We start from the raw sequence: 72089 nt of genomic DNA on the forward strand, positions 1-72089 counted from the left end.
TTCCGGGCCTTCGAGAATATCTTATAAGTTGTATTAGAAATTGATATATATTATATAAATTTTAAAGTAAAATGATTATTTATTGATTTTGTCTCTAATAGATCGAGAAGGGGAAGAGCCTGGCAGTGAGGCATCAGTATTCTCCATGTTTTCTCTCCAAAAGGTTTGATACAGATCAATCTATCGAAAGAAGCCTTTATGTGTAAAGTGATAGGGGTAAATTTGTTATTTTAATATTTAATCCATGTATTACTAATATATATATTAGTTATTTCATATTCTACATCGCATAAAATAATACACAGATTGACCCATAACTTAAAACATATATTATTTATGTAGAATTGTAAAATGACAACCAAACAAGATATTAGTTTTGCTAGATTTTGTATAAAATAATTAATGGCTACCAAATATTATATAAGTTATGTTGCCCCTAATACATGAATAACTTTTCTCCTAACCAACTACGAAACGACCTATAAGTACAGAGCTTTGGCACAATGGTTGTACGCACCATTGCCTATTCCAAGTGGGTCATGGTGGACACCTCAGTTGATTTTGCCTTACGATTGTCGAAAATCAAAAGAAAATTGATAGTATTTTAGTTTCAGAAGAAATTTGATAGTATTTTAGTTGATGGGTTATCCAATACATATGTTATTAAACGTCATAAAGTGATGATATGTCTTACTTTTGCACATTTATTTCTTTTAGGACGTGGTTAAATTGCATGGTATTTCTAAAATTATTGTTACTAATAGGATATTAATTTTTTGAGTCAGTATCTCGTGGGGAAGCTAGGGAAAAATTATTATTTTCTACTTATTGTCACATATCCATATCTATATTTATATCTATATCTATATCTATCTATCTATATCTATCTAGCTATCTATTTATATCTATACTATATTAAAAGCACGAAGGCCCTTAACGAAATGTCATTCGTCTTTTTTACCCTTTAAAAACATATTTTATATTGGACAAAATTGTAAAATAAAAAAACTTTCCTTATATTTAGGAGTTCTAAATAAAAAAAATCTAATATAATTAAGTGTTTGATATCTTCTCATAATAAAGGTACAATATATTAAGACATAAAAGAATACAAAAAAGTAGGAGGAATTTTTTTTTGTTTGTTTCCAACAAGAAAACTTCACGTTTTTGTGTGATATTTTTGTTCTTTGTCCTTGTTTAATCATTAAGACCAATTTTACCTTTATTTTTCTTTCATATGATTTATTTGTTTTTTGAAAAATTAAATCATAAGTATTTTCTTAGAAGCTTGGTTGTTAAATTCGTTAAAATTTACTACGGCATTAGGTTTTGAAATAATAATTATTGTTGAAAAATATAGTAATCATTAATTTGTGATAAAAAATTAATTATCATAATTTAATTTACATAAATACCTAAATTACCTCATTGCATATGTTAAAATAAATAAATGGAAAAGGACTTTTCTTTTTTGGTAAAAAAGAAACCAATATTATTACTAAGAAAGTTTATTACATAATTTAACTTTATAAAACATGAATTAGTTACTACTAAATTCATCTTATAGCTAATAGGATTTTTTATAATATATAACTGATTATGTCACTAAGTAGGATTAGCAATGAATTTTATTATTTAACTACATAATTTATCTATAGCTAATTTTTCTTCTCTTTGTAGATAACTTGTCTTAGAATACATGGTACCTAGACGACTACTTTGATACGAAATTAATGTAAAAGAACGAGATACATAATAACATCAAACTTTCAAGATTATCTTGGTTGTTGTCATGCTTAGATAGGCTATCCGTTACTTTTTTCGACTAAGTAGGCTCAATATTTATCATATTCAAGAGCTTATATTTTTAAAAATCTTATTTTTAGGGGCATATGTTTTTTTTTTATAATTTTGTACGCATCAATAAAAGGTACACGCATCGCGCGTATCCTGGCACGAAGCCTCTTAGTGGAATGTCATTCGCCTTTTTTACCCTTTAAAAATAGATGTTATATTGATTATAATTATAATTTAATTATTCTACTAATATTTAATACTTTAAAATCAACTAAACGTTGGTCAGAAACTCCTAAATTTTAGGAATTTAAAACCAAATAAAAATTTACTTATAAATCCTTGCCTTAAATAAATTGTGTAAAGTAATTATAACTTTTTCTTATGATTAATTATTAGACAAAATGTATATAAACGTGTTAGAAATCTCCTAATAAAATTTTAGATCTAATTTTAAGTCTTCAAAAATTAAAGATTATTAATAATATGTAAACCAAACTTACAACATATTAGGTCGAGTATGAAAATATATATAAATAAGTTTAATATGATATACTTACGTTTTGAAAATAATAGTAGTATTTTAATTTAAAGTAATAAGTACTTTAATGTACTTTGAGTTAATTATTATTTGACTAAGTTGAATACATATTGAAAATTTATACACATATTAAATTACAAATCCAATTACAATACTCGAAAAGTAAAACATAGATAAGATAAATTTATATATTGAAATTAATGAAAATAAATTAGAAACATTTAGTCATAAGTAATTTAAGGTAGTAGTTAAAACAGAAAAAAATAAAACATAGACATCTTTTTTTTTGTCAAAAAAACATAGACATTGAAATGTATAAATTGATATTCCTTATTGAAATAGCTATACAAAATCAATATCTTTTGTTAAAATAAATTTACACATTTATTTTAATTCAAAAAAAGTATTTATATAATTTTTTAAAAGTTTTATACTCATTTAGATATGTAACACGCGCAACGCGCGTACCATAAGATACTTATTTGAAGGAAGTTCAAACTCTCGTGTTATCCAATGGCGTTGTTAAATGTTACACCAAGTTCTATAGAGCTTAATGGATACTATATTATGGCGTTGATTAAATATAGTACACAAAATGTTACACCAAGTTCTATTTAATTATGGCGTTGATTAAATGACTTTCGTTTGTATCCATAATTAAATGTTACATAAGATACTATATTAAGAGCATGATAACTCTTAGCGAAATGTCGTTCGTCTTTTTTAGCCTCTAAAAATAAATTTCATATGGGACACAATTGTAATTTAAGTTACTTTCCTAATATTTAGGATATTTAAATCACCTAAAATTTTGGTTATTAAATATTTCCTTATTGAACTAAGTAAGAAAGTCTTAATTTTTACCTTTCACTATAACATGTTAATTAAATAAGAAAACGTGCTCATGGGTTACGTTTGTTGAAAATTTTCTACAACTTACATTTGATGATTTAATAGTTATTTAATTATTATTTTAATATTTAAGAGCTTAAAATTAATTAAAAAATTTCTTATTAATTTATTTTCTTATTCGAACCATGTAGAAAGTTATAATATTTAGAGATTATTAAAATATCACTTCGTATAGGTCTTGCACGTAAATTAGATATAAATTATTAAAAATAATAGATAAAAGAAGAATAAAAAGATTTAAGAAAGAAGAAGTACGAGTTCTTGGACAATAACGTAGATAATTTTACTTTATAAAAATATACAAGACTACCAATAATTTTATTCAAATATTTTACTTTATACTTTCAATTGTAGATTCTCTTACTAGCTTGATCTATTTCTTCTTTTTTTTTTTAATGACTTTTTTTATTTATTGGTGCACTTTGATTTTGTGTTATTTAAAGTTAGTAGATTATTAGTTGTCCACTTATATGTTATAAGTTGTATCCTTCAAGATTGTTTCTATTTCCAAGGTTCTTGGCTGCGAAATCGAAATTATGAAATTACAAACTTGAAACAAATCTTAAGTTGAATTATTGATGATTGAGGACTTGTGAGATAGTTTCTTTAATTATTGAGTTAGTTATACACAACCAATATTCATGATCATCTTTAGGAACTTACACTTTTATTTTATAACTCAAATTATTTTTAAATGATTTATACTCATTAAGACAAGATTCACGTGCATCGCGCGTAACCTAAGACTAGTAACATGAAAAAACTTAAGTGGTTAACAGGAATTGAGCATAAATGAAGTTGCCTAAATCATATTGAAAAATCTTCGTAAGGTTCATATTTTCATGCAGACATTAAATTTTACATTTAGGCTATCGAAACTACCGGAATATCAATGCGCGATTCAACTATTATTCATAACATCTATGTATTTCTATAGTAGAGTTGACAATATTTAAATTTGTTAGTCTTATTTATTAAGTGCTAATGGTAAAAAAATTATTGTGTTTTTTATATATGAGATTTTAGTATGAATAATTATATATTTTATATTTTGTTAGATATGGTGAACCTTGATTCAGAATCTTATGCCTCACCTAGAACCTACCATTTTCCAACTTAACTTCAAATATTATTTTCTTTTTTTAAAAAGATTACACTCCTTTTTGGGGGGTTGTCCCCAATGGTTTGCGAAAGTAATGGGAGACTTGCTCCGTAGATTTTTTAATCCAAATGCCTACTTTGTCAAACAAATATCCAAAACAAATTAAAATATTAATCACAATCACAACTCTTATGAGGAACTACTCATCATGCCATTCTCATAAGTCATGAGATATCGTTGATCGATGCGACTAAAAAGAATTACAAAAATTCAGTTAATTTTTTCCGTCTAACCAATCCTAATCAATTCAAAACTCCAAGGTAAAACATAAGCCTTTTTCTTTTTCTTTTTTTCTTCTTCTTTTGCTTCAACTCACAAAACAATTTTATTGTGCAAAAAAAGACCTAATAGAGTTTTTTTCCAACAAGCAAATACTTACTCCAATTTTTTTCCAACAAGCAAATACTTACTCCAATTTTTTTCCAACAAGCAAATACTTACTCCAATACAAAGTTAGTCAGCTTTGATTTACATATCTAGAGGTCCGATATGTAACTTTTGTTAGTTGTGAAAGAACTGATTCTGAAAATTAATTGAAAATAATTTCGAATCAAATTTAGATGTCTCTGTTTCAATTTATGTGGCGGCGTTCGAATTTTATAAGTCATTTTTTCTTTGGTTGTAATTTTTTCGTATGTGTTTTAAATATTTCAAATTATTAGTTATTGTGACTTATAATATTTTTTATATTTTTTTTCAAATATGTAACTTATATTTCAAAATTTAATAAATTTTATGTTCAAATTCATAGTTCAAAATTAAAAAGTTTGACTATGAAAATCCAAACTATGCCACATAAATTAGGATAAAAGGAGTAATAGGTTGCGCTTTGAGTTAGCTTGCCCTTTTTCTTTGAACAAATAATACTCTATTCAAAATGAGACAATTTTGCCTCTTGCATTTGTTTTTCGCCAAAAAGGGCACTTTTTTTTTTAGCTACCTGGCTAATGATAACACACTTTTGAATAAATTAGTCTCTCGGCACGTGCGCTGCACGTGTATACCAAGTCATATAGTATATGTTTTTATAAAATAATATTAATATTATTAAATAAACTTTGAACAGATAATTATACATGATAGATTGGACATCGTCTAACCTTCTAAGATGAATAATCAAGGTTTAGTTAGATACATATAATTCTTTTTACTTATTATGATTTTATAAGGTACAAACATGTAATTAAAAGTATGTCACCTAATACTTCCTTATAGATTAATCTTGGTGTTTCTTCCTTTCATGTGTTTTAATTGTTTTGTCAGAACCAAAACTTTTATTGTCGATATTGATAGAGTATAACGTAGTTGACTATGTGAGAAAATATGTTGTGATAGATATAATCCAACATTGCGGATTGTTTGACCCTACGCACCTTTACGTGTTGGACTTCATCCCATTGTAACTGATTTCTCTACTTTCATTGTTCATTTGCGGATTGATAATACTTGCTGCTCAAGTGCTCTACTGCTGGTTAATGTCTAATTGCTCTGTTAGCCATATCTTAAAGCCTGATATGCAGCTTGCCTTGGGAAATCTTCCTTCGTACCATTAAAAAGATCATGATTTATGTTTTGGAGTCACTCTGCCACACAAATTTACTATATTCTAAATATTTTTTCTTCCGATAATACCATAGAATTTGATAATATTATTCTAACTTCTAGTTGATAAAACTAACAGAGATGGGAAGACCTAGTGTAATATTAAGAAACAACAACAACAACCCAGTATAATCTCACTTAGTGGTGTTTGGGGAGGGTAATAGGTACGCAGACCTTACCCCTACCCTGGGTAGAGAGGCTGTTTCCAAATAGACCCCAACATCCTTCCCTCAAAGAACTTCCCACCTTGCTCTTGGGGAGACTCGAACTCACAACCTCTTGGTTGGAAGTGGAGGTTGCTTACCATCAGAGCAACCCCTCTTGTCCTAAATGTTAAGAAACGTGTCCTAAGTGGAGGTTCCTTAATATTAAGAAACGTGTGCCTAAATGTTGCCTACTTCATATCTCATGTACTGCTCAAGTGCCACAGGTCAGTTTCCTTTGATAAATACTTATTGGTGGAATAATCACATCTAAAGTTCTTGTTAGGGTATAATATTATTATGTACACATTCAGATCATAAATTATTCTCAGGTATGCACATACTGCACTTATTAATCAGAAGAAAAATTACAGGAAATATATTAACAACTTGCAACCATACTCGCAATATATAACCTTACAAAGCACATACAAACATAAAGCGATAATTAGAGTCATAGTTGTATTGGGAAAAGACTGAGTTTATATTAAAGATGACGTGGCATGACACGTGGTTTGGTTAAATGGTCAAAGCGCAACAATTGACTAAGAGGCACGGATGGAGACAGCCACGGGAAGAGGAATTTAAATAGGCACGAGACGAAGTGCAGATACGAGTCTCGTACCAATTCAAGTCATTTAAAGCCAACGGATTAGAAGGCATTAAAGACAAAGATCTGACGACAGAAAGGAGTCCAAATTCATTATTAAATACCTAATACGTTAGAAAATTGGTATTTAATAGGAATGATTGTATAACGGCTTATTTAATATCATTTATTACTCATAATTATATCATTAAAGCTGAGGCTTCATTCATTTACATAGAATTACCTATAAAAGGAAGAAGTATCATCATTTGTAAGGACACAGAATACTATTAGAAACTTATTGAAATACAAAACTATTTGCTGTTTTACCATCATTCTCAAAAGTATTTTATTTTCGTCTCCTGATTATCAGTAACCCAAATTTCTTTTTAGCTTTGACCAAAGACTCAAATTTTTGGTTAAACAATAGTCTCCAAAATTACAGGAGGACGAACACAAGTGTAGGCTTAATTAGAGGTATTATGTATTCAAGCAGTACATCTCAAAGTAACAAATAATTGTTACTCATGTAATCATCTCCAAATTATAAACTATAATCATCTCCAAAATATAACCATTTCGCAGAACATGTCAACTCAATAACAAAATGTAAAAGTAGATCAGTAAATCAGTTGAGAAACATAGCCAAGCCAAGGAGAAGCATAAGAAATTTGTATGCTCGAAAGTCTCTTTGCAGTGAAAGCCAAGTAGTGGCGGAGAGATGACTGATATGGTTAGATTGAAGTGGCGCTGGAATATAATCCCCACTTTTGTTATCAACAAATCGTTACTGGTGCATCCTTATTCCCATTTCTCCAGTAAGTCGGCAACAGTGCATCGTATCGGGTTGAAGAAGCAAATAACAGGGTGACCTTCAGAGGCGGAGCTAGGATTTGGAGTGTGTGGGTTCTAAAATATAGAATAAGATTATAACCTAAAACTGATATACAATATCAAACCGACTAAAGAATAAGTATCGATATTTAATATATAGTTAAAAAGTAACTAAAGACAAACACAATATATGAATATAAACATTATCATTTCAATTGCACTCGACGAGTTGTCATGTTTTGAAAACCCAGCAGAACCCTAGCTTTTTCTTTGATTTGGGAATTGGAAGAAAACCCAGCAGAACCCTAGTTTTTTTTTTATTTGGGAATTGGGAGAAAAAGTTTGTCTTCAAATAACAGGGATGTCGTAGTGAAAAAATGTATTAAAGAAACGAAACAAAAAAACACTGCTTTAGTGGGGAATCGAACCCATATCTTTTTCCAAAGAACCCTCAGCCCTTAGCATTGAACACATACCTCTTTTGTTACTGGGTTCAGCATGATATATTTATATAGATGTGGTAAATATTTCAATACAAATACAGGGTTTCGAAAAAAGTCACTGGGTTCGCCCGAACCCGCACCCACTACTGTACCTCCGCCCCCGGTGACCTTCTAGACCGAGTAAAGTTGCTTTCCATGAGCAATTTATGTTATGTATTCTGAAGGAGCGTATCCCATCACATGGATAAGTAACGAATTCTCTGAAGTTTGAGTGAACGACATCGATTCGGACCTAATCGGGGTTTTTTTGCACGTCCGATTTTTTTCCAGTAAGTACATAATTAAGTTTTTAAAATAAGAAGGGTAAAAAAGTAAATTAACTTTTTAAATAAGGGCTTCCTGCTTTTAAAGTAGAAGGGTAAAAAAGTAAATTAACTTTTCAAATAAAGGCTTCCTGCTTTTAAAATACTAGTTTAGTGTACGTGTCTTGCACGTGTATCTCGTGTCAAATAAATATCTGTACAAAAATAATGTTTTTGACTACAAATGCTTCATCCCAATTTTATATATATATATATATATATATATATATATATATATTTTTTTTTATTATCAATTTAGCATTGATATATTTGTGATAATATTCATATATACTAACCTTAGTTTGTACCACATTTTCAATTGTTGTAATTTAAGGGGAGGAGGGGGGATTTAGAAAACAATATGAAAAATTAGAGTTTTGGAATAAGAAAAATGAATCTAGTCATCTAAAAAATGTAGGGTTATTCTCACCATTTTATTCCCTTCTTTTGAGTCGTCTGCTTATTCTCATCTCATAAAAGTTTGTACAACCAAAACTGGTGACAATATATAAATAAATATCAAATATATGAATAAAGTTACAGACGAACATAAAAAATAATAAGCGACATGAAGTTTAAATCAATAATTAAAGCTTAGATCATAAATTAATATGATTAAGTTATCATGCCAATAAAAAATTTATAAGAACTATGAAATTCATTCCTCCTAATCTCGTCCCAAAATCATATGAATACTATATTCATCAGATAAATAAATATCAAATACAAAAGTATAATAGAAGAAAATCGAGCTTTTCTGTAAAAACCTATCACAAAGAGAACTAAATAACTTTGAATAGCCTATCCAACAATTAATAGCTAACTATAGAATCTTAGGAACAAACAAAATATTGAAATAGCAATATATGTGTTGAAGTAATTGAAAGAACCATAATTAGAACCAATTTTAAAATTTAACTATAATTAGAACTTTGTTGAATAGAATTTTGATTTCAAATAGTTAAAAACCATTAGTATGTCAATTTTGATTCGTGTAAGTGCTTCCGAAATCATTGTTCATTAGTATGTCAATTTCAATTCGTTTTGTGCTTCTAGAATTATTGTGCTTTTTTACTTCTAGAAAATATTAAGCATAATTTCTAAAGTTTTGAATAATAAGAAAATCTTATAGTTTAATATAGTTTTAAAGCTTTAATATTAATAGCGTAAAATAAGGACATTCATATAAGGTCTTAAAGCGTTAATATTAATAGACGTCAAATAAGGACATTCATATAAGTAAAAAGGTTAATAATTTAAAGTGTTAAATATTAGGATTTGCTATCTAGTTTAATAAGGAAAGATTTAATAAAACAAATTTGAGTTGACTTTAAAGTCCTAAAATTTGGGAAAGCAACTTAAAATTACAAACTTATCCAATGCAAAATCTTTTTTTAAAGGGTAATAAAGACGAATGAAATTTCGCTAAGGGTCTTTATGCTTTTAATATAGTATAGATATAGATAGATTGATTATAGATTATAGATAAATGAAGCATATGGCAAAAATGTCCAATTGCTGAAAACATTTTAGAAGGTCGAGTATTAAGGTTGTAGGTTAGGGGAGAGTTGTGAATATTTCTACAGCACAATAGAGTAGACTAGCTAGTTAGGAGTTAGAATAAGAATGCCATTGGTCGTCTAGTGATGCAGGGCTTTACCTGCTAGTTTTTACTATACCAGCCATCTTTTTCGTATTTCATATTCGGTACTTCATATCTATTGTATTGTATTGCTGTTATTTTGTTATGCATTTTTATGGTACTAATATATCGGCTTCTGTTGCTTTTTGAGCCGAGGGTCTCCTGGAAATAGCCTCTCTCCCCTTCGGGGCAGGGGTAAGGTCTGCATACATATTACCCTCCCCAAACCCCACTTGTGAGATTATACTGGGTTGTTGTTGTTGTTGTTGTTGTATCTTAGAAGAGAGAAGTTTTCAAATTTGCATAACGAAAACAAAAATTACTCAAGAGTCTGGTACAGGAGTGCTGGGCGGGAAAATGAAACGTCTCACGAGTATCGAGGGGGAAAAAGTGAAATTCGAAGCCCGCGTCGCTTCCCTTATTTTGCTCTTCTCACTGTGTCGCATCTCTTTCCTCCTAACGAGCAGCTATTCATTAAAACCCTACAAATTCAAAAAACCAGAATCCCCAAAATGGTGGTTGCCGAGCTTTCCGGTCACAACAATGACTGCACAGAAGTGGTGGTTCCAAGACGTTGCAGTGCTAGAATCAAGACCTTGCAGAGTCAGCAGGAAGCTCAGCGAACACGGTGCCGCTCCAACGACGACCGAGCTCTTGAGAAGAAAGCAAAGGCTCATAAGGCGAGAAAGGCGGATACTCCTGCTACGACGCCACAAGCTATTGATAATGACGTCACGGTGACCAATACTCCAAATGATTGCACCAACGATCATCATCATCCTGTTGCTGAAGCCTCCCAGAGTCAGAGTCCCCATGTTAACGGGGATGGGACTGAGAAAAGTGCGCATCTAAGGGTAACAGAGACTGTTCGGAGATTTAACAAGCATTATCTCCATCTCGTTCAGGTACATTTCATAAAAACATGAGAGGAATCAGCTTTAAAGCATCTCCTTCTCTCTGTTATGTGCTAATGATTCTCTCTCTTCTTGTTGACTGTGGTCAGGAAGAGGAGATAAGATGTAGAAGAGTTCAAGATGAACAGAAAACAAAGAAGCATTCAAAATCTAAGGTCAGCCTTCCCCCGACCCTGCTGAGTTAAACTAGAAAAGTACAGTTGGTAGTTAGAACCAGGATACATATCAACATTCAACTTCAGTATCATCCTATTCTCTCTTTGCGCCCAAATTTTGTTTTAGTCGTTTGTCCTTTTAGTGCTCCTTTACTCATATTTGATTTATGATTTCAATCAATAAATTTCCAGTTTTTCTGATTATCCTCATCGTCATTTAAATTGCAGACTCACCTTAAAATTGGTGGGTGTTTGTTCCATGCACACTTTACATCTTGAGTTTGTTCCCCCTGTATGCCCCACACTCCCTCAAGCACTCATTATGCATTATATGGTTTGATTTTTACCTCTCAAAAGTCAAAACATTCTTGTAAAATTTCCTTTTTAAATATTTAACAATAACTGATGTTGTTATCCTATCATGACAAAATTTGGCGACTTAGAATTTTTTTATGTACATATCCCAGGTAAATTGATTTTTATGTACACATGGTATACCTTAATAAATGGCCATTATCCTATTAGAAATTCATTTGTGTACAGAAGTTATACAAATTTAAATGCCTATAGTCTTTCTTATTTGAATCTATTGTTAAAAATGTAAAGTCCGAGACTTATGCCTATGCTTAGGAGCTAACGTTAAGTAAAATAGCCTGTTATGTGTCTTTGCTTTTCAAACAATGATGTTCATCTCCATGCTCCTTAATTTTTGTTATATTTTTATTATGATGGTAGTCCTTAACCTCTTCATTTTGGATAAAATAAGCAAAACATGGTAATCCTTAACGTCTTTTGCTTTGTAACACATATGTGCAGGAAGCTGAAGATGATGGTAAACGCAGTTCCAAGCGCCCTGATCTAAAAGCAATTTCTAAGGCATGTATTGCTTCATAAGTTCATCCTGGTCGTGTTAATACCTTTATTTGCCTTAATGTTGTCAACAATACATGTCTTATCAACTTGAATGATTTTGACCAAATCCATATACTTTTGTGCTTGAGCTAGAGCAAAAGAATGTTTCAAAATTCACCAATAACTCTGACCTTTTCTGTGGCAATTTACAGTACTATTGATATCTACTAGAAGATGGGGAGGGCCTCAATATGTCACTTTTAATTACTTTTGTCAAATCAATCCCCTGATTGAGCACCATTCCTTCTGATTTATTTGCGTGATAAATCAAATACAATATGATGACTTTTATTTGGGACAAGTACCCAAGTAGTTACATCAGCTCATAATACAAAGTTCAGTTTGATGGTAACAAAATCAATTGAATGTAACTTTTGAAGTGTGAAAGCTTAATGCTCATGCTCTTAAAGTTCAGATCAGTGGCTTCAAATTTATAATGAGGCTGTTGAAGAGTTTTGAACTTATGCAGTAATCTAAGTGACCTTTGATGGAGCCTTTTGTATGCTCTAGTATATCTTCACATCAATTTATAATTGAATAGTTCCTAGTTTTCCCTTCCTCTAATTTATGTCAGTCTGATTGTGTATGGAGTTGAGATAATGAACACTTGAGAGATTGGTAAATGGTACATGATTCCCCAAAATTGCCTGGATTAGATTTCAATTTTTTTGATATTTGAAATTAATAACGCCTATCCCCATGTATATGGGTTTTATAGATATCGGAAGTAAATACTCATTTCTCTTTAACTGATTTCTGTTAGAGAAATGAAGACTACTTAGAATTCAAGTGTGCTTTTGTAGGGTCTTGAGGCATATGAATAGGCAGCACAGGAATGTGATGAGAATAACAGTTAAGAAAAAAATGAAATTTTGTCTAGCATTTTGAATTGAATTAGAAAGGAAATCATGCAACAAACAGTTGGATAAAAGGTGTTTCTTTTTTCTTGAGATCATTCACTTGAAACCACTTTATTTATGCCAGCTTCCATTACTTAGCTCTAGTGTTACCATTCATCTTTTGTTTCTAAATGGTATTAGACTGATTTAGTTATTATGCAAGAACTTGTATTCCATTTGCTTTGCATGTGGATACTTCATAAAAGATTTGAGGCTCTGTTGAGTAGTTCTACTTTAGTACTACTGATTCTTAACAAGAAAAGTTTGCAGATGATATTGGCAAAGGAGGTTTTGAATCCTGAGAAAATTGGCTCCATTCCAGGTTGTTTGTCTACTCTTGTCATGCAAATATACGTTTCATGCTATGATTGATTTAGCAAATGATGGTTATTTGTGTATGGGCGAGAATTATAAAAGTATCCACTTGCTTTTCTCAGAAAAACAACTTCCTGCTTCTAGAAGCTTACTTTCTATTTGAATTTTAGGTAATATCATAAGATTTTATGCGTAGTAATCACTTAATAGCTGCCTCTTAACATACATTTTTATTTTACGTTGAATAGAGCTTCATTTCATATTTAATTTCTAGATAAAGGTTAGCAATTGCAATATTAATCCACATAGTTTTGCTTTGGTGGCTCTCAAATTTTAATTTTAATTGCTTTCACCCATCAAATAATAGCCTTAACTTCCCTTTTCGATTAGATCCAACATAGTTCCTACCTTGCATGGTATAATTTTTTTATGTGAACCTCTTTTACTCTTATCAATGCAGCCTAAAGAGAACACAATTAATTCTCTTAGCTTCCTCTTCTCACACTTGGATTTTCACATGTATAAAGAGGCTCTATGATGATGATAGAGACTTAAGTAGCTTTTGTCTAACAATGATTGGCCTTTTCCTTAATGTTTTTTCTTCTTGTCATAGTTTTTCTAGTCCTTGTAATTTTTTTTGGTGATTGTTCCTGCTATATTACTATTTCTTTGGTGATTGTTCTAATGGGAACTTATTTGAGCAACTTGAGTTTAAGGGAGCTTGTTGAAAGTCAATATAGTAAATATGTCAGTTTATGCACCGTCATCTTCTATTTATTGTGTTTACACATGTATTTGCATTTAATACTATATTGTACTCTTGGCTTGAGGGTTTGAGGTTATGAAGTTTACCATATCACCCAAAATTAAAAAACAAGAAAAGAAAAACCAAATTTGTTCTCTCCTTCTCTATCCGATTTCATGAACCCAACATGGTCTCTCAGCATGTATTAAACAAATCTAATTTCTTGCGTTTGAGTCAATCCTGTCCAGTGAATGCAGAGGAGGAGTGTCTTAAGTTTGATAATGTGATTTGCAGATTTTTCTTGCAGCATGTAACTTTTCCCTTTTGCAAATGCAATAAAAATTGATTAACCATTTGAGTTTTCAAACAAAGCAAATGTTTGCATTTTGATCAAACACACACATCTATTGCATACTTTGGCTAGAAAATGGAAACTTTGATGATGATGAATGGGCCAACAAGCTTCTAACATAACACATCTAGAGATTAGACCTTCAGCTTATGTGTCAAGTAACTTCTAGAAGCCTGCATAACATTAGTATTGGTCCTTGTCCTTTACGTTTGAAAATCCATTCAATCTATATGGTTTAATGGTATGTTCTCTCATCCAATTATGTTTTGGGTGGCTACATTTGTTTTTGAGAATTATAGGTTTAAGTTTGTTGTGGCAGGCATTGATGTTGGTCATCAATTCTTTTCGCGTGCGGAGATGGTCGTTGTTGGATTCCATAACCATTGGCTAAACGGCATTGATTATGTTGGCCAAACTGCTGGGAAAAAAGGGGTATATAGTTGGCCTTCGAGTTTGAGAAACAGTTGACTAGCTAAAAGAATTTCAATCTTGAATTACATATATTTTTCCTTGCTCAACCTATAATAGTGAATACTGTTTTAATTTTCATTTCTTCTTATAACCCATTTTCTTCCAAATGTCACGAGAATTTCTTTTTACTCAACATTTATGGGCGTAATTTCAAAACAAACATTTTCAAGGATGTTGTGGTGGTGCCTTGGAGAAAGAAGATAAGTTGTGTCATGAAGGATGTCGGTTATCTGGTTCATTGTTAGAGAAATTTTGATCCTTCATGATCACTGTCCTTTACTGCCTAGTCTATTTTTGCAGTTAGACATTCTAGAGATCTCATTATTTTTTCCTTTTTTTTTTTAAAACTTGTGTTGTCGCCTGTTGAAATATGATCCCTTCACATCATATAGGAGTACAGAGGCTACAGATTGCCCCTTGCTGTATCTATTGTCCTATCAGGGCAGTACGAGGATGACCAGGACAACTATGAAGAGGTTGTCTATACTGGTCAAGGTGGAAATGATCTACTTGGTAACAAGCGCCAAATAAAGGATCAAGTCATGGAACGGGGTAATCTAGGGCTCAAGGTTCGCAATTTTTCTTCTTTCTTTGCAACTATTTTTGTTAGTATTGCTTCATTTATTCTGAATTTAATATATTATGTTCTATCATCATGGGCTTGTGATAGGTTAACTGACAATCCCGGTTTATGCGACTCTGCTTTTATTTACCGTTCCATTCCTATAGAAATATGGCTTGCAATTTTATACTTTGATGTGTTATTTCTCTATCTAACTAATTTTTTCAACCATTACATTAATTTTTTCTTCTACTTTGTTTAATATAAGTCAGATTTAACATTTTAATCCGTGCCAAGACAAATACCGGTTTTATAAAATGGAAAAAGGCAGTAACTTTATGAATTGAAAGAAAGACTCATTTTATGCTCTCTCTATGGTTTCTCAAGCATAAAAATCTTGACAACCAAGGTTCAAAGGGATACTTTTAGAGAGAGAGGGGCATGTTGTTCTCTCTTCTCTGGTGAACTGAGTCTCTTACATTGCATGAGTCCAATGTATGTGTTTATTGTGGGAAATAAGAAATGTATGCAGCTTTTATTTCTTTCGCTTTAGAGACAGTGATAGTAACTTGATATAGTTTGTTATAAAATCAATTATTATAGCTTCTTTGGAGTAAGTCAATTATTAAAAGCTTGAGTTCCTACTATCTTATTTGTCTGGCAGGTTTCATGTCGTTTTCTTTGCTGTCAATTCTTTTGTCTAACAATGAAGAATAAGCTAAGTGGGGGAAGAGTAGGATAGTGGTATTTACCTGAATAAGCAGTGAGAAAGATACCCAATTGTAAATTGTGTATTGTGGAGGTTTTTGGTTGGGATTTTGAGAAAAAAAAAACATTAGAACAGGGGATTTTTTTTTTGAATTACCATCAAGGGTAACAAATAAGCCAGAGATAAAAACACAAAGCTTGGAAATATTTTATCAGTAGTAATTTTTCCAGAGAGATTTTGGTGATCTTTTTCTGATATTTTAATAAGCAATAAGTAACTCAAGATGATTTTCCTTTTCCACATTTAGCTGGTGAATATATGATAGATTTTACTACAGAAATAGAAAATAACAGGACGAAATACTAATGTTTTACACTGAAAAACACAGAATCTACTTCAGCAAAGTCTGAGAATAACCATTACAACACTTATAACTTCTAATTTACAGCATATAACATTCTAGACTGAATAGAAAATGACTGAAATCAATACTAGCGACATAGAGCCAAAATACGTATTACTAAGATTACGAGACATTAAATTTCTAGACATTCGAGAGGCTAGAACTCTCCCAAGGATTCTATATTTTTCTGTTGAATATTTCTCACCCTACTGCTTCTTTCTTTCTCCAGATAAAACTGCCCACTACATGAGTAACTGTCAACAGGCGGTTACTAAGTTTTCAATTTGTTATTTTTTGCCCTCCTGGAATAAGTTTTTATAACCTGAGGCTTATCAAAATATTTCTAAAGAGGCGTGATTAAAATATGATACTAGTACATTGGTGAAATTTCATGATTTCGATGAAGTCATTTATATAGTAGCACTTATTGTTCTATATGTTCATATTGTTCATGCTGTGGTGTTTTGCGGCTCTTTAGGATTTGATTGGTGTTTTTAGCACTTAACTATGTTTTTATCTGGTAAAAGCTTCATGACTAATGATGTTTTGCTTTTTTGAATGTTTAGTTTAATTTCTTTTCTTTTTGGCAATTAATATTGTGGTGCTTATTGTTTTTTTGAAGTCTTTAGGAGTGGTCAAGTTGTTGATCTACATGACTTGCTCTCTATTTGCAGAATTGTATGGAGCAATCTGTCCCTGTTAGGGTTACACGTGGACATCGGTGTGTGAATAGTTACGTTGGAAAGGTTTACACCTATGACGGCTTGTATAGGGTAATTAATTTCCTCATCTTTGAATCCTGAAAGATTTCTTTCTGAATAGATGCAGAATGTGCTTGTAAAAGTTGAGACATATTTCTATTTGTTGATATGAGGTTTGTCATTCAGAGCTTCCCATCTTTGTTCTATCTTTAGCGTTAGTTTAAACGGGTTGTTTTTAGAATTATTATGTATGTAAACAGCTGTTGCTAGCAACACAACAGTAACCAAATAGAAGAATATGAAAGCAACATTCAATCAACATATGGATGTGTGAGTGTTGACTATGTAGGTGATTTGAGTGGTTTACTGTTGATGAATATGTGCTTAATCTCATGATATTGGACCATTTAATCTGGTCAGATGTGGATTCTGACCGTGACATGTTTAGTTATGTAGGATTGACCAATCTACCAGATACTTCTAATGGGCTAAATGACCATCACACTGATAAGGAAAAGTGCTGGAAAAAGTAAAGAATATAAATACGTGATGTCATTTTTCAGCCTTCTGTTGTTTGTGCTAGTCAATTTTTTACTTTCTTCTAAATTATGGCGGTGAAGATTTGGGTGCTGTTCAAATGTTAAAACATGGATATATTCTAGTATTACGCCAAATTAGCTTTGTTTTGCAGGTTGTAAATTACTGGGCAGAGAAGGGTATTTCTGGATTCACCGTTTTTAAATACCGATTAAAACGTGTTGAGGGTCAACCTGTGTTAACCACCAACCAGGTTTCTTTCCTTTTTTAACTTCACCTCTTTTGCAGTGGTATTTTATGCTTTAATTTTAAGCTTTTGTTCCTGTGCCAAAATAGTAAATGTCCTTTTGCACTCTTTGATTTTCTATCCTGGACTTCGGGGACTGCAAAATAACGAATCTCTTCTATTTTAAGGTAGAAACTTCGAATTTGTAATTTCACTAATGAGTAGATACCTATGTTTCTTGAGTTTGTTGTCTGGAACGTTCAAGCAGTTTGTTTCGTGAAAGTCTTTCTTCTCTAGATCTTCACTTGTTTTACATTGTCTTTGTGTAACTTCTAAGTTACCTCCAAGTTCAATGCTTTCACATGGTTTTGAATTCATAGTAGGCTACACACACACCTCTGATTTCTTCTAATTAGGGGCAAAATAATCTATTTCTCCGAAATTATCTTAAAAACTTCGTCTTCTTTTTCTCCTTCTTCCTAAATTATGGTTAATAGAATATATTTTATTATTGGTGAGAAGTCTTTTGACATTACTGAAGTCAAAAATGGTGCAGAGGTTTGGTACGAATGGGTGGAATGCAAGAAGAATTTCATGAGGAAAATGACTCTCAGTCGAATGTCATGTTGTGGGTTTGTGGTCTTCTTCATACAACATCTGATCGAAAGGGGAATGAACTCAGAAGGTGGAAGTCCAGAGACCATGTCTACAATTTCTTATGTACAAAGAAATACAATGATTTTGGCAGATATATAAGCATTGTAGCAGTACAGGGGGAACGCATAGCTATCATAATCCTTCTAGAAGCCGCATTCAATGTGGGATGATGAGATGTTGCATTAAAGATAGAGAAGTTCATAAATAAGGTGGCTCCAGCTGTGAAAAGCTTTGTCAAACCAACTGTGAAAAGTTTTGTCAAACCAACAGGGGAGCACTCTTATATGGAAGCATTCAAAACCGATAAGTGTGAGGCAAAAGGAACCTCGACGTCGTCTGCACAAACCCCTTTTGGTCAACGAGTTGCTGTTCAAGGGCCTGGAATTTTTGATAAGGATTTACTAAGCAGATGTTTGGTTGGCAGCTTCAGTGATACAAAGGAATTGCCCGCTCTCTCCGACATCAGGAGATGGGTCACTAACAAATGGAGCAATATCCCTAGCATACAGATGTACGAAATGCATGGCTCAAAATTCTTGTTCGAGTTTTCGTCAAGAAAAATGGCAGACCATATCAAAATGGGGGAATGGAGATGGATGAACAAACTGTTGATGCTTGAATGGTGGTCGCCTATAGTAGGATGCTACCCGGCTGATGCAAAGTTGGACTGGGTTTAGGTGAGATTATTAGGGATTCCTCTTCATCTTTGGTCCTAGAAAATCTTCAAGCTAATTGGGGATAAATGTGGGGGATGGATTAAAACAGAGGAGGAAACTTCTCTCAGGAATCATTTAAAATGGGCTTGAGTCAAAGTGAAGGGCCCATTCGACAGAATCCCAAGAGTCATAGAGGTAGAGAAAAATGGCATAATTTTCTCTGTGCCGATCTGGTGTGAATCGTCGGCGACCTGGTGCAGTGCTCATGGTACATCAGAAAAATTTGAAATTTCTAGGGGTCCTAACCCTAGAAATACAACTATGGGTGGGTCAGGAAAGTAAGAGGCACGTGGCTCAAGAGTCATGTGACATTGAGGTGGGGCCTTCTTTTAAAAAAGGTTCACATGCTATTGCTGAGTCATCTAATGGGCCTAGTAAAATTCAAAGTCCTCTTATTTCTTTCACTAAGCCTATCCCCACTTTTACTTAAAGCCCAGAATTGGGAATAAAAAATAGATTCTCACTTCTCTACCCAGGGGACAGACCCGACCCGATGTTGGAAGAACTCTATGCAATTCATAACTTAATGGACATCGTTGTATCAGAAGATCCACCTTAAACGGAAGACCCACCATGTCTCTCAGATGCAATAGGGAATTTGGCTTTGCATGGTGGATTCGAAGAAGAAGGCCAAGCTTTAGGGGGTGGCGAAATCATTCCCTTCTCCCATCTACCCAAGAATACCCTACAATTGTCAGAATATGAAGATCAAGAGGCATGGTCTGTTGATGAAGCAGAATCCTTGGACTCTCAATTTCTAGAGGCGGAGATGGAAGCTTCCTTATGGGTGCACAAAAATGTTTTGAAGATGAGCAAAGCATACAGAGTGAACTTCCAGGGGTGCGAGGGAGAAGCTCTGTCCCTCCTCATGAAAATCGATATGCGCAGATTAGAGATAAGAGAAGAAGCTGCTTTAAATATAGTGTCGACTCCAAAAAAGAAGAAGGGAAGCATGGAAGTTTAGAATCTGGTGTTCAACATGAACTTCCCAGAGTCCAGTTCAAGAAGCAGGGGGAAATCTACCTTCAATTGTTATCAATGAAGGTAAAAATTATTTCTTGGAACGTGATGGGATTGAACAGAAGGGATAAAAGATCTATTGTCAAGTCTCTATTTGAGAACTGGAAGGCTGATATCTACTGCTTACAAGAATCGAAATTGGAAGGAGATGTGCAGAGTTTTGTGAAACAAATTTGGGGGTTCAGATGGGTCAAATTTGGCTGTCTGGAAGCTAGTGGCAGTAGAGGGGGTATCTTGGTTCTTTGGGACAGTAGATCCTGGAAAAGGGAGGTGATTAGTGTAGGTAGCTATTCTATCACTATTAAGTTTGATGCTCAGGGCTATAATTTCTCTTGGCACTTGATTGGAGTTTACGCTCCGCATTGTAGACTTGAAAGAAGGAATGTTTGGTGGGAAGTTGCTGCTTGGTCCATGGGTTGTTTGCGGAGATTTCAATGTCACTAGGTTTATGGAGGAAAGAAGGGATAGTAGCATCATATCAGGAGCCATGACTGAGTTCTCCAATTTCATTGAGGACCTTGAGCTCCTCGACCCTCCGCTTTTAGAGGGAGTGTTTACATGGACCAGGAGCAACAATTCTCATATTGCTTCTAGATTGGACAGATTTTTGCTCTCCTCTAATTGGAATGAGAGCTTTAGGAACATAAGGCAATCAGTGCTTCCCAAACCTGTCTCTGACCACACCCTCATTTTGCTTAATTGCGGTGTCTGGGAGACTTCTAAATCTTATTTTAAGTTTCAGAATTGGTGGTTGGGAGTCGAGGGCTTTAAGGACATGGTTGCGTTGTGGTGGTCTTCCTTCAATGTCCAGGGGAGACCCGACTTTATTCTCGCTCAAAAACTCAAGCTCTTAAAAGGTAAATTACAAGATTGGAGCTTAACTCAAGGAGGAAACATGTTAGCTATGAAATTTGATTGTCTTAATAATATCCTGGTTCTACAAATTGCCCAGGAGACTAGGGACCTTACTGAAGATGAATTGTTACAGATGGCAAGCCTTACTATGGACCTAGAAGAAATTGCAAAGAACGAGTAGTTATCCTGGAGACAAAAATCAAGAGTACAATGGTTGAAACAGGGGGACAGAAACACAAAGTTCTTTCACAAGGTGGCAAATGCTAACAGAAGGTTCAATGCAATCGATAGACTCACCATTAATGGGTTTCAAGTTGAGGATTTAACTGCAATCAAAAGTGAGATCCTTGATTTTTACCTGTATCTGTATAGCGAGTTCCAATCATGGAGGCCTGAGTTCAACTATAGTCAATCCCCTCAACTAAATAACTCAGAAGTGGAGTGGCTAGAGCGGAATTTTGACGAGCAAGAAATTTTGGATGGGCTTAAAGCATGTGCAACTGACAAAGCTCCTGGACCTGATGGATACACCATGAGTTTCTTCTTACACTATTGGGATGTCCTAAAAGAATATCTGGTGAATACTTTTCAGAATTTTCACTCACAAGAATATTTTGAGAAAAGTTTCAATGCTACCTACATAGCTTTGATTCCTAAGAAGGTTGGTGCAGCTGAGCTGAAGGATTTTAGACCTATTAGTCTGATTGGCAGTGTATACAAGATCATTTCTAAGGTGTTGACTGAAAGAATCATGGATGTAGTCTATAAACTTGTAGACTCTCAATAGATGGCCTTCATCAAAGGCAGGCAAATCATGGATGCAGCTTTAATAGCTAATGAATGTGTTTACTCCAGAATTAGGGGGAAAGATCCAGGGGTGCTGTGCAAACTTGATATTGAAAAAGCTTTTGATCATGTAAACTGGAATTATCTTATCCAGCTTTTGAAATATATGGGTTTCGGCTGCAAAAGGATTAAGTGGATTCACTTCTGCATTAGTAATGTTAGATTTTCCATTCTTGTGAATGGCACTCCAGCGGGGTTCTTTCCATCTCAAAGAGGATTAAGGCAAGGAGACCCACTCTCACCTTTCCTCTTCATTATTGCCATGGAAGGTTTGAATAACATGATCAAGAAAGCCTGTTTTTAAGGTTGACTGAGAGGCTTTAGGGTGCTCAACAATGACATAAGCAATTTGGAAATTACTCACTTACTATATGTTTATGATTCACTGGTTTTCTGTGATGGCAAAATAGAGCAAATTACACACTTGAGGTTGATTCTGACTGTGTTTGAAGCTGTGTCAGGTTTACATGTGAACTGGAGAAAATCCCTTTTGTTCACTGTGAACGAGGTTCCAAACATTCAAAGACTAGCAGGCTCTTTGGGCTGTGAGGTGGGAACTCTACCTGCTACATATCTGGGGTTACCTCTAGGGGCTAAAAATAAGTCTCAACAGATATGGAGTGGAATTGTGGAAAGATGTGAAAAGAAACTATCTAATTGGAAAATCAATTACTTGTCCCTGGAAGGTAGGGTTGCCCTGGTTAATAGTGTTCTAGATGCTCTTCCCACCTACATGATGTCTCTCTTTCCCATGCCAGTCAAGAGAAGAGAATCGACGCTCTGAGGAGGAACTTTATATGGCAAGGAAACAAGGAGAAGAAAAGTTACCACTTGGTCAAGTGGGAAGCTCTCACATGTAGCAAGAAGTAAGGGGGCTTGGTTATTAGAAACCTAAGGCAACATAACAAGAGTCTTTTAATGAAGTGGTTGTGGAGATTCCCTCTGGAAGACCAAGCCCTATGGAGGAAGGTGATCACTGAAAAATATGGGACTGTGGGGCGGTGGTGCACAAGTTCTGTTACCAGCCCATATGGAGTGAGTGTTTGGAAATCAATAAGAGCCCTATGGCAAGTTTTTTCTTCCAACATTAGCTTCAAAACTGGGAATGGCATGAAGATCTCCTTCTGGAATGATGATTGGATAGGAAATGGTCCCCTCAAGGAGAGTTTTCCAGATATTTTCAGCTTAGCACAGTAACCTGATGCAACTCTAGCTGAAACTTGGATCTTACAAGGTTGGAACCTAACCTTTAGAAAGATTTCTCAATGACCGGGAAGTGAGTAGAGTGTCTGATTTCTTCAGTCTTCTACAGAACTTCAGGGGAACTACCGAATAAGAAGACAAGCTGGTGTGGGTCGGAAGCAACAATGGTATCTTTACAGTAAGTTCAGCATACAGGATTTTAAATAGATGTGACTAGAGCTACGGCCTCTGGCATTGGAAACATATTTGGAAGGCAAAAATTCACCTAAAGGTGACAATTTTTTGCTGGTTAGTAGTCAAACATGCTGTTTTAACTCATGAAAATTTGATGAAGAGAGGAATACAACTGTGCTCAAGATGTTTTTTGTGCGGAAATGAGAATCAGACAATCAGTCATTTGTTCATTCACTGCCAGGTGACTAGCAGATTGTGGCAGTTGTTCATAAGCATGAAAGTCATAAGCTGGACAATGCTTAGGAGAACTGATGAGATGATGGCAAACTGGAATGGCTCCGGGATATTCACAAGCCAAAAGAAGTGGTGGAACATTGTCCCAGCATGTATTTGGTGGACCATTTGGAAGGAAAGAAACTCTAGATGTTTTGAAGATGTGGCAAGCCACGAACAAAGGATTAAGATGAATTGTATATTTTTGTTTTATTTTTGGTGTAAAGAAGCACTGGTACAAGATGTAGAATCTCTAGTAGATCTCATAGGCTCCTTGTAGCTGTTACAAGATTGGTTTTTGTCTATTTTGGGTCTTGTAACCTGTTACTCCTTAGCACAATCTTTGTGCTAGGGACTAATTTTATCAATATATTGGAATCTGTTACCTTTTCAAAAAAAAAATAATCTATTTCTCCTAATGGATGTTTAATATCCAAAAATCTTGAGCATACCCCTTTTTGCAATTTTGGGGAAACAAACCAAATGAATGTATGTATTATTTTTTATGGAATGAAATATAGAATAAGAATACAAGAATTAGCTTTAAGGGCCCGTTTGGCCATAAAAAAAGATTTGTTTTTTTTCAAATTTTTTTTCATTTTTTTTTTCAAAATCAGCTATTGGCCATGAAAATTCAAAATTTCACTTGAAGTTGAATTTCGGAATTTGAAAAACTCCAAAAAACTATTTTTCAAAATTTTCACTTCAAAGCACTCATAAAAATTCAAAACAACTCTAAATTGTTTTATGTCCAAACACAACTCTAATTTTCAAATACCATTTTCAACTTGATTTTTTAACCACTTTTTTCGGAATTTCACAATTCTTATGTCCAAACGCCCACTAAGTAGAGTAGAGTATGTGAAGACAAAGCTGCCCTTAAATTAGGCAATCCCTACATATCCATGTGTTACTATTTACTGCATAACAATCCCATGCATTATTATTCAATGCGTAGCTGTCACGACCCGGATTTCCCACCCTCAGGAGTCTTGATAGCGCCTACTAATGGGAGCTAGGCAAGCCAAACCTTAACTACTTGCTACACTTTCATTTTAACAAACACAAGTCGATAATATGATAAAAACGGAATTTTTAAATAAATAAACGAAAGTCAGCAATTATATATCTTAAGGCTATGTCTATTACAACTTTTAAAATCTCAAATACCCCAAAACCTGGTGTCACAGTGTCACATACAAGGTCTGAAGAAATATAATACACTGTTTCTGAACAAAAGGAAATGAAACAGAAAATAGAGGTAGAGGGAGACACCTGGGCCTGCGGACGCCTGTAGGTCAACCTTGGGTCTCCGAGTGGACTGAAAGAAGCCCTCCAACTACTGTTCGGAAGCTTCTCCTGGATCTGCACACAGTGCAGAGTGTAGTATCAACACAATCGACCCCATGTGCTGGTAAGTGTCTAGCCTAACCTGCGGACGCCTGTAGGTCAACCTTGGGTCTCCGAGTGGACTGAAAGAAGCCCTCCAACTACTGTTCGGAAGCTTCTCCTGGATCTGCACACAGTGCAGAGTGTAGTATCAACACAATCGACCCCATGTGCTGGTAAGTGTCTAGCCTAACCTCGGCGAAGTAGTGACGAGGTTAGGACCAGACTACCAAATAAACCTGTGCAGTTCATATATATGTACAATGGAAAAGAAATACAGACATAACCAGTCAATGTGGGAGGGGGAACCATGCTGTGGGGGAGCCAATAGTTCCGAATAGAAAGGCACCAAATAAGGAAAGAAACGACATAATGAGAATATCAACAAGGAAGCAGAAATCAACAATTGCACGACATCACCCTTCGTGCTTTTACTCTTAGCCTCACCAAAGCAGTTTTTATAATAAAAATGTGCGCGGCATCACCCTTTGTGCTTTTACTCTCGTCCTCACCAAAACAATGATATAATCAAAATGTGCACGTCATCATCCTTCGTGCTTTTACTCTCTTTCCTCACCATATAATTAATAGAATCGGCACGGAATGGTACATCGTGCGGCACGACATCACCCTTCGTGATTTACACTCTTTCCTCACAATAACAAACAATGCACGACATCACCCTTCGTGCTTTAACACTTTCCTCACCCAAACAACAATCACAAACAAAGGGGCAAGGAAATAAACAAAATAATAATAGAAGTCTCGGCAAGGGAACACTATTAAACAATTAAATCCCGACAAGGGAACAACACTAATAATCTCAACATCCCGGCAAGGGAGATAATCAACAAAGCAACAATATCCTAGCATGGGAACCATTTAATAACTCTTTCTTTCACTTTTGTTTCATAACTCACTTTACCACTTTAGCCCATGCTCCGAAGGGTTCAATCATCTCATATACTTTCGCATATAACAACGAAATCAAGATATTCCCAATTTAAAGTCTCACGGTCATGCTAGACACCAACGCATAGATACTCGTCACCATGCCTGTACGTCGTACTCAACGATTACCACATAGCAAATAGGACTCAACTCCTAATCCTTCAAGCTATGGTTAAACCAAACACTTACCTCGATGCACAAACACAACTCAAGGTTCAATTATAGCTTTACCCCTTGATTCCTCCGCCAATACGCTCGTATCTAGCCACAAGTACTTAATTACATCAATAAACGCTAAATGAATCAACCCTAGTGCATAAAAAATGAGTTTTCCAAAGTTTTACCCAAAAAGCCGAAAATCGCCCCGGACCCACATGGTCAAGACTCGAGGTTCGAACCAAAACTCGATTACCCATTCCCCCACGAGCCCAAGTACATGATTTGTTTTGAAATCAGATCTCAATCGAGGTCCAAATCCCCAATTTGTGAAAAACCTAGGTTCTACCCAAAACACCCAATTTCCCCCATGAAAATCATTGATTTGAGGTTGAAATCATGTTAAAAGATGTTAATGATTGAAGAAAACTAGTGAAAAATGACTTACAATTGATTTGGAGAAGAAAAGTTGTTTGAAAAATTGCCTACCAAAAATGAAAAATAACCGAAAATCCCGTTTATTTATACTATTCTCAGGTGCCCTGTGCGGACCACACAAAATGGACTGCGGCCGCACAGTCCTTCCTGAGGGTACAGAATTCCAGAGCCCACGTGCGGACCGCACAAAGTCGACTGTGGTCGTACAACCTTCCACCGCAGACCGCATATAGTCGACCGGAACCTACCCGAAACTCACCCGAGCCCTCGGAACTTCAAACCAAGTGTGCATACTAATTCAAAAACATCATATGGACCTACTCGTGTGATCACATCATCAAAATAACATGTAAAATCACGAATTCAACCTCAAACTCAACATTTTCATCAAGAACTGTCAAAGTTCATTAACTCTTCAACCGGAAGTCCAACTCACGTCAAGTAAACTCCATTTTCACCAAATTTTACTGTTATCTTTCAAATACTATAACAAGTTTGTTCCGGGCTCCGGAACCAAAATACGGGCTCGATAACAATGGTTTCAAACATTAATTCTTTTCTTTATTCCTTAGATAATTCAGTAAAACAATTTCTTTCAAAAATTGATTTCTAAGGCTTGGGACCTCGGAATTCATTTCCGGGCATACGCCCAAGTCCCATATTTTACTGCGGACCTCCTGGGATCGTCGGAACACGGATCCGGGTCCGTTTGCTAAAAATGTTGACCAAAGTTAACCATAATCAAAGTTTCAACTCTAAAATTTCTATTTCTCATATTTTCACATAGAAGACTTTCTGAATATTGGTCCGGACCATTCATGTAAATCAAGGTGGGGTAAAAAGGGAGGTTTTTAGGCCTCGGAACACTGAATGCACTTGCAACACAAGTGATGACCTCTTTTGGGTCATCACAGTAGCAATTCCTACATTATTATGCACCACATAAACAATCCTAGCATTATAATTTCTGCATAACTAGACCATAAACCAAGCGATCCCTAAATGTTGCAATGTGATATTTGTTGTTTGAGTGTTGGTTAAATGAATAATATATAATAAAATAATATTTCTAGTGGTTGTAGGGCAAAAGCACCACTTTCTAAGTTAGTAGCAACTTTATATGACACTTGTTACGTGGTTGCATCTTTCCTTTATGTACTTTCCTCAATGTATTTCCTTTATATACTATCTATGTAGCCGCTTTTTCTTTATTTGCTGTCAGATGCAGTGGGATTTGCGAGCAACTCTTAAGTTTGTGCTTTATTTGTTTCATAACTTCTGATATCGCTTATTGAACTTACAACTCATGGGCATTTTGGTTTACTAGTCCCCAATTCTCTTTTGTGCGCTGCTTCTCTCTAGCTTTAGGATTGCACCGTCCCTAGAGCTTTAGTGCCTAGATGCCTCTTTCTTTTGGAAGACAGTTGATGCTTATTTTAGGTTACCAGTAGTCATTGAAAATGAAGTCCACTATTTTTTCACTTTGGTACTGTGAATTTTTCCCAATAAGTTCATAATTTTCATTAAAGAGTGGCAAAAATGTGCCTGTATACAAAAGATATACCAAAAAATGGAAAACTTTACTCTACTTGCAACTGCCTTATATTTTGAGCTAAGTGCTAATGTAGTACAAGTGTACAACGAGAGAAGGGATTTCATGTACCTTAGCTTTTTCTTTATTACAATCAATGATGCAAGTGCCTTCATGCAGAACTAGAATTCTTTAGGTGCTGATCATAATTAGCTTAATTATTTAGTCACCTTGATCTCACCTACTATTCTACTGGGGCTTTGAAGCTGGTGTCCTTATCTCCTCATTTCATAAAGCTTTGCCCTTTGGTTTTTTTATTTTTTATTTTTTTAAAAAGTATGCTTATGCCCTTTCTGCTCTGAAGCAGCATCTCTACTTCAGTTAGTGAGCTAGCTGCAACTATGGTTAAAATTCAGTTGTGCAAGTGGCTTGTTAGTTGCCATATTATTTAAATGACCTAGCTGTAACATCCTGTAGCTAAATGACCTCTTTGTATTTTGTTGCTCCCTGCACCTTCAGCCACTTCCTTGCCTTCGATCGAATTTTAACTTTCCATATTATTTTGCTTCTGTTGCATGCAGGTACATTTTACTCGAGGCTGTATTCCCAACTCCATTTCTGAAATACGAGGGTGAATGAATTATAACTGATTAATATCGTGAATTGAATTAAAAGAAAGCAAACTCTTACATTTTCAATATGTAGGTTGGTATGTGAGGACATTTCTGGTGGACTGGAGGATATTCCTATCCCGGCAACCAATTTAGTTGATGATCCACCGGTAGCACCGACAGGCAAGTACCTATGTCTTGGTATTATGCTGTTCTGATGGCTTTCTTAATACCTCCTTCCTCATTAGCAACGACTTTCACGGTAATGCCCAAAATCATTTTATACATATGGAAAATTTTGACTTGTCTGTACTATTAACTTTTAGCTCGATCTGAAGATAAGATAGCAGAGAAGATATAACGAGGCAGTTGTCTCCAAGTTGAGACAACAGCCTCGAAAATCTATGAATTGGAAAATATCTTCTCTAAGCTTTATATTGGAGAATAAATTATTTATATTTGTGTATTTTCAGAGTGCTCATTATAATTTAACTTGTATAGATGACTGGTTGAGCTTTGTGAAAAGCCACCCTTTTCTCATGAAAAATTATTGCAATGTGTTAAATGCAATGGGGATCGGATTCGAGGGTAAGGGTTCTCTATGTTATATCCATCTCCTACCCACAAACTGTAGTGGTATTTCTCCTACACAAAGACACTCTTCCAGCCTTACATGCTTGTTTTAAGATGGCTGGAAAGGTATGTCTTAAAAGCAACACCATCCCCATCCTCTTAACTCTTTTCCAGTTGTTTCCTTACTTTTTCTTATTACGGTATTTTGTCCAAATGATTAAGGTTCATAATCTATCGAAGGAAGTTATTTTAATAGACTAATTTATCTCTTGGTTTTCATACATATTTTGCTAAAAGTATTGGTAAGAGTTAGGAAATTTTTAATATGAAAAGTACCCATTCGTTGTACATAGAGGAAAAGGTTTAGAATCCCTATAATTGTGTAAGTAGGAATAAGAATTATTAAGAATTACTTTCCTTTCTTTTTTATGATTACTTGCATACTACCCTTTCTGTTTTGGGATTACTTGTAAGCACAATATAAACCCCAACATGCTTGAGGGTGAGTGTGTTCATGGTTCGGTTTGGATCGACTTTTTCCTAAAAAGAAACTAAACCAAGTAAGTCGATTTTTCAAATATTAGAACCAAACCAAACCAATTAAGTCAGTTTTTTCTCGATTCGGTTTTTGTTGGTTTTTTCGGTTATTTGTCGGTTTTTCCTTAAATATAAGACATACACTACCAAACACATATTCCAGCACTACATTTTCAACATAACACTATCAAATCAATTGCCCATTGAGAAATCTATAATTTACCAAGATATATTGATGATAATTGAATCAAATAGTGATGAATAATTTAAGGACTCAATTAAAAATTGATTATTTTTAACATAAAATAAATTCTTAAACTTAACAAAAGAAAACTACCAATCAAACTAGAATGTAAATGAAAAGAACTGTACTAAAAGTGCAAATGATTAACATTTACCATAAAAATTTAGAAACTTTGTACAAAATTATACATTTATATATGTGTGTGTGTAATAATAAATTTGAAATATCTGCTTCTATAGTCGGTTTGGTTCGGTCTTTTTCAGTTATTTTTTTGATTAAAACCAAAACCAAACCAAATTTGATCGATTTTTAAAATTCAAAACGAAAACCAAACCAAACAAAAAAGTATCGGGTTTTTTTGGTCGGTTTTGTTTGGTTTTCGATTTTTCGGATTTTTATGAACACCCGATAATGCCCAACTCTAGTCCTAAAAAGGATAAGCGGTCGCTGCAAATATATCCGGTCTAAAAGTCTGGAGTTGAATCCCACAGAGAACTAAGACTTAGCTATAATTGTTTAATATCACTTGGAAGACAAGCTCGGACAATTTCTAAATGATAATATTAAGATATTGATGGCTAACTAATTAACTAACAAATTAAGGAAGTAAATTAAAAACTAGGGATACTAAGGGTTGGAGAAAAGATTAGGAGGTCTAGAGTTATGATTTTCCCAATTGTCGGAATCCTTCCTGCTACGTCTTTTATAATTTCGTCCTAGTATTTTCTACCGATCGTGAGTACTCTGAGTGTCGTAGCTCTCTCTCGAGCAACTACCACAATTTACCAGATGTATTCTCTCGAACTACACTAGGTAGCACTAATTCACCGCTCACTATGATCACACCAAGGTTTCGTTATCTCTAATCCCGCCTTTAAACCCTCTATATTGATCTCTGACATACGTCAGGAGTGTTGATTTTTTTTGATTTGCACCGGGTGTTCGAGCCTCTATGAGCCCCGACTAATCCCGGGGGTTCACAGGCCCTCGACAAGGAGTTTCCCGCAAGTACACCACGGTTAATTCAGGTTTTACCCAGTCCGATGACCCTTAGAAATTGTTTGCACCTAGTGGGTTTCGAACTTGAGACCTTGAAAGGGAGCAAACCCCAAGGCTCAAGTCAATTGCCACCAGGCCAACCCCTGAGGGTTCATACGTTAGGAGTGATGTTACTCAACAACTACCTAAATATGTATTCTCTCTCGAGTAGTACACACTAAATAGGCACAACCATTCGATGATCATTCAATCAACTGAAATAAACACGTATTTGAACAATTAGATAAATTCAAAGGCTAAATTATATTAAAACATAACAAGAATTCATGATGCAAGAGATTCTATCAAAATCTTAGACGACAAATTAGCTATTCATAAAAGTATGTGAAAACACAGTACTCCAATTCATAACCAACAATAAAAATAGGAAGAAAAATGGGGAAAAACTCGTGGTTAAATCTTGCTCCTAGCGTATTCTTGCCTCGAAGGGTGTTGTCTAACCCTAAAGTAGTTTCTCTCTAGCTTCCTTAGGTCTAAATTATGTCAAAGGTATGCCAAAGGTCCTCAAAATACCGTTTTCCATGTATATGTACCAATTAGGGTCGGGCCCAAACAATTACACCTTTTCTTACACGAAAAAAAAACACCTTTCCAGGTCAGGATGTCTGCGACCGCGAATTTTGGCCAGTTTCTGCCTCACATCTGCAGCCAGTGCGCGACCCGCACTTTTTGTGCATTTTCACCCTCTTCTGTTTGGAATTTGGAAAAATGTAAAACATGAAAGTTGTAGCCCTTTGAATTAGCTTTCCAACCATATATTGTTGAGATTAGATGGAGTTCTGAGCGAAAAGTTATGTGCATTTTATTAGATAGTGTACAATATGCCTACTCGGTTCTTCGTTCGTTCTTAACTATCATCTGTTTATCCCCAGCACGATCATAGCTTAATTCTTTGGACTTTTACTCAGACTTCAAAGCGCTAAATCACTTGAATTCATTCCGTAACATCTACATAGCTCGGAATCACTCCTACAAGGCATAAAATACACAATTAGTGCAAAACACTAGCGATTAAAGCTCAAACTCAATTAAAGTGCAGTAAATTAGAGTGTAATAAGCGACTAAAATATATAATTATAGCCTATCATCAACACCCCTACTTGAGCGAATAAAAAAAGCAATTCATTCTGAAATCTCTTCTTTATTTGTAGTCTAGTTAGAGTTTTGCATGTAATTACAGAGATAAGGTTTCATGATTATATTTCACGGAACAGATATATGGAGGATTTATATAGATGATGACAGCTGGCTTGGGATAAAGGTATAGTTGATTACAACTATAACAACCCAGTGGGATTCCACAGTATGGGGAGAGTAATGTGTAGGCAAACTTTACCCCTACCCTGGAGGGCAGAGAGGTTGTTTTCGAAAGACCCTCTGCTCAAGAGAAAGAATAGGAACAAGTAAATATTAACAATAAGGTCAGGAAAATGATATCAACAATATAAGGACCGGAGAAAAATAAATGGAAGAAAGCAGTAGCAATAGCAATAGCTAAACTAATAGCAACAAGCAGTAACACGACTAGGTACTAGAAAGCCGAAATGGAAGATCGTACTAAAACAACCCTAATACTGGCATTCTAAGAAATGAAGACAATGTACTAGTCAACTAGCCCTAATAAACCTGGAACAACTTAGAAAAACACACAACCACCTATTACACTTTTACCTTAATCTTTGACCTTTATACCTTCATGTCAAGGGCCATGTCCTTGATATATTGAAGTCGCGCCATGTCCTGCCTGATCACCTCTCCCTGGTACTTCTTATGCCGCCCTCTACCTCTTCTCCTACCTGCCAGCGCCAATCGTTCACACCTTCTCACTGGGGAATCTAGGCTTCTCCTTCTCACATGCCCAAACCATCTAAGCCTTGCTTCACACATCTTATCTTCCATAGGGGCCATACCCACTTTCTCCCGAATAATCTCATTCCTAGTTTTGTCCAACCTAGTGTGCTCGCACGTCTATCGCAACATCCTCATTTCAGCTATGTTCATTTTCCGGATACGAGAGTTCTTGACTGGCCAACATTCTGCCCCATACACCATAGCTGGTCTAACCACCGCCTTATAGAACTGACCCTTAAGTTTTGGTGGCTCATTCTTGTCACACGGAACGCCAGATTCTAGCCTCCATTTCATCTATCCCGCTCCTATACGGTGTATGACATCCTCGTCAATCTCCCCGTCTCTTTGGATAATTGACCCAAGATACGTGAAACTTCCTCTCTCGGGAATGACTTGTGAATCAAGCCTCACGTCTATACGAGAATTCATCTTCTGGATACGAGAGTTCTTGACTAGCCAACATTCTTCCCCATACAAAATAGCCGGTCTAACCGCCGCCTTATAGAACTGGCCTTTAAGTTTTGGTGGCACATTCTTGTCACACGGAACGCTAGATTCTAGCCTCCATTTCATCCATCCCAGCCCTATACGGTGTATGACATCCTCGTGAATCTCCCCGTCCCTTTGGATAACTGACCCAAGATACGTGAAACTTCCTTTCTCGGGGATGACTTGTGAATCAAGCCTCACGTCTATATCTGCTCCACCTGATACTACGCTGAACTTGCACTATAGGTATTCTATCTTCGTCCTGCTCAACTTGAAACCCTCGACTCTAAGGTCTGTTACCAAACTTCCAACTTTTCGTTGCCACTGCCCCGTGTCTCATAAATCAGCACTATGTTAACATAAACCATGGCATCTTCCCTTGAATATGATGCGTTAGTGTATCCATCGCCAAAGTAAATATGAAGGGGCTGAGCTCAGATCCGTGGTGTAACCCCATCCCAACGAAAAAAGTCTCCTCCCATTGTCCTCACCCGAGTCTTAGTTCCATCATACATGTCCTTAATCACTTTAATGTACCTCTGGCCTCCAAGCATCTCCAAAGGACCTCTCGAGGAAACTCGTCGTACGCTTTTTCTAGGTCAATAAACACCATATGTAAATCTTTCTTCGTATACATGAAATGTTCCACCAACCTGACTAACAAGATGGATGGCTTTCGTAGTCGAACGTTCCGGCATGAAACCGAGTTGGTTCTCGGAAATAGACACCGTCTTTCTATCCCTCGCTTCTATCACCCTTTCCCACATTTTCATTGTGTGACTAAGCAACTTGATACCCCTATAATTGTTGCAATGTTGGATATCTCCTTTGTTCTCGTACAACGGGATCATCGTACTCCACCTCCACTCCTTAGGCATCTTCTTTGTCCTAAAAGTAGCGTTAAATAACTCAATTAGCCACTCCAATCCAGCCCTACTCTCATACCTCCAGAATTCAAGTGGGAACTCATCCGGTCCGGTCGATCTGCCCCTGATCATTTTACGCTTCGCCCCCTCGGCCTCTCGAAACTAAAGCGCCTACAGTACCTAAAATCACAATGGCTCTCGGAGTGCTCCTAATCGCCCAACACAATGCTCCTATCCCCCTCTTCACGGAGGAGTTCATGGAAGTAAGTCTGCCACCTTCGCTTGATATGTACCTCCTCCATTAAAACTCTGCCGTTCTCGTCTTTGATGCTTCTCACTTGGTCCACATCACTCGCCTTTCTCTCACTCGCCTTAGCCAGCCGAAACAACTTTATGCCCCTGCCTTTGTCCCTCAGTTCTTCATACAAACAAGCAAACACTGCAGTCTTAGCTTCCGTGACCGCCAACTTCGCCTCTATCTTAGCCTTCTTATACCCTTCTCTGATGTTCCTCTGAATAATTTTGAGTTTTGAATTGTGATCATAGCAGCCTGGTTTTTGATACTTGATGAAGGATCCCTGTTTCTCTTTCTGCCACCAAAATAGTTCACATGCTACTCCTGTGCTGTTTACTTTGCATTATTGAGTCTCCGTCTTACCTACTGCATGAATCCTCAAAGCTTTATCAATTTCTACAGGAACTACCTAAATGTGTTTTTGTGTTACAATTTTTAACTTCCCTTGATTCTTGTCAGTCTTGTGTGTTTAACAAGGGATTTCTGATGGAAGTGGTGGAGATATGAGTGAGTTAGTTGGGAGCTTTTGCTGTAGGTCTTAGACTGATTGAGGCTTATATTTCGGCAATGTCGTGCACGTAAACATCTTGCCAATGTGAATGTATTGCTCTTATCCATTTGTGCCTATCTTTCTTACGTTTAAACTTTACACAACATTCAGGTTTCACTTATAGCAAGCATATTATTTGCGCCAAAGGTATAAAGCTCCCTTCAGCTTCCACAGGATGCAAGTGTCGTGGTTCATGTCTTGATCCAAGAATTTGCTCTTGCGCTAAACTCAATGGTTCTGATTTTCCCTATGTTCACAGAGATGGTGGAAGGTGAGTGCAGTATTTCTCTCCTTTGTCAGAGTATGTTAGTTTAAATTAAAGATGAATATCATTTACCTTGTTTTCTACCATCCACTTGTGCTGCTAACTTTACATGTTGACTTGCACAAGAATTGCCTACTGTCAATGCATGATTATCTGGGCTTACATGCTACGTGTTTCCTTCTTTATGTTATTTGCACTTTGATCTTCTCTTTCACATATAAATAGTGCTCTTTTTCCTCTTATTGTCCTTTTTAGTTCTTTGTTTGGTATATCATGGGTGATGCCAATTTCCAAGCATTGCCAGGGAGATAATGTTCATTTGGAAATGTGGGTCGTGGGATGAGGCAGACATGGTGTAGGGCATGTAATGTTGGTCCACTAGCATAGGTTATTTGGAGAGAGAAATGGGAGAGCTTTTGAAGGGCTAGAGTTGATTTTTTGTTGAGTTGAGGAGTAGCCTTCAATCCCATATTTTCATTTGACACCCATAAAGTTCCTTCTTGTGTAAATGATTGGGTGCGTTTCATAGAAAACCATGTCTTTTTGTAGGTTTTCTACTTTTTTGGTATACTTGTATACAGGTGCGTTTTGGCCCAAAATTAATGGAATTTATTTACTTTATAAAAGAAAGAATAAATATATTTAGGTCTCTTGGGAGTTCTTGGTGAAATCTCATTGCTCTCTCATGATGCTTTATCTTTTGTGGGCCTTAGGTTATGTCAAACATTATTAATGGTTCAATAAGCCCTGAAGATAGGTGCAAGACATGATATCTGCTTTCCTGAAGTCTCATTTAGCAGGTTCTTTAGTGCAGTCACCAAGACTCGTAAGGCATACGTATCATTGCCAATGGGCGTTATCCTGAAGGGCCATGACACGAAACAGTAAATATTTCTGATTAATAGAACCAAGAATTCTTTAAGGTCCCTGGTCTATTATAAAAAACATTTTCTGGTCCCTGTTATTAACTATTTTTGATTAATAGAACAAAAAATATCTCAATATCCCTTTAGTATGTATATCAATTATCTCGTATCTATTTGATTTATTATATTTCTGATAGACAATTTGCTTGCCTGTTAGCTCAGTGTAACTATATGAGATAACATAATGCAGTGTTACAAGTGTTTAATTTTTGAGAAGTGCTGATTTGGCTTTGCCTGGTGCTTGACAGCAAAGTGCAAAGCTTATTAATGTTCTGTTTGCAGTTGACTTGCAATTGAATTCCTTTAACATGCTTTTTATTTTCGGTATATTTTTCTCTGTAGACTTATTGAGCCAAAGGCTGTTGTTTTTGAATGTGGTCCAAATTGTGGATGTGGACCTGCCTGTGTCAACCGCACTTCTCAGAAAGGATTGAGATATCGGCTTGAGGTTCTTTCACTCGTCCATTAACCAGAGTTCAGATTTTTCTATACAGAAGATTATTGCATATTCATTTCTGCCGATGTTTCATTGTCAATGGGAGCAGGTTTTTCGTACTCCAAACAAGGGCTGGGGTGTGAGATCATGGGATTATATACCTTCTGGAGCAACCATTTGTGAATACATTGGTTTTCTAATGAAGACAGATCTGATTGACCCTGCAGCAGAAAACAGCTATGTTTTTGACATTGATTGCTTGCAAACAATGAAAGGGCTGGATGGGAGGGAGGCAAGTGTTCATATATTTGATTCCTGAGTTTTCCTTTTCCGTTTTTCTTATTCATATACATTTCTTCTAGGATTGGCCGAATGGCGTTTTCATAACTATAGTCTTATTCTTATCATTTGCTCCCAGACATAAATTAAAGATTTAGCCATGTATAGATCATCACTCTTTTGTGCTCTCATATTTTTGGCTGTTGCAGTTTTCTCAGAGATCAGGAATCATAATAATAGCAGTTGTGTGCATTGGTCCTTTAGTTTGTTTTTGTTTTCTTATCCATGTCATCTTCTTATGTTCTTCTGTAGAGACGGTTGGGTGAGGTTTCTTTGCCAGGATCCTGGCAGAAGGATGTTGAGAAGACTTCAGATGGAGGGCCAGAGTATTGCATTGATGCAGTCTCTGTTGGCAATGTTGCGAGGTTTATTAATCATAGTTGTCAACCTAATTTATTTGTTCAATGTGTGTTAAGCTCCCATCACGACATTGGCTTGGCAAGAGTGGTTCTAATGGCAGCTGACAACATACCACCTCTGCAGGTTCTTGCTGAATCTTTCTTATTCGTGTGTTTAATGAACTCAATTAAAATTGTTCTTTTTGTTTCTAATTGGACATCAATGGTTAACTTGGTGTGGTAATGGGAAGTGGGGTTGTGATAAGAAGATTTCAAGAATCATGGATAATGTAAAAATATCAACAAAAAGGTTACATGAGATGGATCTTTTGGAGAAGAAGCAGTGAGTAAGCGCTCCAGCTTTTCTAAAGGTTAAAAGGACTGCTGCCTAAAGCCCCTCAAAATCTTGAGAAAGTTTACTTCAGACTTAGCTGAAAATACAGCCCCTCCATGTTTATGCCTTCAGTTTGCACTATTAAGAAGTTGAATAATGTGCTTGGAAATATTCATATAAAAGAAAGTGAACCTATAGAGACTTGTGCAGAGTTAATAATTCATCTCACCTGAAACTCTCTGACTGGAAGCTGTGGCTTCCAAACTGTTGAACTCCTCATTGAATGCTGTAGCTTTATAGTAACTGTTTAGACCAATCAACAGGCTAGAAAAAGGGTTTCTTACTTCAAGAGAAGGAGAAGACGTCTGTTCGCCGGGTTTGGTGGAAGGTGTTTCTCGTTTCTTTTCTTTCCTATTTTTAAGTAGGAGGAGCTTGTTGAAAGTGTTGGGGGCAGAAGTGCACAGGTTTGATTGTGTGATTCAGATCTAGCCTGACCCTTAATACTTAGAATGGTTGGATAAAAATGAACAGAAGAGGGAATTTTATCCCTTATTGGGCAATAATATAATATGAAAAACAGTACGAAGTAGCCTTTATACTATTAAATTGCTTATTGGTTTGTTTATGTTTCCCTGTAGGAATTCACATATGATTATGGCTATGTGCTGGATAGTGTTATGGATCGTGATGGCAAGGTTAGACAAATGGCTTGCCACTGCGGTGCTGCTGATTGTCGTAGGCGTTTGTATTAATGGGATTTATAACCATTCTTTACGTGTTACCTGTAGCACACATTACACATTTTTTGCGAATTTATATGTTGATTTCTCATCATCTGCTCTTCTGCGAAGTGGTTACCGAATGCTGGGAATTTGCCCTAGTGTGTATCTCCCTGTCGCCAAATGAGAAAAGGAACTTGTTCTTTTGATTTCCCTCTCATTGTGAACGTGCATACTCTTGTTAAGTATATATTACCAGGTTCCTGTGACTCTGTCTTTAAGTAACCTGAGATTAAATTAGCTAGCAGGTCGATTTCTTTTATTATGTTCTGGTTTTCATTGTGCCGTGCATTGATTATCTGTCTTATCCATAGCATAAACTGAAGAGAAATGATGTAAAGTTCGGTACTGGAACGTATTTTTGAGTTTGTTTTGGGACTGCCCAGTTTATGAACCGCCAGTCTTTGACTTCTATGGTAGTGGCATGTCCCAACCCAATGCATTTTCACGTTCCATAAATTTGACTTCAGATAGGGAGATGAGCGAAGAACAGTACAAAGGTTGTGTGTGCATCGCCAGTAATGAAATTTAACTGAAGTGATGCCTGATCAATACATTGATAGTTTTTTTTTCCTGTAGATGATAGGTGTTTGAGAAAACTGATATTGGTGATTGTTGAGACTAGTACTTCCTAGTGTGTCGATCTGGAGGGTGAGGCATTAGGTTACGCAAGCAAATGTCTTAGATGATCTCTCTGATTCCCAACCATGCGAACTGCTTGCGTTTTCATTTCCTCAAATTATACCAATGTTATAGAGAGGCAAATGACTTGTATTTGCAGTTTCTTTTCATTTTGTTATTCGGATGGAGGATGCTCCAAAGATCAAGAATTGATTGTTGTTGATAAGGAAAATTTTCCGCTTTCACTTAAACAAAAGGACAGACAGAACTGGTGGACTCTATCCAAAAGGAATCACACAAAAGTGAAAATCAAGCATTGTGGTCGTCAATGTCCATAATGGCCCTAGTTCTATACGTCTGCTATGCTTCTGCAAACTTCCAGGTTTAGCTCTGTCAGGCGTCAGCTGCATTATACCACTCATCTTCTTTCATCGGAGAGATTCCACGGCAACAATGCTAAGGGGATATTGTTTTTCTCACTTGCATTTGTTCTGCCTTAGCACCTTGCTTGGTGAAGGACCCGTGCGTCCTGAATTTTAGTTTTTCAATTTAAATTTTTGGGACAACAATATCCTGAGCCCGTTTAGGCATAAATTGTTTTTCTCTTTTTTCCGAAAAAATTTCACTTTTTTTCGAAACCAGCGTTTGTTCATAAAATTTTAATTTTCACTTGAAGATGCCTTTTTCAAATTTCCGAAAATTTGAAAAACTCTAAAAAAACTATTTTTCTAAATTTTCACTCAAATCACTCACAAAACTTCAAAAACAACCCAAACTGAAATTTATGTCCATCTCTAAATTTCAAATACCATTTTCACTTGAAAAAATTTTTCACTTTTTTTTGGAAGTTTACAATTCTTATGTCCAAACGCCTACTTAGTTTAAAATTTTAGGACAAAATAAGTAATGACTAATCTCTAAATAGCATCTTGAGAATGACTATTTGTGCACTTGCCCCAGTTAAATGCTATCTTAAAAAACTTTTAAGACACTTCAAAATTCATAACAAGGATTCATAATCAAGGGGAGAAAAACAAAAGAAGTTTAGATAGCATACTGTCATGTAGTCTGGTTATGGGTCTTCATTGTAATCATTCTGGTAATTAATGAAATCTTTAGTCCCAAAAAAAAAGAAGTGTTTAAGCTATAACCTATAAAGATTAACTTGACACCATAATTAAAAGAACTATTTTGTACTAGTTAATGCAATGTTAGAAGTAATGTATTCATTAACTAAACTTTTGGAATGGCTAACAACTTGTTTGGATGGTTGTTACATATTGTTTCATAATGTATTGTATCGTATGTGAATACAATGTTTGGATAGATTGTATCATTTGCCGTCATTTTAGACTTTTAGGATATCATGCACCAACAATACAAATAATAGACTTGCACTATTATAAAGAAACATTACGATACGAGTTAAAATTATCATATAAAAAGGTAGTGTAAATGAGAAAATAAAATTATTTAATAATAATAATAAAGGGTGAGATGAGAGAAAAAGACAAGGTAACGACACGACCACACCAAATCGGTCGTTACATAAAATGGCACATTTCGTTGTTACGTAACGATGAATTTAACGATACGATACAATAAAATTTTAGTAACAATTAAAACAAACATCCTATTTAAAAATAACAATATGATACATACATAAATTGACACATTTCGTCGTTACGTAACGATTGATTGAACGATACGATACAATAAAATTTAAATAATAATCAAAACAAACATTCTATTTAAAAATAACAATACCATATAATACAATAGCTAACCCCTATCCAAACAAGCTGTAAAGGACGTTTTTGCGATTGTTAACCCCTCCCCCCCCCCCTTCTTCCCCCGCCTTATATATTTGGGTCTTCGGAGGCTAAAACCCGAGAAGATCAACAGCAGTAACCCCCGCTCGCTATAATCTCCCAGGAAATCTTTGTTGGAATTTCATGTCCATCTTGTCTGCCCATAGCGACAATCATACGGCTTCCTCTTCTTCTTCCCCAAGCTCTCCAAACCCTAACTCCAATCATGGATCCAAACAGCAACAAGAACCCCCTCGCCCACTCGGCGACTCTCCCTCAATTTCCTCCGACAACTTCTCAGGTATTATGCTCTTTTACCTAATTCAACTCTGCCTATGTTATAATGTCATATTCAGGGGCGTACGCAGAATATTTTGGAAGCGGTGTCGAAATTTAGAGAGTGTAACAAATAAAGAGATTACTTTAATAAAATCATACGTTAGGAAAACGCAATTTAAATACAGTAGTACAGTTCCCCCCACGAACTTTTATTTTTATAGAATGTACTCATAATAGACTCAGTACAAATATAAACAAACAAAAAAATCTCTATAAGACAGCAAACATTTACTCAATAGGACGCTGCTTCTTTCAAAAGAATTCCAGAAGAATACTAAAATATTAAGAAAAAAGTTGTTAAACCGTGGGGAGTCAAATGCTTGACCACAAGCAGAAACTGGATTGCTTCACCAACGGGCCAATATAGTTGTTAACGTCAAGTTGTGTCATTTATTATATTTAAACTATATTTCTTATTTTTAGATTATTTACATATATATTAATAAATAAAATTTCCTGCCAAGCGGTGTCGGATGACACCGCTTGGCTCAATGCGCCTCCGCCCCTGGTCATATTGTTGCATTTGTCTTGCGTCATACCTCTTTTTCAGTTGAGTTTTCCTTTTCCTCTGTTTGTTTTTCAAGGGAATGAGTACCTCTATCATAGTACTCTTCAGCTTGCCCAATGTAGATGTTTTCTCCATATCATGCTTTAGTTTTTGTTTTCTCAGGAAACATGGCTCCTACTATATCACATGCTACTGGCGGATCTTCCAAAAAGGTAAAATTTTGCATTTTGCAGCTTCTCTTCTCTTAAACCATTTAATTATGTAGCTCTTTCACAAATGCACCCCTTAGACGCTAAATGTCATGATCTGTTTTTTAACTCCTTATTTGTTCATTCCATTGCCGGTTACTTAGATGATTTGCTCTTCAAAATACTGCAGGTGAACAACTTCAGTACCAGTCAAGATGGTTTCAGAAGTTTGGGACGTCCCAAAAATGGTAGAATCTCACTGCATGAACCAGGGAAATCAGCTGGGACCATTGATCCTTCCAGCAGACGCGACCATTTTGGCTCCAATAGTCCTCAAGGAATTGCAACGCGCTCAGCTCCAAGAAGAACCCAGATGGTTAGTGGCAATCACTTGCTGAATTTTCATTATGATCCCATTTCTCGTCCACAAACTAGGGCGCCTCCTCCAAGGAGATACATGAAGAGAAAGCCTTACAACAAAGACTTGTTTCTCCAAGCAAATTACAAGTTTGTTCTGTTGGATTCAGGCAATTACACGCCTGACTCAATGGATCCAGACAAAATTTTACAATGGGAGGATATTGTTTGTGTGAGATATTCCACTCCATTTCATGTGCAATGCCCAATATGCTTAGAGGATCCTTTCTGTCCTCAGATAACATCATGTGGTCATATCTTTTGTTTTCCTTGTGTTATGCAATATTTAATGATCTATGAAGACGATGAGCGGAAAGACGATTTCAAGAAGAAATGTCCCTTGTGCTTTATGATGATATCTTCGAAGGATTTGTACACCATCCAAATTGAGAACGTTAAGCAACATCGTGTTGGTGATGCCATAGAGTTTGTCCTTTTGACCCGCGACAAGGATTCATTTACTTTATCTTTGAAAAATAATGATGGCACTGGTGCTACAGAGGAGGTTCAGAAGTCCTTTTCTAAGTTCACATTTACTTCAGATGTCGACCTTTCTGTCCGACAGGCAGTGTCTGATCTTGATGGTTGGTTAGCTAGAGCAGATTCAGGCCTAGTTGATGACATGGAGAAACTTCCCTTTGTCTGTGCCGCAATGGAACAATTGGAGCAGAGGAAGAAATATTGGAATGAGCAACACATTGCTGTCAAAAACAACAACACTAGCAGAGACAATTATTTGGGAAAGTGTCCTAATGGATCTCTGTCACCAGAAAGTTCTCAGACCCCGTCTGGTCCATCTACTCCAGAAATGCCATCCAGTCATCCCGCTGATCAGCCGATATCGCAGGAGAAATCAACTCTCCATAAGGCAGTGAGGGACTCTCAGCTTATTCAAGCTGCAGATGCTGAATCAGTAGGAGATTGTGTTGGATCTTCATTGACCTTATATGACAATAACAAGGGCCTACAGAAAGACAATAGTGGCGTTACGGACAGAGAAGAGATCAATTCCTACAGTTTCTACCAGGTGAATTTAATTGCGGATCATGTTTTTTGGTATCATATACATAGGGGAGCAATTATTAAATAACCTTTTTTGTGAGTATTTATTTTCTGTAAGTATGTGGAATTCAAACTGCCATATTCTCGAGGGAACATCTCAACGGCTCAGCATGTTTTCAAAAGAACATCTTAATCCTTCTAAAAAAATAGAACTTCTTAATCATTACGTTGTCTTTCTTATGCAAGTACTTGTGTATTACATTTAGATACATGTGTATTGTTAAGAAAATGGACATTTGGCCTAACTCACCCCTAAAGTTAGCTAATGAGGTGAGGATTACCCGGAAATATATAAGGAGCAGCAACCAATTTTTTTTACAAATATGAGACACTTAACAACCCCCCCACCCTCCTCCGATCCTGCCCCTTACGTCAAGGATTGGACATTTGGAGAGTAGACAACATAGCATGTTAGCCACTATTGAGTAACAAAGAATATGGACGAATCTAGCTTTGATACATCGCTAAGCAACTGGACCTTGAGCTTAACTCATACTAAAAGTTAGCTCATGAGGTGATTAGACCTTGTAAGAAGAAATTAACCTATTTCTTCAACGACTGTGGCATACTGAACAACAAAAGTAGTAAGATCATCTGTGCTTGGCAGGTACCAATGAAATAGCCAAAGATCACTATTTTCTTATAATGATGGTGCCATGTTCAGCTTGGTATGCACTATTTTACTGAGGACTTACTGACGAGGCCAATGTGTATAGAATTTTCCTGCTCGTGCTTTGTCAAATTCTAGTATAGTTTATGATATCGTCCCATAAAGATTGGATTCGTTGAATTCACTTGATAATATATTACAATAAAATTTCAATTTTTACATGTATTTCTCTGAGGAATAATTGCTTATTGCTAATACAATTATATTTATTTCACTAAGAAATAGTCAATTAATAGCACTCCGTGAGGTTATGTGATTAATTGAGTTAAAACTAGTGATGATTAGACCGAAATATTTTTCTTGCTTGAATTGTGCTAAGAGGTAGTAAAAACTTCGTGAGAATATTTTTACTAGAAAATCAATAATCTTGCCTACAACAATTCCTCCGTGAAAATTAAAACTGAGGCAAGCAAGATTACGAACTTGGAATAATAGTTTACTAAAAATTACTCCCACTCTATTATTTTATTCATTGGTTATTATATATCAATTTTGCTTCGTGAGAATTACAAATCAATATAAAAATAACTTAGAGATAAAATTATGTAGAAGTGATAATAATGATTAATTAAAACTATTATTACAGCACAGTACAAAGTATAAAAAGAAAGTTTCATGCCAAGGATGTCTTAAACTGAAATAGTATTATAATATATATATATATAAAGCTTCATCAACTATCCCAACAAAAAAAGATTACTCCATTATGAAGTAAGAAAAAACTAATTTAGAAACAAAGAACTTATGAAGAAATATTATTCTTCTAAAAGAAAGACAACTAGTAGAAAATACTAAAGACAAAAGAGAGACCAAAGAGTAGTTTTCTCTTGCCCAAAGACCCCCCCCCCCCCCCGTCACAATACAATATGAGTAGCAAAGGTGAGATGATGTTGCAACTTTAAGTCTTGATGTTGTGACTTCAAAAGTTGATGTTGTAACTTCAAGACTTAATGTTGTGACTTCAAAATTTGATATTGTGACTTCAAAGTTACATTCACTTTTGTTTACCACGTGCATTGCTCTTTTTCCTCTTTATTTTGCTTGTATTACTCTGGGTTGTTGTTGTATTTTGCTTGTAGTACTCTTTCCTCAATTCATCTTTCTTCTGCAAAAGTTGTTAGAAAGTATAGGATAATCGATTATATTTATTCATGGTTTATTTAAAAATCCTTATTTATATGTATGAAAATACATGAATAATTTATATTCATCGCTTACCAAGGACAAGTACTCGGTAACCATGTCCATTGAGGTTTAGTAGATGGAAAAACATCCCGAAGCTTTTTTTTTTTTGGAATTTAAACCTTGGTCTCTAAGATCACTATTTTTGTTGGGTAGTTGGTTCTTTTCTGTTTGCATGGTACTTATCCCTCACCTGAGCTTCATAACATTGTTGAATTGAAGGGAGGTATAAAAGAGAAGTCTTTCCAGTGTTCAGGCACTCAGTTTGTTGCTGGTGGTTGGGATGACTCGGAGCAAGTTTCAGACTTTATTGTTGTTTTGAAGTAATTGATTTCATTCTGTTGAATCTACCTTTTCATGAACAAGTTCTTCAGTGGGGTTTTAGCTGCTGATCGAAAAATCTATATGTAGATATAGATATAGATAGTCTCCCTTACTTAAATACATCAGGCAAAGTCGGGTAAAGCCATTTTCCACAAAGAATATTCCGTTCTTAATTTTGTGTGCTATTACGTTTTTAATATATCAACGCATGTAGTTGATAAAATTGTATGTTGTAGAGCCTAGTGATGGGATTTCATTCACAGAAACGGGAAGCCCATGTATGCAAAAATATAGATGTACCATATAAAGATATTGTTTTCCATGAAGGTCATCTGATCATTCGTAGAAACTTGAATGCTTTGGCTTCAAAAATAGACAGAAAAGAGTGACAAACTTTCCACTTGTGAATATGTGTTATTGACACCTTCAAAGGTCCTCTTATGCCTCTTCTTCAAATGGTCCAATTAATTGCCTGGGGGTCATTTCTCATGCTTTCTTTTGCTTCCGCTTGCTTCTTCCCTTTAGCTCCACGGCAACTCCTTAATGCATCCTAGCATAATCTTGTCTGAAGCTAAGCATAACATTTGATAGTATTGCTGCCTCAATTTCTTTTGTCAACTCAAACTAAGCATAACATTTCTGTTTAGTCAATATCCTTCTTGTTTTCTTTTTGTTGTGTGTGAGAGATATGTAATGTACAGCTTGATACATGTTTTATGCTTTCCTGATTATTTCAGGCAGTTGATGGTCAGCACCTTATCCTTCATCCACTGAACATGAAGTGTCTTCTGCGTTACTACGGTGGCTATGATAGTCTTCCTAACAGGTTTGAAAGCTAGTTACATTCTTACAGTAAGTTATGCTGTATCTTCCAGTGATAGGTGGCAAACAGTGTTTTTGAGTGCGCGAAGCGCAAAAAAGCGACAAGGTCTCGCCTCGCTTCAAACGCGAAGCGCACACTTTATTAAAGTGAAGCCAAATTCTTAGAAAACATAATGTAAAATTATAAATAATCAAAAATTTCAATTTAAAAACTTAAAAGTAGGTACTAGGTACCACCAAATCGTCCACAAACCATAGGACAAGCAAATCATTCTACTCCTCTTCTTCTTCAAGATTGTCAAAATCTTGAATTCCTCTATTATCTTCATATTGCTCGTCATCTTCTTCTTCCCCCTCCTCTTCATGATCACTTTCATCTTCATCAATTAGGGATAGGGATCGACTTGTAGTAGCCGCACTTTTTCCCTTCCTAATAGAGCTTGAACTTGGAGTATATATCCTTAAACCATAAGGATTCTCCGGTTCTCCCCAACTCCACTATCAACCGCAACATCACCCTAAGTGAAATCGGAGTCGACTTCAAATACCTCTTCATCTTCACAATTTTCGGGGACTCCGGTTAGCCACTCATTAGCCTCATCAATATTGTCCAAAAGAATTGGATCAATTATATTGCGGTGGTTGTAGCGACATCTCAATGCTCTATTGTATTTTATGTACACTAGATTATGGAGGCGCTTCAAGGTTAGTCGATTCCTCTTCTTTGTATGAATCTGCAAACAAGATGTGTCAACTAATTAGTAGGAGTTTGGACAATTGAGATATAATTTACTTTATCTCAAAACACGAAATAATTCTTTTTATTTCTCACGTGTTCAAAAACACTCTAGTTCCTTTCACATCCGGATGAGCTACAAGTTAAACTTAGAACTTTGATGGCGAAAGTCTATAACTCCGGAGTCTCTACACCATATTGGTCCTACCACTCAACTATAGAAGTCAAAAAAAATGTTTAAGAGTTAATAAGTATAAAAAATAAATTGAAGTTAGAGCTATAAAATATAGCAACACTTGGTCACCTGGCGACTTCGTCTTTCTTTGTTTAATTGCAAGTCGAAGCTTAAAAAGTCCTTTAGCTACCTTGTAAGTAGCAAGCTAATCTACTATCTTTTCTTGCAAGTCTTCATCTGGGGTCAACTTGATAACAACCTGATGGAATCCTGTCCACACTTCTTTAGCCAATGAATTATTCTCATGCTGATCATAATAGAGTGACGAGTTCAAAATAAGTCCAGCTGCATGCAAAGGTCTATTAAGTTGCTCATTCCATCTTGCATCAATGATATGAAATACCTTTGCATATTTCTGCTCATCAGTGAATGATGCTTGAATAGCCTTCTTGGCCCTATCCATAGCTTCATAGAGGTAGCCCATTGGTGGTTTTTGCTCCCCCTATCCACCAAACGGAGTACTTTAACCAAAGGGCCACCAATTTTAAGAGCATGAAGGACATTATTCCAAAAAAATAAGAAAGAATAATGCGTGCAACATCTTTCCCGCACTTTCCTTTGCAAATTTACTCTTGCTCCATTCCTCTAAAGTGAACAACTTTCTCAAATTGGCTTTTTGCAAGTGGATACTATACAAAGTCAAGAAAGCAGTGGCGAACCTTGTCTTGCCCGGTTTCACCAAATTTTTTTGCATGGTGACTCTTCTCATCATTGTTCAATAACAAGGGTCGCTGAGAAATATAAGAATGTACCCTAACGCCCTGGCCAAAAACTGTAGAGAAGGGTTTTTCCTTGAAAATGTCCCCGAACATCAAGTTGATACAAATGAGCCGCACATGGAGTCCAATAGACATTCTTGTACGCTCCTTCAATCATGCCATCCGCTTTCACATTTTCACTTGCATTATCAGTGACCACTTGAACAACTTTGCTTAGGCCAATCTTTTCGATGGTGTTAAACTTCCCCTGCGAGAATTCACCACCACATTAATAATCATTTTCCCAATTCTTGCCGTCCACTTATCCATCATAATGGAGCAGTCATACTTGTTCCACACAACTTTATGCTCCTCAAAATTTTTATTAGTCTCCTCAACTTCCTTATTTAGATAAGGACCTCTTATTTCATGATAAGTGAGAGGCTTCATTCCAGGTCCGTATTGACCAACGGCCTCAATAAAGTCTCCAAAAGTGTCATAGTTGACACAATTGAAGGGGAGCCCAACATCATAGACCTATCGTGCAAAAGCTCTGACTGCACGATCCCTCAAAATGTCTTTAGCAATTTTTTGTACATCTTTTCCACCGCTCTTTGCTTCTGGCTTCTTTGGGAAATAACAATCTATAGGACCTGTAGTCGATGATCTATGGCTTGACCCATCTCTTCCCCGTTTTGTTGGAAGTGATAATTCTTCAATATCATCATCATCATCATCAAGATTGGTCACCATTGGTTGATGACTCATTTGATTTTTTTTGCTCCTTCTTCTTCTCAACAAAATTCTTTATTTCTTCTCTCACCTCCGGTGGGCATTTCGGACAAGTTGTGACGTTTCTATCGCCACCAATAAGATGGAATTTAAAGCGATAAATTCCACCCGTTGTCGTCTTGTTACAAAACTGACATACAACATTTGTATTCTTCTCATTAACTCTATCGCCATATCGCCAAGCCGGGTCTTTCTCTTTCGAACTTTGAGACATTTTGAAATCCCTATTAAGATATAAGAAAATACATAATCAAATAAACTGAAAATACATATTATATATATAATAATTAATTTTATAAACTGAAATACGCCTTAAAAAAATCAAATAAACTAAAATATAACATATATATATATATAAATAATAATGAATTTTCTAAAATAAAACTGAAAATATAACATATATATAATTAATTTTATATGCTGAAATATAATAATAACATATATAATTAATTGAAATGCTGAAATATAATAATAAAATGAAATACATATAATGATTAATTTTATATGCTGAAATATACACTAAAATGAGAAGGAAAAAGAAAGAAAAAAAGGATACTTACTCTATTCTCGACTGGAGAAAGAAAGAAGAAGAAGAAAGAAAAAAGAAAAAAACGAGAAGAACTGAAGAAGAAAGGAGAAGAAATTACCTGGGTCGAGCCGCAAGAAGAACTGAAGAAGGGAGAAGTGTTCAAGCCTTCAAGGTCGCCTGGTCGAGCGACTGATTTGAGACCTCTGTTTTTTGTCGAAGAAGTTGTTTGTGAAGGGGATTGGGGTTTTTTGTCGATTTAGGGTATGTTTTGTCTAATAGAATATAGACCCAAAGTTTTTTTTTTCAAAAAGGCCCCCATGCGCTTTTTGCACAAAAGCGATCGCTTCATCGCTTTCTTCGCTTCCTCGCTTTTTCTAGTGAAGCGTGCGCTTCTAAAGATCGAGTCGCCTCAGGGAGCTAGAAGCAACACTGTGTCGCGTCGCTTCGCTTCACGCTTAAAGCGACGAAGTTCGTCGCGCGCTTTTCTGAACACTGATGGCAAAGGGGTCTCTGTTTTGTTTTCTTGATTGTTAATTCCTCATTGACATCGGCGAAAGGGATCTCTGTTTTATTGTGTCTATTTTAGTTGGTTTCATAGGAACTGCACACCGGAGGACCCATCAAAATCAGTTTTGATACATTTAGGTTGTTCTATACTTTACTGTCATTTGTAAGGAGGCAACAATCAGATTGTACGAATTTCTTAAAGGGCAGCCCGGTGCACAAGGCATTCCGTGTTCACGCGGGTCCTGGGAAGGGCCGCACCCCAAGGGGTGTGATGTAGACAGCCTACCCTAATGCAAGCATTAGTGGCTGCTTCCACGGCTTGAACCCGTGACCTATAGGTCACTCGGAGACAACTTTACTCCTTATGTGGATTAATTTACTCCTTGATGGAAGTTGCAATTTCGTCCCTACTCTTCTGGGGTTTCAATTTCGTCCTTGATAGATGTCTTCTGTTCCGGATGGTCCTTGGTGCGATTGGCTACTAAAACCTAGCTCTATTTTGACACATGTGACCTACTGGACAAAGTTTGAAGGTACATTTTGAAAAACCTTCTTTTGCTTGATAGCTGGCAAGCCAACAAACAGATTAAATCCCCATTCTCACTTTTCATCAGAGAATAGCTAATTCAGAAAGGAATTCTGGAAGAGGTGCTGTGTGAAGGGGGAAGTTTTTGACGATCTCGGCAAGCAAAGGAAGGGCGTGATGCATCTGAATCATAGGAAGAATAATGGTTACGACAAGGTCTAGGGAGGGACAGAGATAGTGAATAGTGACTGGGAAAGGAGCAGGGGATATGCTAAGCTTGGGGTGTAGAGGAGTTTGCACAGGGCTATGGTGTGCAAGGGGTCTCAAAGGGTATGAGAGTATGAATTATAAGGGGCACTGAGGGGAGAATTCTGCAACAATGAGGAATGTTTCGGCAAAGCAGGCGAGAACAGAGTGGCCGGCTGGTAGTGTCACCAGTCTGTTGAATGTGGTCCTCCCTTTTTTTTCCCTCTTTTATTGGCTCTTTTTTCCTTTTTAGTGGTTAATTATTTTGCTCAACTTTATCCTTAATATTCACCATATCTAGCTTGAGCAATTTCATCCTTCATCAAATGTTGGTTCATCTATAGACCAAATCTTAGACTGGTTATGAGATTGGCACAACCAGGAAACTGGTGAATCTATCGCAACTTAGGTCACATTGGGGGAAAGATGAGTGTTGCTCACCCTATGTTCTTCTTGCGGGTAAGAACAGTGAGGTTTGTGTTAATGTCCCTCCAGCCCCTTAAAGGTTACCTTTTTATGCATGCATCTTTTATAAGGCCCCTTTTCCCAAAATATGAAGTGGGGATTATTAGACCAATTTATCTAAGTTGCATAAAGAGGAAAAGAGGGCTTTACACATGACATGAAGGGGAGAGTCCCCTCCTCAAAGTTTCAGCTTAAATCTCATTTCAACCCCTTTACCTTCTCTCACCTATGTTACAGAAGGTAGTTAGCTTCATTTTCTGTTCTTGAACTGTGATTCAAAGTGAATTTGGGTAGGGGAGTCATATAATTTGGACATATTCTAGAGGAACTGTTGGTGCTGCTGGTAAACTGACCAGAAGGGTTGGGGATGGCGATTTCCTTTGGCTTGCGAAGGCCATAGGAAGGATGGACAGGTGGGAGTTAGAAAAGGCATAGAGTTGCCGCTTGCTGGTTTCTTTTATTTTGGGGTAGGTGGGTGCGGTGAACTGTGCTGTGAGCTGATAGAGGGAATAGGTTTACCAGTGGGGAGGGACAGAGGCTAAAGGGTGGTAAATACCATGCTTACTCGAAAATAACATTATATACCTGTCTATGTGAATATATTTGAGCATATGCCATTTGTTATTGTGCAACCACTTAGAATAGGAAATTTTGGATACAGAATTAGTGGAAAGATATTACAAATGGAGTCTGTGACGCAATCTGAGGCCATGAGAAGGCGCTACCGCTTCTTAAGTCATTTTTCTTTGACAACAACGTTTCAGGTACTTGCTGTGATGCTTATTTCTAGAAGTGTGTTGACTTTACTTCATTAATTGGTTGGTTCACTCTAATTTTTTCGCTTTTAATTTTCAGCTCTGTGAAATTGATCTCAGCAAGATGTTGCCCATGGATGCACTTTCTCCATTTATGGAGGAGATCAAAAGTAGGGAAAAACAAAGGAAGTGGCTAGCTAGGAAGGTTTGTAGCCCATGCTTCTCATCAGAATTTCAGTTGATTTTTCTGTTCTTGTGCAATTGAATGGTTTAGCATCATGGGTTTATGATGCTTAGAAAATCCCAGAGTGAACAAGTGCAGGATATAAATAACACCTGCTGAAGATCAGTGGAGGGACTTTTTAGAGAGAAAATGAGTAGGATTCCACGGTCTACCTTTAGGATGTACCTAGATCCTTTTTGTGTTATAAGATTAATTTTCTTATAGCAAAATAAGAGTGCTTAAGATCAACATATATGTTATAAGCTAAAATCGCATCGCAATTGCTCTGGTTCACAATAAGATTGACAAGTAAAACCGTTAGGCCAGTCCTTAACTGATAGTTTTATACTAGGAAGTCCCCAATCCATCCTACTTCATTTAACCCAAAATAAGATGGACAGTTGCGCCCAAGAGATGACTTATAAAGCCTCTAGAGATGCTCTCACATCTTCTATAAAAAAAAGAAATCAAAATGATGTAAAAGAATTGATGAGAAGAAAAATAAGTAAAGCGGTGAAAGAGAAGAAAAACTAACTTAACGGGGAGTATATCATTGCCATCCCTTTACTCAGGCTATAGATGGCCCTGCCCCATTGCCATCCCTTTTCTTGGCTAGATTGGAATAAGGTCGTTATAGTGGTTTGGATGTCTTGTATTGAAAAACAGCTTGTTCACATCTCTTTCTTCTCAGCATCGATTACGCTCTCATGATAACCCAAGTTGACAGTGCACACGATTTAATAAGAAACTTGGTTTGGATGATTCCTTTTTTTTTTTTTTGAGAAACTATTCAAAGATGATATTTTTCTTTATCCAGGAACTGCGTGAAAAAGTTAAAGCTGAAGCCATTGGCATGCACTTAGAGCCTTTGCCGCTTAGCTTTGCAGGACCTTCTTACACAGAACAGCCTAATTTCACTAGCGATGATTTTGAAGGTACGTCAAAAATTGCTATTTATGTAAATGGGTTTTATGTTCTCATCTTACGTGGTTTTAACTATCCCGGAGTATATCTGCTAATTTCCCAGTCTTTATATAAGTGGAAGATGAGCATACCATTACTTGGTTGGTTATTAGACAATTATATTCCTTTTAAGTGCATAATCTTCATCTAATAAAGTGCTTAATTGTGCACATTGTTGAAGTGTGTGACCTATCTTATCTAAAAGCTTAAGCTGTTAGAGAGATTACACTTTTCTTTATTTAATTGTCTCTTCAACACGCCCCTTACCTGCGAGATTTGATTCAATTTCACGGACTAAGTACGTGAAATTCATTATTGATAATGGTTGGCGGTGAGACTTGAACTGCGAACATTTGCCTACTCTGGTACCATGTTGAAGTATGTGATCATATCATCTTTAGAAAGAACATACTGTTATTTAGTTAGTTATGTCTCAACATATACAATCACTTTCTTGCTAGTAATTATGTGACTCAAATCGTTATAGAAAATGGTTTCTGTCGGAAGCTAAATTGAGCTTGAATACTGGTGGATATTTCAGAAGTTTGACTTTTGCCTTATGCAGTATTGACACCGACGCTATTAACTGTTTATTTGTTCGTCATGATTGCAAAGGCCTTGGTAGATTTGGCCTTTGTTTTTGAAGTTCTTATAATATTGCTTTACCTATGTGCTGGCCGTTATCCTGTTAGTTGAAATGATTGTTCTTGTGTTTGTACATGTGATAAGCTTTGGGAAGTACAAGTACGACTGTTACATCATCAAGCTCCCTAGTGCCTGGAGGCAAGCAGCTGTTCTCCAGTGTTGCAAGGCTTGGTTTTGCCGCTGGATGTGATCCTCCAGCGCTTAAGACGGATGAGCCCAGACGTGATTCTACTGTTGCATCTGGTATCTTTTCAATTCTCATAGTTGACTTTTGACATTGAATATCTGCTATAATCTCAATTCCTCTTTATCATGTTTTCATCACAATTTGCTGTAAACATGCTATTGTTTCGTTTTGCTTATGTGGGATTAGTGCTCATAACCAGTGGACTTCAGTTCTTTCAGGAACAAAGAGTTCTGGAACCCTGTCCTTTGCAAATGTAACGTCCAAAGCAAAAGCTGTTGAAGGTCCCAATGCGTCTAAATCAAATGATGCAGGGAAGAGGGGGAAGAAGCCAACTCGGATCCTAATGTCAACGTCTGGTGGTAGGCGTTACTGAATCTTGAAGGGACCTGATAAAGAAACCTATCTGTATATTAATAGCTGTTTTACCTTTTATCTGTAACCGGGATTTGCTAGTTGTTACTCACCTAGATTTGAGCATGGTGTTTACGTACAGTGTTGTGAAGTTGTAGCTAGCGTTTGGCCATTGTTTCTTAAATTTGTTTTGAAAAATCTTATTTGGGTGAAGTTTGGTTTGAAGATTAAAATATGTTTGGACTTCAGTTTTCAAAATATATTTTACTTTAAAAAAAACATGAAATATGACTTATACCTACAAGTTTTAAAAACTATCACAAATACCCAACATTACCTTCATCAATAACATTCATTATATTATCGTAAACCGTAGTCATGAACATAAATAAATTTGGTACAAAATTATTATTTTTATAATGAACTACATAATACACTATCGGATGACCGAGAAGACGAAATAACATTGTTATAAAATAATAGGCAGAATACATAGACAGACACTTAAACTATCAAAGAAAGTTCACTTGAACACTTCAACTAAGCCATTTTCCACATAAATACTTTTACTATACTTTTACTGAACCAGTTTAACACGTCTGACTGACATGGCAAATAACGTGAATATCACTGCATTTGAGCGCGTGAACAATAGAAATATGCTGACAAAAAGCCTATTAACGGTACAATAAACGGTAACATCCCTCCTTTCTCCAATAATATAATTAGACCCTCCTCCCTCTTACCAGCCTTAATTCTTCACCATTCCCTCAAAATCCCGCCCTATTTCTTCACCTTTTTCTTGATTTTTTTTAAAATTTCTATTCTTCTCTCCAAATTATGTTCGAATCTTGGCTTAATAAGCTCTCTATTATGTCTCTCAAAGCAAAAGTCGATTCATGTTGGTGTGGTCATGAATGTCAATTGAAAACTTCATGGACTCCATCTAATCTTGGAAGGAGGTTCTATGGATGCAAAATTGAAAAGGTAAGTGATAATTAACAACAATTAATTAATTTTTAGTCCTGTTATTTTTGGGCTAATTTTAGTTTGAATGAATTTTTTTGAAGGACAAAGGTGGATGTAATTATTTTAAGTAGGTTGACGACGAGTTTCCTAGCCAAGCGAATAGGGTTATTTGGGGTTTACTGAACAAGGTCAAAGCTTTTGAAGAAGAAGGGGCTCGAGCAAGAACAAGGAGAAAGAAATTGGCTTCTATTACAGTAACGATGCTGATTATTTGGGTCTGCTACTGTGTCGTTAGTCATTGAAGTTGTTGTGATTTTGCTGGTGGTTGAAGTATTTTGTGGGCAGTTTGTAGTGGTGGTAGATATATTTTGGGTGTATCTAGTGTTTTTGATGTAATTGTGGCTTGTGGCCTTACTTCAATGAAATGAAACAACTTTTGCAGTTTTATGCAATTTGTTATGCCTAGGTGATTTTTTTTTTGCAGTTTTTATGTATTGGTTCAATTTTTCTGCAGTTTGATGCTACCAACTGAATGCATACAAAACTGAATGCATTTGTTTAAATTGAATGCAATTTTTCTGCAGTTTGATGTTACTAGATAACGTGTTTAAACAGAGGCATTTAAATTGCATTAAACAGAATGCTACCAACGCATTTAAATTGCATTCCAGCTAAAGTATTTTCAACAATTCTAAACAACTAGCAAAATACATGAACTGACCCAAAAAAGACAAAATATTCAATCCAAGTTTGGATACTTAGCAAAATACATGAACTGAAATCTAAAATAGCACAATCCTAACACAACTATAACACAACTATGGCGCTGGAGGGGCTGGACTTGCAATTGAAGAGGTAGTTGCTGAAGTTCCAATTTGGCTTCTCTTGTTTGCACTTAGTTGTTGTAGCTGGGAAGTAGTTATAGTATTTTTGCCTTTAAACTTAAGGCCAAGAGGTTTAAATCCAAGATCGATATTGACTGCACTGGTATCCTTTACAACTTTGGTCCCATATGATACAACTCTTTCACCCGAACTACCTGGCTGAAATTGACATAAAAGGCAGAAATTGACATAAAAGGCACATAGATCAGTTTTAATAAATGGTAGTAATAATAAAATGAAGTTGTGAATAGACAGTCCTTACATTAATGATAGTCATTCCAGTTGTAGGGTTGGTGTAACATCCAAAACCAACATTTCTTGGCCTCTTAAGTCCATCAGATGGTGTTGCAGATTCAGCACATCTTCTTCTTGTTCTTTTAACCTAACAGTAATTTTCTAGGAGCAGTTGGGGGAGGTGCATTTGGAAATGCACCCCTGCATTTATAACATACCCTTGATTGGCATGTAGACTTGTTATGGCCTCCTTGATGACATTTTGAACATGTCATCTTAACTCATTGCTTAGAGAGCTTGCCATACTTCTTTTTATTAGGCTCATTCTTTGCCTTTCTTATTTTCTTTTGGGACGTGCCTGGCATTGGCTTTGGTGCATGAGGCTCAATTACCATGTTATTAGTGTCAGGCGACATCTTCATGTTGGGGATTGGTTCAAGAAAGTATTGGTATGCCTTGAGAAATGTCTCCTTTCTATACCAGTGATCCACATAATTTTATGGTTCTTCTTCTTGGTGATAGATTTCACATATTGCATGCGCACAAGGGATCCCTCTTAACTGCCAGGATCTACAAGTACATGTTCTTTTCCTTAAGTTCACTATGTATCTATATTCATACTCATCAACCTCAAACCATCGGTTCCAAACGACAAAACTTTGCATTTTCTAGACAACTCCTTATTTTCTTCTAGAATCACCCTTGCCATAGGAGAAATGTCTGTAATCCAAGTCTCTGCAAACTGTATCATATCAACATGTCTCCTAACTACTTTATGTCTAATGCCCTCTAACATGGTAATAATAGACTTGTGCCTAGGTGCTAATATCTAAGAATTAAAGGTCTCACACATATTATTTTCTACAATATCACATTTGGAGTGTTCAAGGAAAAAAGCTCTACACTAATACTCTTTGTTATATTTCAATAAGCTTTCATATATACCTTTTCCAAGCTTTCCCAAAGCAGCCAGTTCTTTTCTCAACTTCACCTCAAAACTAGCCTTAGAACACCTCCAGAATTGCTTTCTCATCTCCTCGCCTCTCCAAGTTTTTGACCAGTTAGACCATATATGCCTAGCACACATTCGATGCTCACAATTTGGTAGTAACTCTTGAATGCTTGGTACCAAACCCTACAAACAACAATGAATCAAACAGAAAACAGATGAGGCAGAATAAAGTAAGCTAAAACAGAATGTAGACAAAATAGAAATCAACAGAAATCAGAAAGCTAAAACAGAAATCAGTAAACTAAAATAGAAAACTAATGAGAAGCTTTTGAACCATGAAGTCAGAAATCAGAAAGCTAAAACAGAAACAGAAATCAGAAGTAGAAAGATAAAACGGAATAAGATGAAGTAAAGTACCTTTTGCATATTAGACATAACTGTTAATCTAGCTCCATCTCCCAACTCCAAGTCAGCTATTAAGTTGTTTGGAAACCAACTCCAAGATGCTTTTGACTCATTGTCTATCACAGCCCATGCAATGGGATACATCTGTTGATTCCCATTTTTCCCAATAGCTACCAACAATTCACCCTTACATGCTACTTTAAGAAAACACCTATCATCAAAACCAATGATCATACTGCATCCTTCCAACCAACCTTTCTTCAATGCATCAAAGCAGACATAGAAATATTTAAACAGATTATTTCCAGGCTCTGAATTTCTGTCAGTTTTGACCAAGCAAGTACTACCGGGATTGGTTTGTTTAATAATATTAGCATAGTCACATAATCTAGCAAACTCCATCTTCCAATCCCCCATAAATTTCCTAAGCACTATTTTTTTTTTTTGCACTGTAACAGATGGTTCTACCAACATATAAACCCAATTTATCTCTAACTAATTCTTGTATTTCCCAGATCCTAATATAGGGCTGAGATGTGATCATATCTCTGAATTTGTCAGCAATATACTTAGAATTACAAAGCTTGTTTTTGTTCATTGGATTGCACTTGTGAATAGGATGATACTTCTTAACTATAAAATTCCATGAATCCCTGTCAAGACTTGCAAATAACTCCCACTGGAAAATTTTTGATTTACATTTCACCCTCACCCTAGTTGCCTCATTAGATCTGAGTTTTAGTTGTGTGTGGTATTCAATAGCATAGTTAGTCACTGTCTTCCTAAATTGTTTGACATTCTCAAATATCATGCCAAGTTCAAAAATAGCCACAACACAATCTGGATCATATCTTAACTTTGTACTCTTCCTTCTACTTGGCAAATCAATACTAATTTCAGCTTCCACATCTAGCTCATCATTAGAATCATCACTACCTATATCAAAACTATCAACATAGTCCTCATCCCCACCTAATTTACCAGCATATTTGTCTGTTTTGTTCTTGCTAATGTTTTCAAACCCTCTATCTATTTTTCCTTCTCCTAGAGGTACTTCTACATGAACAGTTGGTTTTTTCCTTCTTCTAGCCTTTAGCTTGGTTCTCTTTTCATTCCTAACAGCTATCAACTCTTCATCAGTATCACTATCATCTTTTTCTGGTACAACATCAAACTCTGAGCCGCTACTATTGTCCAGCTCTGAAATAACACCATCAAGGTCTGTAACATCATCTTCCCTTACTTCAGTTTCAGTATCAACCTCTTCCCTTACTTCACTTTCATCAACAACATTTTCCCTCACTTTACTTTCAGCAGCAACCTCTTCCCTCTCTTCTATTTCAGCAGCAACCTCTTCCCTCACTTCACTTTCATCAACATTTTTCCTAATTTCAGTTTCAGTAACAACCTCTTCCCTCTCTTTTGTGTTTGTTTCCCCAGTTGCACCATTTACTTCACTTAAACCTATTTCTGGACCACAATAAGTCTAGTATGAGGCACATCATCCACTACCTTAGGGTCTAGAACAATATGTTGAATATACAAATGTAACTCGTCTCCATTTTCAAGGTTAGACACAATATTCAATAATTGTGCGTCACTATCCACATAGACAAAAATATTAGTTTTCGGGTCTTGGTAATAGAAGCCACCCACTGTGGCATATCCCATTTTTTTTAGTGTAATATAATAGTTGTGGAATAGAAAAATGGTCTTTATCTATATCATCTATTAACACCTCCTGTTCCCCCACATATTTCGAGTCATGGTCAAGGGTAAAATTACCACCATGGTGAAAATTAACAACAATAAAGTCTGACATCACTATTTTAATATTCTCCAATTTCTTTAAAAAAAACTAATTGTGGTCCCAAATCAGTCCCAACTCCCACAAAAGCCCACCACTAAAATGACTACAGTACAAACACTAAAAAGACTTACCCTTTCAGCACTTCAGTTTTGAAATCAAGGAGCACTTCAACAAGTTAGCACCGACAATATACTGATGATCGTTCTTCAAGCACATATTTGGACAAAATCAAACAAATCGAACACCTATGGCACTAATTACCACTCAATATCGAACGAAAACGAAGCAAAATCAATGTACACGCATCGCTTTGGGTGGATTTTACTGGAATCGAATTTGGAACTTAGGGCTTTTTTTGGTCGTTTGTTGTTTTAGGAATGTGTAAAGAGAGTTATAATTAGGAATATAGTAAATATGCTTGGTTTTAGCCGGTAAAATAATCTATGTGTCTGTCACAACCCGGATTTCCCGCCCTCGGGAGTCGTGATGGCGCCTACTAGTGAAAGCTAGACAAGCCAACCAACTGAAATATCTACCTTATTTCTCGATAACGGTCAAGAGTCAACAATTAGATAACAACAGAATTGAATAAGTAGAAGTCTGCATTGAAAAGATTTAATAATACTGCTAGTACCAATCCATAACAAATCTACCCAAGACTGGTGTCACAACTTCACAGACTGTCTAGGAGTACTGCAAATAAAGGTCTGAGAGAAATGAATATAACAATGTATTTGGAAATACATGAAAGAAACAGGAATAGTAGATAGAAGGAGACGCCAAGGCCTGCGGACGCCTGCAGGACTACCCCGGATCGCCTGATGAACAAGGAACAACAATCTTGCTGCGGTTCGAAGTTTACAGCACTGGGATCTGTACAAATGAGTGCAGAGTGTAGTATCAACACAACCAACCCCATGTGTTAGTAAGTGCCTAGCCTAACATCGGCGAAGTAGTGACGAGGCTAAGACCAGACTACCAAATAAACCTGTGCAATAAAGCGTACAAAAATAATAGGAAGCAGATAACAATGGTGGCAACAATGATCAACCAGTGATATAAATAGCAGGCAACAAGAACAACATAAATGTTTCTCAATAAATAATAAATACAAGTGTAATCAATTAATCAAGTCTTTCAAATATAACTTTTTCGCCTATAAACCCTCAAGTAATAATCTCTAAGATAATATGCTTTTCAATAAATATATTTCTTTCAAATAAGCATCTTTCGAATATAATTCTTTCCAGTGAAGTCCACCTTGTGACGCCTCATTTCATAATCATAAATAATATAGGTCTCAGCCCACTTTCAAAATTTCACGGCACCTCGTGCCCATATTTATATCACAACCTCACTGACAACTCGTGTGCCATTAAATGAAACCATAATATTTTTCCCAGCACCTCGTGCCTATATCATAATCTATCATTAATAAAAATCATCATATTTTTCCCGGCACCTTGTGCCCACATGTTTCTGTCTCACATTTCGCAACAACATTCTCATGTTACTCAATTCATAGGGTCCATAACCCAATACAATTAAGAATGTTCAAAGAGCCTCATTTACTTAATATAAAGTAGAGTACAACTTCCAACCCAATTAGGAATCAACAAGAAAAGATGAAATTATTTTTAGAAATCATTTGATAAAGAAAATACCCTTTTCAATTAAAGTACAATATCGAATGAATCATTACCTTTAATACGAGAAATCAATAAATCAAAGCATAGTAGAAATTCCTTTTAAGTAAAGTACAACCTCAAATGGCTTAAGGGGATATAATTGAGAAACTAATTGAATTAAGGATGTAACAATTATTGAAGTTTGAAGTATTGAAATGTATATATATGTATAAATGCGGTGAGATATTGCAAACACTGTAGGTTCTAACACAAAGGATCACAACAATAAAGGAATTCAAACAGTTTAAACACTTGAATTGATAACAACAAATAAACACAACAGTAGAAAGTGCATGGCATCACCCTTCGTGTTTTTACTCTCTCTCACCAAAACAATACACGGCATCACCTTTCGTGCTTTAACACTCTCTCACCAAAATAATGCACGACATCACCCTTCGGGCTTTATGCTCTTCCTCACCCAAACAACAATCACAAGGCAAATAGGGTAAGGGAATCTATAACCTCAAAATAAAATCAAGTAACAATAGAAAATCAGTAAATAAAAATAAATGACAACATAACTCAATTATCAGCAAAAATCAGGGAAAATCAAGGACAAATGCACGGCATCACCCTCCGTGCTTTTACTCTCGTCCTCACCATAAGAATCAATATAAACTGCACGGCATCACCCTTCGTGCTTTTACTCTCATCCTCACCATAAAATCAATATAATCGGCACAGAATTGTACATCGTGCGGCACGACATCACCCTTCGTGCTTTATCACTCTTTCCTCACCATATGAATAATATAAATGTGCACGACATCACCCTTCGTGCTTTATCACTCTTCCTCACCCAAGCAACAATCACAAAGCCATTTGGGCAAGGGAAAATCAAAATATCACAAAGCCATTTGGGCAAGGGAAAATAAAAAATATCACAATAAAATCCCGGCAAGGGAACAATAGTACAACAATCAAATCCCAACAAGGGAATAATAGTACAACAATCAAATCCTGGCAAGAGAACAATAGTACAACAATCAAATCCTGGCATGGGAACAATAGTACAACAATCAAATCCCGGCAAGGGAAACAATATCAAAACAATAACATCCCGGCAAGGGAGACAATATTATGATTCTCTCTCTCCTTTCTTCTTTCACGTTTACTTCACAACTCAATTCACAACTTGAGCCAATGCTCTATAATGTTCAACATTTCTATTCTCAACTTGAGCCAATGCTCTACAATGTTCAACAATTCAATTCTTAACTTGAGCCAATGCTCAATTCAATTCTCAACTTGAGCCAATGCTCTACAATGTTCAACAATTCAATTCTCAACTTGAGTCAACGCCCTACCATGTTCAACAATTAAATTTTCAACTTGAGCCAATGCTCTACCATGTTCAATTAACAATAATATTCCACAAGCCATATTTCTTAATAGAAATTATCATATATAGTATGTACAATACTAAACAGAGTCACATTAATCATAGTATAAGACTCACGGGCATGCTTGACACCAACGTATAGATACTCCACCATGCCTATACGTCGTACTCAACAATTAACACAAAGAAAATAGGACACAACTCCTAATCCTTCAAGCTAAGGTTAGACCAAACGCTTACCTCGCTTTGCAACCAATTCAAAATTTCCAATAAGCCTTTGCCTCGCGAATTCGTGCCCGAAATCCTCAAATCTAGTCATAAACAATTCAAAATACTCAACACGAATCGTAGGAACTAATTCTATATGAATTTACAATTTTTTCGGATTAAAATCCAAAATTTAGCTCAAAAATTGCCAATGGGGCCCACGTATCGAAATCTGACGAAACTCATAAAATCCGACAACCCATTCCGATACGAGTTTAACCATACAAAAATTATTGAATTCCGATGTCAAATGGACCTTCAAATCCTAAATTTTTATTTTTGAAAAGTTTTACAAAAACTTCAATTTCTTTCATCCAAATCCGAAATAAACGATGAATATTTATATAGATTCATGAAATGTAATCACTTCCGGATATAGAAACTTACCCAAATCGAAATCGTGAAAACCCCCTTTGGAATTGCCCAAATTCGTGCTTGAATGACCAAAAATGGAGGAAATCTCGGATCCCTTCGGTTTTTACACTGTGCAGGGGTATTTTAGGGATTTTACATGCTCCACCGCGCTCCTTCCGTGTTCCGCTGCGCTCACAGGCAGAAAACTCTTGAATTGCCGCGCGGCCGCCCGCTGGGCGCGCTTATGATACATGTCTGGTAAAATGGTCATAACTTTCTGTATACACCTCCAAATGACAAATGATTTAATGTTCTGGAAACTAGACCCAAAGAGCTTTAATTTCATAGGTTTTGCATTACACAGCTCATTATATCCATGTAGATATGCTCGTCCAAAGTGAGGTCTTGCGCGTACTCATTTGCAACTTTAGTCTATTATGTGATTTTCCAACTTGGCTTGGACTTAGAACTTTCCTTAGACCCCATATATATTATAGTACACCTCGTGCACTTGCTATCATATCCAGTTGGTATCCATCATGGTAGTAGACCTCTTCCACATATAAGATAATATAATAAGAACACGTTAACTTTCTTATTTCGTCGAAATGCGCCGAATTGTCCTGTGGACTTCCAAATCCAAATTCGGACACATGTCTAAGTACGAAATCACCATACGAAGCTATTGACATCATTAAAATTCCATTTCGGGGTCGTTTACGCAAAAGTTAACTCTCTGGTCAACTCTTTCCATTTGAGCTTCAAAAATAAGATTTTTTTTCTTCTCCTTTAAATTTAACTCCGAATCTTACGAAAACCCAAACTTGACCATACATGCGGGTCATGATGCATATTACGAAGCTTCTCAAGGTCTTAAGCCGTTGAACGAAAATGCAAATTCTTAGAACGAAAATTCGGATTGTTACAGTGTCATTGTAAAAAACGTGTCAATTTTTAATTGATTAGATTATCCATGCTGGAAGCGCGTGAAACAAAAACATACCATGTGAATTGTGGTTCAATACGTAAAAGCAAGTTAAAGAATGAAATATTTTGGTGCGTATGAGCTCAAGCAGTATAGCACATATTGGTTAATTCCTCATGAGGTTTTTGGTCCCTGTTAATGTTCCATGGTATTTAGCAACTTCTAAACCCATCAGTGTTGCTCTTTAAACATTAATTCCACCTACTTGCATAAGCGGAGCCAGAATTTCAAGTTTATGGGTTTGAGATTCTAATCATTTGAAATTACTGGGTTCTAGATTAATAATTTATACATATTCAATAAAAAATTTAAGAAAATACAGGGTTCGAACCAAAACTACTGGGTTTGACCGAACCCGCTCCCGATATTCTAGCTCCGCCACTGCCCACTTGGAAACCTCCCAATCAAACTTCAAATATAACAAGTAAGCAAAACTTCCTCATAACATGAACGAGTGCTATTTGGAATAGGGATTTCCAATATTGGAGTATAACTTTCCTTTTCATATTAGAAAAAAGATAGGAAGATAAAAATGTAACACATCCACTACTTATATCAAATCAATAAATGTAAGTTATGAGCGGGTAAGTATTTACATTGTATGCCTCCATCCATTTTAATACTAACTTTAATTGATGGTATTAAGTCCGAAACTACCATATGAAAAGTTCTTGTTTATTAAATTAAGATAATATTAATGAAAAGATATACTAGTAAGAAATAAGAGATTATTAATTTAATGAGCAAAACATAGAAGAAAGGTTGCTCCTATAATGATAGGCATGAAATCAGGATGAACAGAGATATAGAAACAGCTGAAAAATAATAAACAAGAGCAATAATTTAAGTGCTTGATTTACTAGAGTAAAGCAAAAGTGGATAAAAATTGGACAAAAGGGTGTTAAATTAAGCAAAGGCAAGAAAGCCCAGATCTTGGGGGGAAATCAAATGACAAGACCTGTGAAGCAGTCGCCAATCAGCAGGAAACCAGCTCTTGTTCGTCTCCTCTGTGTTGCTGCGCTCTTCTCCATCATCCTTCTCGCCATTCAGTCCTCTTTCTTCACTGGTATGCTATTTTCTCCTCTTCCCTTAACCCTCACCATTTTCTGTTCCATTTTTCTTTTTAAAATTATTAAAATGCTATACTGTTTGATTGATTGATTGATTTCAAGCTAATTTAGAATGTCGCATTTTGATGCAGGCAGTTGGAATGCGGTAAATATCAGCCGAGAGGAAATTCGGATCTTGTCCGACTTCCAGTCTAACCTTCAGCAATGCGTCGTAATATACATTTCTTACTAATTTTTATATCTTATTCTCTACTCTCATGCTATAGAAACGTTAATTTTGCTGTTACGTCTCCCATTTTCCCCTCCTATAAGAATAGTTTACATCTCCCATGCTTTACTAGTTGACCTTCTTGACAGCTATCGTATGCTCGATTTCTCACTGACCTTAGTTGCTGCAAATCTGAGTCTGTTGAAGCTTGTGTCCCGTTATAACCTATGGGTTTCTTTAACTTCTGAATGGTTGCCGTGGAATTGAACAGTGATATGCATTTTCAGCATCTTATAGCACGTATGCTTTATCAGCTCCACATGTTAGTGTTTCATTGTGTCTGTACGGAATTTCTGTTTCCAGGCTAACCGAGGGCTGGGATTGACGGCTCACATCATTGATCATTGCAATGTGATTCTCAAGTTTCCTGAAGGAACTAATAGCACTTGGGTTTGTCTCTCCTCGGTCTCCTTGATATTGTTCTCCTAATCAATTATCTACAAACCACTGAAATCCCCATCCCTTCGATGTGTGTGGATTTCACTTGCAGTACAATGAGCAGTTCAAGATATTTGAACCATTGGAGTACAAGTACGATGTTTGTGAAGCAATACTTCTGTGGGAGCAGGTTCTTCATACTTGTTATTCACATTACTTGATGCTTTTAAACTTGTTTCGAGGCTTCCACTAGTAGTATCGTAAATAAACTGGGATTATCTGAAATGCAGTATCGTAACATGACGACAGTGTTGACAAGAGAATATCTGGATTCTCGACCTGATGGATGGTTTGACTATGCAGCAAAAAGGATTGCACAGCTGTAAGTTATTTGCTCCATCTTCCATCATCATCATTATTATTCACCCTCTTAATCAATTAGTGGAAGATTTAATGTGATTAGCTCTTCATATTTTAGTTCATTATTTCCTTTTTTAGTTTTCTACTTTGCCTGTATGCAGAGGAGCAGACAAATGTTACAATCAGACTCTGTGTGAAGAACATCTCAATCTAATTTTACCAGCTAAGCCTCCATTTCACCCTCGACAATTCAGAAAATGTGCAGTCGTTGGTAATTCTGGAGACCTCTTGAAGACGCAGTTTGGAGAGGAAATTGACAGTCATGATGCAGTAATACGAGACAATGAGGCCCCTGTTAATGAGGTAATTTAGCCCTTTGTCCGATGAATATAAAAATGCTTTATGACTCGAAGCATTTCCAAGGACCCTATGTCATGTCAGAATCCATGTTGAACACAAGGGCGGTTGGGCATGAGAAGCGTCGTATACTTAATTTTTTCGTCTTCAGCTCATCCTTCTGTCAGTTTCCTCATGTACTTCTTTGTTTTCAAAAGTTGGCCGTCATTACACTTGTGTTCTTCGTGCCTCTTGCCTTAAGGAATTGGCTTTCTGCATAGCATGTACTATCAGTTATGAATTTTTTTTTCTAATCTTTGAGGGTATATTTTTCTTGAGAAAGCAAGAAAAAAGAGTTAACAACTTGTGGCTAAATATGTCGATACTGCCTATAGATGATGATGCCACTGTGTATATAAAGTACCTATCAAAAGAATTTTTCCTGATAGTATCTCCCTGTTATATGCTATTAAGGCAAGTCCCTTATTGTCCTGGACATCATGTACTGATGCGCTATCACTCACTACCAGATTTCATTGTCAATACAATTCTCCCGTTCAATCAACTAATTGCGCCTAGTTGGGGTTCACTATATGAATCTCACCACTCTATTCAGGCCCAATTCATTCAATACTAAATAATTTGTCTTTTAAGGCAAAGTAGGTGTTATCTAACTAGAGTTCTCTACAACACAATACTCTTACTAAAATAAGTTACACCTTCTATGATACACTTTCTATTTTGGGACATCCCAAAATGTTTGAACACCATAATACTCGTATACTACTTTCACAGCTGTCAAGAATTTCAGTTCATTAAACTATTGTACTTTTAAACTTTGCTGTGATGTATCCCTATCAAACTAACTTATCAACCATTACTTTAATATGTTTCTCCCACCATCACTAATATAATATATATGTCAAATTAACATCCTAGACCTGTGCCTAGTCAATGTTGCATATAAAGTGAAGCGAGGAAGTACTTATTAAAGAATTTTTTTTTAGATATCTGTATATTTACAGGCACTCTTAAGTTGGATTTTAGTCCTCATTCTGTTGTATTTTGCATATTCGTAAAATTCTCATGTCATTATCCATGTTGCTCAAGGGATTTCTCTCCATGCAATACTGGTAAAGCATATGTTGTATTTTTATTATTTGATCAACTCTATTTGTCTATAGAATAACTAGCTCTTTATGCAATACTGGCCTTGTAACTGAGATCTGAGAGTGCTGAAGACTACCAGCTTTTTATGTAGTCATTAATCTGCATAATCTGTTAAAAGCTGTATCGATCCAGCTAAATTGTGAAAATAACTGCTTATAAACATGTTATGCAGAAATATGCCAAGCATGTTGGCCTGAAGAGAGATTTTCGCTTAGTTGTACGAGGTGCTGCCCGAAACATGATAAAAATTCTCAATGGTTCTGGTAAATTATTAGAAAACCTATTTTATTTTCCTGAACATTTGATGTTATACTTTTTGCCTTCTGTGTTTATCTTTATTCAGATTTATATCATGCTTCTTCCCATTTTTCCATTTTCCTATATTGACATCAAGACAGAATGATGTCTGACAATCTTTGATGTAATGCACTTAGCTCTAAGGGGGCATTTATGAACATCAACCAAACAAAAATTCTTTAATGATCTCATTTTTGACTAATTAAACCAGCATTCAGCGGTGGTTCTCGGTTTTTGAGTTCTACGGAAAGAATGAAACTCTAGGTGTTTTGAGGCAAAGTAATCACTGTATCGGAAATGAAATACAGATGCCTATATCTGCTCCTCTTTGGTGCAAATTTCATGATGTATATGATTCACACTCAATGGTAGACTTCATTAGCTTTGTTTGCAATTGAGGCGTAATTGTTATTTTTACTTATTTATTTTTTGTTAGACTTCATTAACTTTGTACAGGAATATGACATTCTGTATAAGGCTTTCCCCTTCTTTTGCTTTTTTCTTTTCTTTCCTTTTTGCTTTTGGCATAGGGGACTGCACTTTTGTACATTCCGATCAATTTCTTGGTGTCTGAATTTGATCTTTCGGTAATATCTTTTGTTTACTGATCAGAAAAAAGAAGTAAAAAACTCACTACCATTCAGCGGCAGTTATTAGTTTTTGATGGTGTGTATTGATAATGTCTGTAATTTGAGGATTTTAGTGTTTTTGTAGTTAAGCAAACTCTAGTCTTTTTGTTCTTTTTGTTATTTGACGTGTGATGTAGGGTAGTTCATGCTTGTTATCTGTTGCAGTGTGTATGGTTCTTATGTTGTTGATATGAGTATGTCATATTAGGATTTCAGTTAAACTCACTCTGATCCACTGTAGAAAAACCTTAAGATTAGCAGCAGTAGTTGGCTTTTATAATGCATATTAGTAGTGCCGTGTACCCTTACTTGTGTTATTGAAAGTCAAAGGCTAGAATAGCTTCTCGCGAAGAATAATAATCAACTCTTCTTTAATGATCTAACGGTTTTCCAATCTAATTTGACCAATCGGGTTTTGAGCATGATGACTTATATTGATGAGGATTCAAGTTTTTAGAGCCTTTTAACTTTTCGATAGTCTCAACCTAGCCCTTTAAATATTGTTAAATTCAACAAACATTTTATTTTTGGTTTTGCCTTTCTGTTAAAAAGGGCAAACAGCCCTCAATAATAGGGGGCAAAAACGGCGTCTAGCATTGACCTCAGTACCCCAGTCTAATTAGCATAGGTTCTGGGATCATGTTTGTGTGGTCCGTTAGGCTTTCTTAGCTGATAGCTTTGTGACAGACAAAAGGTATATGAAAAAAATGTCAGCTGAATGCCGAAATAGCTGAAGGGCTTAAAAATGACTTTCAGTAGTCTTGAAGGGCTATTATGTTTTGGTTAATAACTCTTTGCTATTTCTGTTCAATTGCTTCCAATACAGTTATTTGACATTAGATATAGGGTCAAGGGTAATTCTTATCGTTTAGAGTTGTTTACGTGTATTGTTGATATTAGTAGGTCAGCTACATTTCTTATCCTAATGAAGAGCATCTGAAATATAGTACTTAGTAGTTAACTGTTTACTGCTCTTTTTGTGATCGTTAGCAATGATGTGGATGTGATTTGTGATGTAGGAAGCAATACTTATGAAACTTTTACTCATTATTTGTTGCTATTCCTTTTTTACTTGCAGACGACGAGGTGCTTATAATTAAAAGTGTCATCCATAGAGACTTCAATGCAATGATAAAGGTAATATATGATTCAGATAAATGCTAGTATGTTTTTATTTCTATGTTTCAGTTGAATTCTTTTACTTATTTGTTTCTACATCTTATTTTTCTTAAGGTTGTTATTGTTAGTTTTAGTTGTTCTCAATTTGCATATTCAATCAAGTGCTACCAGTGAATGATCATAATAGGACTTTCAGCTGATACTTTTTCAGTAACTTGTTGAAGAATTTACAAGCTCAGATAAGAATGCATATGTACTTATAAAGAAAAAAGAAATGAGATAGCTACTTGTTTAAAAATTGAATGCATATCATGCCCCGCCCCCGAACTGATATGAACAAGAATTTGCATAATGGCAGGATCTTTGTAAGTATGGGCTACTTGCTCTCACCCACTGCATGTACTAATTAAAATTGAAATGAAACTTTTGCTTCCTTCTGACGAGTTTTATGGCGACCACCTTGCTCTGCATCTTTTGACCATGGCTTCTTATACTTGATGCATGCAACATTTTATTAATTTTCACCTACTCTAACACTCTAATTGGAGGCATGTTAAGGAAACTCTGATGGAACTAAGCTGTATTTTTGTAGGTGGTGAAATATAGATTTCTTTAGGATTCTGAATATTGGTGTTGGTAAAGGATGATGGAAAAACATTGACTAGGAAAACCAAAAAAAAATGATGATGAAACAACGAATGATGCCTGAAATCAATGAGAAATTGGTGTTTTTGAGATCAAGATAAACCAAAGGAGGCTGTCAAACTCAAAGGTGAAAATGTGACTAGGGTCTAGATAAGTACATTGTGGAGCATAAAACCTTGAAACTCCACCCCCACCCCCCAAAAAGGGAAAAACTGAAGCAGAGGTAGAGTGGGGGAGGGGAATTACTAAGGGATGTCGGTGAAAATTGTCGAACTTGGTTGCAGGATAGATTACTAAGTAATTTTCTTCAGAAAACAGCATAGCTTTGCATTATAATGGGTAGAACTGGAGATTGAAAATGTCTTTGATGATGCGATTGCTAAAAGCATAAGGGATTTGTTTATTTATTTTCAACATTTTTAGGCAGTGGTTTTTACCCTCTTTAGGCCATGAATGACTTGTAAAGATGTGTGCTTGATTATGATTATAAAAGAAGCCCAACTACAATTTCATGGCATGGTGGAATATGATTTCATAAGGTGGCGTGGGTTCTGATGCTTTATGATACCATATTCATTTGAGAAAATGACAGACCTCCATTATTCATTACAGAAAATCCGGAATCCAGTCTATCTGTTCCAAGGTATCGTACTACGTAGAGGTGCCAAAGGAACTGGGATGAAATCAATAGAACTAGCACTTTCCATGTGCGACGTTGTTGACATTTATGGTTTCACTGTTGATCCTGGTTACACAGAATGGTATGTTCTATTATTCCTCATCTTTTCCCTCGTAACTTCAGCTTTATTAGTTACAAAACATATACACATTTGAAATACTCCGTTCAAGTTTTCTTTTTGCATCTCTATCCGATGTGAGAGATTGCCATCTTTCTGGAATATTCAACACCTCTACTTGGATTCCAACTACTTTACCCTTTCTTAACTTTTCCCTGCCATTTCATACATCTAAAGACCATTAAAAGTTATCTCTGTGTGGTTATTACAAACTTTGTTTTCTAGGACTCGATACTTTTCTACACCAAGGAAAGGGCACAACCCACTCCAAGGGAGAGCATATTACCAACTCTTAGAATGCCTTGGAGTAAGGACATCGGATTACTTCAGCTACAGTTCAACTTTCAATTTCTTCATTTGTTGTTCAATGCTCTCACTAAAAATTTATATTTTAGGTCATACGCATCCATTCTCCTATGCGAGCAAAGAGAAAGCAAGACTGGTCCGATGTGCCTAGTCGAGAAATGATAAACAGCGCTCACAGAGCTGCATTGCGTCTGAAAAAGAAGCAAGCTGGGCAAGAGGGCGTATTGGGACAATTTGTTAACTGTAAAGTATGGGGCAAATCAGGTCCCTATGGCACTGGGCCTACATCTGGTTCTGAAGATATGACAGATATCAGGAAGTCATCAAATTACA

The 72089-nt window shown here is 36.0% G+C and overlaps 3 protein-coding genes across 3 annotated transcripts in view; all 3 read left to right on the forward strand.

The window, feature by feature from the left end:
• The first annotated feature begins 10493 nt into the window (after positions 1-10493).
• Positions 10494-38895, forward strand: LOC104246210 (histone-lysine N-methyltransferase, H3 lysine-9 specific SUVH4). Its single transcript, XM_009801975.2, has 15 exons — positions 10494-10989; positions 11088-11153; positions 11970-12029; positions 13235-13286; positions 14696-14808; positions 15240-15416; positions 17196-17294; positions 17914-18012; positions 28776-28825; positions 28900-28988; positions 35381-35540; positions 36803-36908; positions 37006-37188; positions 37488-37718; positions 38546-38895. The coding sequence occupies exons 1-15, from the start codon at positions 10597-10599 to the stop codon at positions 38657-38659; spliced, it is 1992 nt and encodes a 663-aa protein (XP_009800277.1). The 5' UTR covers positions 10494-10596; the 3' UTR covers positions 38660-38895.
• A 2288-nt stretch (positions 38896-41183) lies between these two features.
• Positions 41184-54721, forward strand: LOC104246209 (uncharacterized). Its single transcript, XM_009801974.2, has 9 exons — positions 41184-41419; positions 42128-42177; positions 42344-43597; positions 46546-46634; positions 52026-52128; positions 52220-52324; positions 53160-53277; positions 54035-54193; positions 54347-54721. The coding sequence occupies exons 1-9, from the start codon at positions 41263-41265 to the stop codon at positions 54508-54510; spliced, it is 2199 nt and encodes a 732-aa protein (XP_009800276.1). The 5' UTR covers positions 41184-41262; the 3' UTR covers positions 54511-54721.
• Positions 54722-65119: 10398 nt separating this feature from the next.
• LOC104246207 (sialyltransferase-like protein 1) overlaps positions 65120-72089 on the forward strand; it is a 7602-nt gene continuing 632 nt past the window's right edge. Inside the window, exons 1-11 of the mRNA XM_009801972.2 lie at positions 65120-65447; positions 65583-65662; positions 66023-66109; positions 66210-66287; positions 66388-66479; positions 66619-66820; positions 68136-68226; positions 69968-70026; positions 71266-71414; positions 71676-71757; positions 71846-72089. The exon at positions 71846-72089 is cut by the window's right edge and continues 632 nt beyond it. Coding sequence (XP_009800274.1) covers positions 65330-65447; positions 65583-65662; positions 66023-66109; positions 66210-66287; positions 66388-66479; positions 66619-66820; positions 68136-68226; positions 69968-70026; positions 71266-71414; positions 71676-71757; positions 71846-72089 — 1282 coding nt within the window. The 5' untranslated portion in view covers positions 65120-65329. The remainder of the gene's footprint in view (positions 65448-65582; positions 65663-66022; positions 66110-66209; positions 66288-66387; positions 66480-66618; positions 66821-68135; positions 68227-69967; positions 70027-71265; positions 71415-71675; positions 71758-71845) is intronic.

Source organism: Nicotiana sylvestris, chromosome 2, assembly GCF_000393655.2.
Source record: "Nicotiana sylvestris chromosome 2, ASM39365v2, whole genome shotgun sequence".
Classification (NCBI taxonomy): Eukaryota; Viridiplantae; Streptophyta; class Magnoliopsida; order Solanales; family Solanaceae; genus Nicotiana; species Nicotiana sylvestris.

Bases quoted from the DNA above. Each gene is read 5' to 3' on its own strand.
- LOC104246210 (XM_009801975.2), top strand. From the start codon at position 10,597: ATGGTGGTTGCCGAGCTTTCCGGTCACAACAATGACTGCACAGAAGTG. The intron at 28,826-28,899 runs GTGAATGAATTA...TTCAATATGTAG, and splicing joins TCCATTTCTGAAATACGAGG to GTTGGTATGTGAGGACATTT. The intron at 28,989-35,380 runs GCAAGTACCTAT...CACAACATTCAG, and splicing joins TCCACCGGTAGCACCGACAG to GTTTCACTTATAGCAAGCAT.
- LOC104246209 (XM_009801974.2), top strand. From the start codon at position 41,263: ATGTCCATCTTGTCTGCCCATAGCGACAATCATACGGCTTCCTCTTCT. The intron at 42,178-42,343 runs GTAAAATTTTGC...AAAATACTGCAG, and splicing joins CTGGCGGATCTTCCAAAAAG to GTGAACAACTTCAGTACCAG. The intron at 54,194-54,346 runs GTATCTTTTCAA...AGTGGACTTCAG, and splicing joins TGATTCTACTGTTGCATCTG to TTCTTTCAGGAACAAAGAGT.